Raw genomic sequence first — 72,089 nt, forward strand, 5'->3', positions numbered from 1 at the left:
TTTTTTGTCACATCACTATGTTAGTAAATCTCACAAATTTGGGCAACAGAACTTTTCATTTGGATGTGATGCTTGATTGAATTGTTATTCGTTTGCTTGTCTGAGTGTGCTCTTAATTCACAAAAATATCCTACTCTGATAACTCCTCCTCTTGATCCAAAACGTTGCCCAACAATCATGCCATGTGCATAGGTTATAAAACTATTTCTATACAAAAATATTTTTGCCAAAAATTATTTATTCAATTTAGATTTTCAAAAAACCCTAAGTCGAGGCCTACATTACAAGTCCTTAAATTAGGGTAAATAATTTATTTCAAAGACTTTATTTGGAACCTATTGTCTATAAGACTTCCCAAACCCAAAACATTAATATTTCAAAAGTTATTTTATATATTATTTAAATGGTTTTTCCTGAGGCAAGAAATAATCTTTTATAGAGGAAAATTATTTTTGTGTTTCAAAAATATTTGAGGAAATTTAGGGTAACTCAGTTGACATATATTTTCCATATATATGAGTTTCAAAACATGGTCATTTCAAAATATTGGACAAAACCCTCCAAAACCCTTTGTGGATATTTTAAGTATTTGAAATATTTCTACAAAAAATATTGTCAAATGAATCCAGGAAAGTTTTAGCTCAATGAAACTTGATATGTTTCATCAATGCATCTCAAAACCCTCTTTGTCCATTAACAAGTTTGAGAAACTTTACATTATCAAGTATCACCAATTGTGCTCAAAATTGGTGGACATGTTCAAAATGCCTAATATTTCACATACAATAAGTGGTTCATCAAGGAGAATAGTTGTGGCGCCCTCGGTTTAATGGTACGCTACTCATACACGCAAATGCGTACGATAAAACCCAAGGACTCATGGGAAGATATCACAACACAACTCTAGACACAAATGAAACAACATCAGCTTCATATTACAAGCCAGGGGCCTCGAGGGCTAGAATACGAGAGCTCGATAAACATACGAGTCAGCGGAAGCAACAATATCTGAGTATAGACATAAAACATGGGGTGCCTTTGAGAAGGCTAGCACAAAAGAAACATGATCGAACGAGGCGAGGCCTCCTGCCTGGGAACATCCTAACTACTCCAGAAGCCACCATCAGGATGGCAGACATCGATAGGAAATTCCACTCTTGGGCTCCATCATCTGGTTGCAGCAACGGATCAAGGGGGACAAAGAGGAAGCAAAGCAACGGTGAGTACTCATCCAAAGTACTTGCAAGACTTACATCAGAACTATGCTGAGTATGCATCAGTCTCAAAGAAGGGGGGTGGTTATATGTGGACTGACTGCAGCAATCCCAAGGCAACTAATTCTAGTTAAGTAACAATTGTAGTTGTATGAGATCAGGATACAACTCCAAGTCGTCCTGTAACCGTGGACATGGCTATTCGAATAGTTAATTTTCATCCCTACAGGGGTGCACCACATGTCCCGTCATGCTCGATAACACTCTGGCGGGACACACTATTCTGGGTCCTGCCCGGCCTCGGAATATCGACACGTTGCAGCCCCACCTAAGACTAATCAGAGAGGCCAGCCCGCCGGTCTAAATTCTAAGGGCAAAGGGTTCATGGGCCCAGTTCCCCTTCGTGGTCCTACATGATGCGAGGGAGGCCGACGTCAGTCCTAGCATCCCTTAATCACAAGCGCGATGCATATCGGGACCACTCGGGCCCGCGCCACTACGTTGCTGACATCTGAAAAGCCTCAGCTGATACCGCGATGCCGAGTACCGATAATTCTTCCCGCGTAGCCGGTTAGTGCGAAAAGTTCTCCGACCAACCCAGATCAAATACCCAAATCCATTATCATTTAAATTAGGCCAACGACACAATCTCGCGGGAATCCACCCGTCTTACAACTAATCACCAATGATCCCAGTAACATGGTCGAGTAACTGTGTGGTTGTAACATCGGGGGGAATCCCAGGTATCACCCTCATTGGATTCCGAACGATGTATCTGTCAAGGTGGGCTTAGAGGAATCACCCTCGGGGGTCCCACACTTGAGGGGTTGCATGACAGAGGCGTCATCGGGAATGGTGAAAGAGGAATCACCCTCGATAACCACGACCGACTAGCTATACTACAGAGATATCATCAGGAGTACTTAGAGAGGTGTCACCCTTGGTACCCGATAGTATCTCTGTAGCGTCTTACAACTAAGGGGGGTGTATGTGATGTGTCGGGTCTGGCTCGTCGATCAGGGATCGAGATTTGAAAGCAAGCGGGGCAACTGGACTACGGGGTCAGAGGGAAAGTCTGCTCCACCTATACTAAGCAGATTTAAAGTACAGGATTGAAAGTAGCAGTTCATCAAAAATAGGCTATGCATCAGATATAGGAGCTAACTACAACTGTAGCAAAATACTAATGCAAGCAGTAGGAAGAAAGACATAGGCGATATAGGAATGATCAAGGGGGGTTTGCTTGCCTTGCTGCTCTGCGACAAAGGACTGATCGGCAGGGTCATAGACGTACCCGGCAACAGCGTCAGTCTCGGGGTCTACCGGTAAGAAGAGGGGGAAGAAACAATAAATAATAGCAACGGTGCAACAAAATACATGACATGGCAAGATGCAGGCTAGACATGAGCTAACGCAGCAACATCCGTCATAGACGGGTCGGAAGAATATCTGACGATATTTTCCGGGTCTCGGGCTACTACCGGTCAGACTGGAAACAAAGGAAATGTTCCACGTTTGCTATGCTAGGGTCGTCTGACACACGAATGGACCATGTATCCGGGTTCGTCTCGTTCTGCTGATCAACTTTCATGTTGAAAATATTTTGATCTGACTTACGGTTTAATTAATATTAATTTTTAAGGTTTTATTCAATAATTAGGGATTAAAAACAGATTTAAATAATTTAATAAAATGCTATTATGACATTAGCATGATGTCACGCTGACAACAACAATTGACTGGTCAACTGACTAGTGGGTCCCAACGTCATAGACACAAGTTTTTAGTTAAGATTAAATACTAATTAATCAGATTAATTTAGTGGGGGACCCACGTGTCATACTCTAATTATTCTAATTACGCAATTAATTAATTAAATATTATATCTATTTATTTATTTATTTAATAAAAGCATTATTTTTATATTTATATTTTAATTTTCACTTTTCTCTAAAAGAGGTTGTGGGGCCTCCTTGTCATAGACAGCGGGGTGAGTTGGCCACAAGGGTAAGTGGCTTTAGGCCACATACACATTTTACCTACAAATACCTATTCATCCAATTAACGTATTCTCCATATACCTACATACATAAATACATACATCGTGCATCTCATACATACCAAATACGTACGACATTTATACATACATACATACGCAAATACATCGTTTATTTTTATTTGTTTCTCTCATCTCACAACTCCAACCTCTCTGTTAACACACACTCTCAACCTCACAGAGAGAGGAACATCTCCAACATCACCTACACGAACCTAATGGCGTCGGATCGGTGCGTCGTTTGCCGGAACGGAATCGGGATGGCGCGAGGAAGGAGATGGTGGGAGGAGCCCGAGGAGGGTCTCACCGACGTTGACGAGAGGGCCCGGTGAAGCCGGAGTTCTCGGGAGGCGGAGGTGACGGCGAGGAGGAGGACGAGGCGGTTACGGTGGTGACGGTTCCGGTGAGTACGTGCCGGTGAGGGGAACCTGGCCGGAGGGTCGCCGAGAGGGGCCCCCGGGGATGGAGCCACCGGAGTGGGTGAGGCCGGCGAGATGAAGTTCCTGGGGAGGGAGGCCGAGAGTGCTCGGGTTCCCGGGGGTGTGAGGGTCGGCCAGCGGGGCTCCCGGGACCGACGGTGGGGAGGGAGTGGCCGGCGAGGCTGGCTTGGTCTCCAGGGGATGTTGGGGCCGATCGGGTCGAGGTGGGGATGGGGCTGTCGGTGGAGATCGAGGGACTGGGAGGCCGACGGGGTGAACCGGGGTGGGGGGGGCTTGGTCGCTTTGGTGGGATAGGGAGGCCCAGGTGGGATCTGGCGGCCGATGGGGGGATCGATGGGGGGCTCTGGGAGGGAGGTGAGCCTAGGGGAGGGTCGGTCGCTGGGAGAGTTTCTCTCGTGGGGGGGGGGTTAGGTGGGGATAGGTGAGGCCAAGAGGGAGTGGGGGACGTGGGAGGCTTGGTGGGGTGGGGGTGAGGCGAGCGAGGGTGGGGGGTTTGGTGGCGATCTGGTGGAGGGAGGCCGTGGGGGTTTCTGCCGGTGGGGGTTGGGAGCGATAGCGAGAGGATTAGGTGGGAGGGGCTTTGGCGACGTGGGATGGGTTCCTCGCGGCGGCGAGGGTAACGGGGAGAGGGCGCTAGGGATTGGGTGGGAGTGGCCGGCTGACCACTTTGGCCCAGTCGGCCAGGGGCTCGGTTGTTTTTTTTTCATTATCATTTGTTTTCCTTTCTTTTACTTTCTGACATTCTATTATTAATATTATTTTATATATATATATATCTTTCTGTTCTAACTATATAGGACTTTTAATACCATTAAAAATGTCCGATTCATTTTTATAACCTATTAGGGAATTTCAATAACTCTCTTGACATTTTTACTTAACATCACAAAATGTTTCTCGTTCGACTTTATTTTTAAATTTCGAACTCGACTTGGTTTTCGACTAACACGAGATCAACGATAGAATTTATGACGACGTGGCTTCATTAGCGTGGGATTACTGTCGCTTGACTACAGGGGTTACTATAGCACAAATCCGGGGATGTCACAACTCTCCCCCACTTACAAGAATTCTCGACCCGAGAATTAAGAGGTAGAAGGAAAGCGCTCGGGGTATTCATCACGAAGATGATCCTCGCGTTCCCAAGTGGCCTCATCATCAGAATGATTCAACAACTTCACTTTGAGGAACTTGGTGACTTTGCGACGAGTCTTACGTTCAACTTGGCCGAGAATACGGACTAGATGTCCTTTATAAGCAAGGTCTTGTTGCAGCTCAAGCATCTCATGATCCACTGCTCGAGTATGATCCTTGAAGCAGCGTCAGAGCTGGGACACAAAGAAGACATCGTGAACCTGAGAAAGGTTCGCCGGCAGTTCCAATTGATAAGCCACTTTTCTACGCTTTTCGAGAACAGTGAAAGGGCCAATATAGCAGAGCTCTAACTTGCACTTGATCCCAAAATGGTGTGCACCTCTCATTGGTGTGACACGAAGACAAGCCTTTTCGCTAGGCTGATAGACGATAACTTGATGATGAATGTCATACTGACTCTTCTGACGAGACTGAGCAGCCTTCAGATTCTTATGGATAATGTAGACTTGATCTTCAGCATGTTGGACAACATCTGGCCCGAAGAGTGATCGGTACATTGATCGGTGGCCCCAGAATTCCTTACAAAGTCAAGTGCAAATGATACCTTGGAGTTAAAAGATGTACAGGAGAGTCAGGTTTCAATCCTGTGGAGCTTCGGGTTATGGGTCCACCATGTGGGCCGGGAGTAGGTAGAGGGGTAACATATTATATGGTCTTGGTAGAAAGACATGTCAGAGGATAACCTGTCAGATATGTTGGAACAACATCGGTACCAAGGGCGGGGGACGAATAGAACCATCTTCCTGCTCGTTGAAACAAGGCAGACCAATAGGCAAAGTTCTCGTCCACCGGCGGCTACCGGAATGTTATCCACAATAGTAACAGGGTCTTGCTGACAGAGTCGTATACCGAGAATTTTACCTAAGCAGGGAATTAACACTGCTTAGATAAGTTATGCCACAAGAAAGGTCAAACAGACAAATAGGAAGGATAATGTGTTCCCACACACAAAGAACCTAAAGTATACCATTCCTGAGGAAAACATAGGGTACGGTATACAAGATAGGTCATCAAGTACATAACCATTTAGACAAAGAGGCAAGAAGAATCATGATGCTTACCCATACCACGCGGTCTGGATATTTGATCAAAAACAATTTAGCATTGCGCTTCCAATGTTCCTGTTGAAATTTGAAGTACCACATCCGTGCTTCAACGTAGTATCGACATGGTCATCAGATAAAGGTTGTACTTATGGTTATTTAAAGAGGAACCATGAGGAACAACTTACGAAGCTAAGTCATACAATTTCCTCATGGTAGAATGGCGAACCTTACATATGGAAGGATTTATAACAATAGGTCCTGCGGCCCGGTGTGCCAAACAAGACATCACCGTACCGGGTTACATAAGACTAAAATTATAATTATTGGGAAAATGTTCCAACCATCATATCTACCCGAGATTCAGATCCGATTGGTGTTAGGATACCTTAGGCTCAAGATACGTGAGAAGAAAAGATGATGATGCAGGAGTCTCAAGATATGAACTACACAAGCAATCCTTGAATCATGAGTTCGACTTTAAGACATATGAACACAATGTCAAGACATTCGTGCCCACATAGAATTCTTACGTCAAAATACAACTGAGTTCTCATTTGGAAACCATCATCGAGGATAACAAGGCTCCATGTGTAAGTCTGGATTAGCTCTTATGAAGGAACTTATTTTCCCTCGGTCAAATTAGTCAGTAGCTTGGCGTGCTAAGAGAAGTTATATGAAGTGAAGATAACAAATCTTCAAAACATATAACACTTTGCACATGCATGAATGAATTGGTATTTCCCGAGAGGAAGCAAAACAAAACTTTCACATATTCGCGGCGGAAAGTGTGCACGTGAACTTTGGGAAATATACTCCTTATCAATTACATTATTCATGACCTAGGCACAAAGATAGTGCTTTCAAAAGCTCCATTATGAACCATGGAGAAGTTGAGGGGTGGATGATGGTTCAACAACAATCCCACAAGATTTGACAGAGACGAATTTTCAAAATTTATAATATCAAGGAGATAGCATTTGTCAAGTCAAATGGTATAATGTCACATGCTCGAGGGATCAACAACAATTAAACATTTGTCAAAGGGTGCACTCGGAAACACGGACGGAGTAGCACAACCAATGTCAAAAATGATGATTCAACACCCAACACACTTAAGAATGAAACAATCAGTTGTTAACCTCAAGGCAATAGGGTTGCCAGAAGTTTTGGAATCACACATCAGAGTTCAGTTGTTGGTAGTCTGGTTTGAAACTACACGGGACCAAGAATGAATGGTGATGGCGAGAAGTATTACTATATCTAGAATTCTTAAGAGGTGCAATGATGCTCACAACATTCTTGATAGAAAATATAGTAATACTCCGAGGTAAAAGATAATCATAAGCTGGATAGTGAGGAACACAAAGGACAACACAAAACTTGAACAAGTTTGTGTTGGAGAGAAGGCAAACAAGGATGTCGATGATATTCCAAAACATAAAGGGTGCAAGGATGGTATTTCTCATCATGCATTCGATTGATACCCTGCAAGAGCTCGGAATGCTGATGATGATCACGACACGATTGTCGAGAACTTCACGAAGATGTAATCGATCAGCGACGACATCAAGCAAGGAAAAAGCCAGATGTTGTCGGAATCACAGATAAGACTGCTAGTTTTAGAATTGAGATTGCCTTTCAGGACAACCAACATGATGTGGAAAGATCGACGTAAGCGTATTGCACGGCTGCATATGTGCTCCGAGGATGTGGGTAGCATGGTCAAGCTCTAGCGTGATCATTATGTAGCTTATCATCTTGGAGTGACATGATCGAGTACAAACTCGTAAACAAGGAAGATTACCAAAAGTGTTTGTATCGCAATGCCTACTCGATTCAGTTGTCGATGTACTCATGTGTACAACAACTCAAACACGAGGAAGCTGGAATTAATGAAAATATCATAGTTGATGAGGAGCTCACAAGAAGTTATATAGCTCCGTGATATCCTCGAGCTACAAGGAATAATATTCGGAGGTAGATCAACATTAAGGCTTGGACCGATGTATTGGTCTGAAGAAGACAAGTACTTTAACTCGTCTAAAAATGAAATCAAGGTAAAACAACATGGTCGGAACCACGATTGTAAAGTACAAGAGCATAGATACCAGATCAAATCATATAATGAATGATTATTGATACGATAAGTTTCTATGGTAGGATCAACGTCGTTTCCATGGGCATGAACACAGAGTTCAAGGTTGACTCCCACTTCATCAATGCATCACCTGCCATTTATTCCTCGCCTTTGATCAGGTTGTAGCTTTGAAAGAATATCCGGCATAACACCAGAAGAGTAAGACTTGTGAAAACTCTTCGGGTCATATTGATTTAGGAAGGCACAGGTTCAACCCATCGGGGCATCTTAGGAACATATACCACAAACTTCAAGAGTAAATAACACATGCTTGAAGGGCATGGCTGACAAATCATATGGTACAACTTATCAAAGGGAGAAGACATAATTTACCAATGGCATCATGTGTCACGGGAAACAATCACAAGAATTTTCTAAAGCAAAGGATGCCATCGGATAATAACTCAAATGAGTCTGGCAATCCACAAATGATCTGATGTGAGTATCGGTACTCAATGAGAGGGGGTAAAACGCAAGGCATCAGATTATAGAACATCTGAAAAATATCGATACTTAACTACCAAAGGAATTAAGATTTCCAGATTGGTGTATCATAAACAGATGCTCTGGTCAAATACCAGTAGGTTGAATGGACTTAGATGGACAGCCAACCAAAGTTGATTTGTCGAGAACCCGCTCTGTCTGGAAGGACGTCTGAGCCGGAAGATAATTCATGAGTATCAACAGATGCTTGTGTGCATTCACCCAAAGGTAGACTCAATAAGATCACAGGAAAATTAACAAAAGAATTTTAATGAATGCGGCCAGTCATATGGATTTAACCATAATGCAAGCAGGTGAGAAAGGTCATGAACATTAGGCTACGGAGGATCTCGGAAGACCGAATAGTAAGTCGAAGAACTTTCGAAACCCATGACCATGATGATGGACGAATCCCCAATAAGATACTTCGTTGCATCTCGTAAAACAAGAGCAATTGGAGAAGAAAGTATGAACGACATTTGTATGTAGTCATCCGTAGTGGTTGACGAAGGAAGGGAAAATTGCAGAAGCAATGAGCACAACAACTCAAGAGAACATCGAAGAGTAAGTGTAGTTCTTCTCAGGGATAAAGCCATCGTCTGGAATACGGGGCTCTCCGGGAGGAAGTATTTATGAGAAGCTAATGTTAGAGTTAGGAAAATCTTTATCCCGAAAGAGAAGAGAGAGTAGAACCCAGAGTATAGGAAAGGAGTAAAAGATGCTAATACGACCCAATTGAGATGTGGGCCCGTAAGCCACAACATCAGTGTTAGTAAAGTTTTTCAAACACTAGACTCAACTTCGGCCAAGGAGTTGGAAAGGGGGCTACCTACAGGCAGTCGGCTCTGATACCAACTTGTGACGCCCTTGGTTTAATCGTACGCTACTCATCCACGCAAAGACTCACGGGAAGATATCACAACACAACTCTAGACGCAAATAAAACAACATCAGCTTCATATTACAGGCCAGGGGCCTCGAGGGGCAGAATACGAGAGCTCGATAAACACACGAGTCAGCAGAAGCAACAATATTTGAGTACAGACATAAAACATGGGGTGCATTAGAGAAGGCTAGCACAAAAGAAACACGATCGAACTAGGCGAGGCCTCCTGCCAGGGAACCTCCTAACTACTCCTACTCTTCAGCGACCTCCACGAAGAAGGCACCATCGGGATGGAAGACATCGACATGAAACTCCACTCCTGGGCTCCATCATCTTGTCGCAGCAACGGATCAAGGGGGACAAAGAGGAAGGAAAGCAACGGTGAGTACTCATCCAAAGTACTCGCCAGACTTACATCAGAACTATTCTAAGTATGCATCAGTATCAAAGAAGGGGGGTGGTTATATGTGGACTGACTGCAGCAATGCGAGAATAGAGAGAGAAAGCCTAATCCTATCGAAGACTAGCCTCTTTAGGGTCTTGCAGCAATAGACGAGAATAGAGAAAGGAACACAAAGTATGTAATAGTCATATTGTTGCTGCATTATTAAAGTGAGGTCACGCCCAGAGATACTCCCTCGACTCCCTGCGAGGAAGCAATCCCAAGGCAACTAATTCTAGTTAAGTAACAATTGTAGTTGTATAAGATCAGGGCACAACTCCAAGTCGTCCTATAACCCTGGACACGACTATTCGAGTAGTAATTTTTCATCCCTGCAGGGGTGCACCACATGTCCCGTCCCGCTTGATAACACTCTGGCCAGACATACTTTTCTGGGTCCTGCCCGACCTCAGAATATCGACACGTCGCCGCCCCACCTAAGACTAATCAGAGAGGCCAGCCCGCCGGTCCAAATCCTAAGCGTAAAGGGTTCATGGGCCCAGTTCCCCTCTGTGCTCCTGCACGATGCGAGGGCGGCCGACGTCAGTCCTAGCATACCTTAATCACAAGCGCGATGCATCTCGGGACCACTCGGGCGCGCGCCACTACGTTGCTGAAATTTGAAAAGCTTCGACTGATACCGCGAGGCCGAGTACCCATAATTCTTCCCGCATAGCTGGTTAGTGCGAAAAGGTCTCCGACCAACCCAGATCAAATACCCAAATCCATTATCATTTTAATTAGGCCAACGACACAATCTCGCGGGAATCCACCCGGCTTACAACTAATCACCAATGATCCTAGTAACATGGACCAGTAACTGTGGGGTTGTAACTTTGGGGGGAATTCGAGGTATCACCCTCGTTGGATTCCAAACGATGTATCCGTCAAGGTGGGATTAAAGGAATCACCCTCGGGGGTTCCACACTTGAGGGGTTGAACGAGAGAGGCGTCATTGGGAATGGTGAAATAGGAATCACCCTCGATAACCACGACCGACTAGCTATACTACAGAGATATCATCCGGAGTACTTAGCGAGGTGTCACCCTTGGTAACCGATAGTATCTCTATAGTGTCGTACAACTAAGGGGGGTGTATGTGATGTGTCGGGTCTGGCTCGTCGATCAGGGATCGAGATTTGAAAGCAAGTGGGGCAACTGGACTACGGGGTCAGAGGGAAAGACTGCTCCACCTATACTAAGCAGATTTAAAGTACATGACTAAAAGTAGCAGTTCATAAAAAATAGGCTATGCATCAGATATAGGAGCTAACTACAACTGTAGCAAAATACTAATGCAAGGAGTAGGAAGAAAGACATAGGCGATATAGGAATGATCAAGGGGGGTTTGCTTGCCTTGCTGCTCTGCGACAAAGGACTGATCGGCACGGTCGTAGATGTACCCGGCAGCAGCGTCAGTCTCGGGGTCTACCGGTAAGAAGAGGGGGAAGAAACAACAAATAATAGCAATGGTGCAACACAATGCATGACATGGAAAGATGCAGGTTAGACATGAGCTAACGCAGCAACATCCGTCATAGATGGGTCGGAAGGATATCTGACCATATTTTCCGGCTATCGGGCTACTACGGTCAGACTGGAAACAAAGGAAATGTTCTAGGTTTGCTATGCTAGGGACGTGTGACACACGAATGGACCGTGTATCCGGGTTCGTCTCGTTCTGCTCATCAACTTTCATGTTGAAAATATTTTGATGTGACTTACGGTTTAATTAAGAAACAGATTTAAATAATTTAATAAAATGATATTATGACATCAGCATGATGTCACGCTGACAACAGCAGTTGACTCGTCAACTGACCAGTGGGTCCCAACGTCATAGACATAAGTTTTTAGTTAAGATTAAATAGTAATTAATCAGATTAATTTAGTGGGGGACCCGCGTGTGATACTCTAATTATTCTAATTATCCAATTAATTAATTAATTATTATATCTATTTATTTATTTAATAAAAACATTATTTTTATATTTATATTTATATTTTCACTTTTCTCTAAAAGAGGTTGTGGGGCCTCCCTGTCATAGACAGCTGGGTGAGTTGGCCCCACGGGTAAGTGGCTTTAGGTCACATACACATTTTACCTACAAATACCTATTCATCCAATTAACGTATTCTCCATATACCGACATACATAAATACATACGTTGTGCATCTCATACATACCCAATACATACGACCTTTATACATACATACATACGCATATACATCGTTTATTTTTATTTCTTTCTCTCATCTCACAACTCCAACCTCTGTGTTAACACACACACTCAACCTCACACAGAGAGGAACATCTTCAACATCACCTACACGAACCTAACGGCGCCGGATCGGAGCGCTGTTTGCCGGAACGGAACTGGGACGGCGCGAGGAAGGAGATGGTGGGATGAGCCCGAGGAGGGGCTCACCGACGTTGACGAGAGGGCCCAATGAAGCCGGAGTTCTCGGGAGGCGGAGGTGACGGCGAGGAGGAGGACGAGGCGGTGACGGTTCCGGTGAGGACGAACGGAACTGGAAGGGAGTCTCAAGGGGATGTTGGGGCCGATCGAGTCGAGGTGGGGATGGGGCTGTCGGTGGAGATCGAGGGACTGGGAGGCCGAAGGGGTGAACCGGGGGGGGGGGGGTCGGTAGCTCTGGTGGGAGAGGGAGGCTCGGGGTGGGATCTGGCGGCCGATGGGGGGATCGATGAGGGGCTCTGGGAGGGAGGTGAGCCGAGGGGAGGGTCGGTCACTGGGAGAGTTTCTCTCGTGGGGGGATTAGGTGGGGATAGGTGAGGCCAAGGGGGAGCGGGGGACCTGGGGGGCCTCGTGGGGTGGGGGTGAGGCGAGCGGCGGGGTAGGTGAGATCGGGCAGGGGGGCGGGGTTGTGGCGATCTGGTGGAGGGAGGCCGTGGGAGTTTCTGCCGGTGGGGGTGGGGAGAGATAGCGAGAGGATTAGGTGGGAGGGGCTTTGGCGACGTAGGATGGGTTCCTGGCATCGGCCAGGGTAACGGGTAGAGGGCGCTAGGGTTTGGGTGGGAGTGGCCGGCTGGGCCACTTTGGCCTAGTCAGCCAGGGGCTCGGGTTTTTTTCATTATCATTTGTTTTTATTTCTTTTACTTTCTGACATTCTATTATTATTATTATTATTATTATTATTATTATTATTTTATATATATATCTTTCTGTTCTAACTATATAGGACTTTTAATACCATTAAAAATGTCCGATTCATTTTTATAACCTATTAGGGAATTTCAATAACTCTCCCGACATTTTTACTTAACATCACAAAACGTTTCTCGTTCAACTTTATTTTTAAATTTTGAACTCGACTTGGTTTTCGACTAAGACGAGATCAATGATAGAATTTATGACGATGTGGCTTCGTTAGTGTGGGATTACTGTCGCTTGACTACACGGGTTACTGTAGCACAAATCCGGGGATGTCACAACAGTGCAACTTGATCAAATGTGTTGAAAACCATTTTTTTGATTTCGAGGGTTCGAAAAAATTGCATTAGCAATTTTATCCATTTGAGCTAGAATTTTTATCATAGGTCTCCTTGGCACTAAGCTACACTCCTGCAAATCTCATGGTGAGGAGGACAATTTACCTAGCCCAAACTAGCAACAAACACCTTCTCGTGAAAATCTAAAGTTACCATTTTCACCTCTTTCGCTATTCTCCATGGACTCAAATTCTACCACAACTTTGCATAGTCACCCTCTACCTCGAGTAATAAATTCCTTTCCATAGCTCAATTATTGGGGGGGGGGGGGTAAAACCCTATTGTTCCTACTATGTTTTACCATGGCAGCACCTCTCGTCCCACCATTCTTTTATTTTTACCACTTCCTTAGCTCCTAGGTGTTCCAGGACACCACCAAATCCTCCAAGGAGATAAAGGAGACACTAGCATGCGGGCACAGGCCATGAAAACCATTTGCATGGTCTGGAGCACGCTGTAGTGCGCTCCGGGGCTGCAGTGACATTCATTCCCGTGACCCGGCCACCTCAGGCGAGGCAAGCACACCGTAGGGCTCCTTTTGGCATATGTTGTTGGGGAACGTAGTAATTTAAAAAATTTCCTAAGCCATAAAAGGATCTATCTATGGAGAAACGAGCAACGAGTGAAGGGGTAGAGCATCTTCATACCTTTGAAGATTGCTAAGCGGAAGCGTTGCTATGAACGCAGTTGATGGAGTCGTACTCGCCACGATTGAGATTGCGGTGGATTCTGATCTATGTGCCAAACTACGGAACCTCCACGATCAACACACGTGCAGCCTGGTGACGTATCCAACACCTTGAACCTTCAAGGAGGAAGGAGAGGTTGAGGGAGAGAGCTCCGGCAGCACGACGGCGTGGTGGCGGTGGAGCTACATGGTTCTCCGGCAGGGCTTCGCCAAGCGCTACGGAGGAGGAAGAAGAGAGAGGTAGGGTTGGGCCTTGGGAGAGATCAATTTTGTGTTCCCAAAAGGCCAAAACCTCAAGTATATATAGTAGGAGGGAGAGGGATGGCAGCCTTGGCCCCTCCCCCAAGGAGGAGGGGTTCGGCCAAAGCTAGGGAGGAGTCCACCTCCTACAAGGGAGGTGGATCCTTCCTTTAAATCTCCTTCTTTTGCCTTATCTCTTATCCCCAGCTGCATGGGCCTTTAAGGAAGGCCTAGGCCAGCCCAATAAGGGCTAGTACACCTCCTCTAACATCCCATGAGGTCCTTTGGTCGTCACACCCCACCCAGGGGTCCTCCGGCACCCTCCCGGCACTCCCGGTACACTACCGATGAGACCGAAACTTTTCCGATGACCAAACCAGGACTTCCTATATATAAATAATTTACCTCCGGACCATTCTGGAGCTTCTCGTGACGTCCGGGATCTCATCCGGGACTCCGAACAACCTTCGGTAACCACGTACACTATTCCCATATAACCCTAGCGCCATTAAACCTTAAGGGTGTAGACCCTACGGGTTCGGGAAGCATGCAGACATGACCGAGCCACCTCTCCGGTCAATAACCAATAGCGGGGTCTAGATATCCATGTTGGCTCCCACATGTTCCATGATGATCTCATCGGATGAACCACGATGTCAAGGATTCACTTAATCCCGTATGCAATTCCCTTTGTCTACCGGTATATAACTTGCCCGAGATTCGATCGTCGGTATCCCCATACCTTGTTCAATCTTGTTACCTGCGGGTCTCTTTACTCGTTTCGTAGCACATCATATCATGGCTAAATCCTTCGTCACATTAAGCTCATTATGATGATGTTCTACCGAGTGGGCCCTGAGATACCTTTCTGTCATACGGAGTGACAAATCCCAATCTTGATTCGTGCCAACCCAAACAGACACTTTCAGAGATACCCGTAGTACACCTTTATAGCCACCAGTTACGTTGTGACATTTCATGCGCCCAAAGAATTCCTACGGTATCCGGGAGTTGCACAATCTCATGGTCTAAGGAAATGATACTTGACATCAGAAAAGCTTTAGCAGACGAACAACATGATGTAGTGCTATGCTTAAGATTGGGTATTGTCCATCACATCATTCTCCTAATGATGTGATCCCGTTATGAATGACATCTAATGTCCATGATCAGGAAACCATCATCATCCATGATCAGGAAACCATGTCCATCACATCATTCTCCTAATGATGTGATCTCGTTATGTTATGAATGACATTAGAAATACTCACTAGGGAAACATTTTGATCTATATATTCACGCATGTATTACTATTTTTGGTTAATACAATTATATCATGAACAATAGACAATTATCATGAACAAGGAAATATAATAATAACCACTTTATTATTGCCTCAAGGGAACATTTCGTACAGTCTCCCACTTGCACTAGAGTCAATAATCTAGTTACATTGTGATGAATCGAACACCCATAGCATTCTAGTGTTGATCATGTTTTTCTCATGGAAGATGTTTAGTCAGCGGGTCTGTGACATTTAGATCCGTGTGTACTTTACAAATATCTATATATCCTTCCTGGATGTAATCCCGGATGGAGTTGAAGTGGTGCTTGATGTTCTTGGTCTTCCTATAAACCTGGTCTCCTTGGCTATGACAATAGCTCAAGTGTTGTCACAGAAAAGTGTCATCGGACCCGACGCAGTGGGTATAACTCCTAGGTCAGTGATGAACTCCTTCATCCAGATGCCTTCTTGTGCTGCTTCCGAAGCAGCTATGTACTCCGCTTCACATGTAGATGCCGCCAGGATGCCTTGCTTGCAGCTACACCAGCTGACTGCCCCACCATTCAAAATATACATGTATCCGGTTTGTGACTTGGAGTCCTCCAGATCTGTGTCGAAGCTAGCATCGACGTAACCCTTTACGTTGAGCTGTTCGTCACCTCCATAAACGAGAAACATTTCCTTAGTCCTTTTCAGGTACTTAAGGATATTCTTGACCGCTGTCCAGTGTTCCATACCGGGATCACGTTGGTACCTCCCTACCAAACTTATGGCAAGGTTCACATCATGTCTGGTACACAACATGGCATACATAATAGACCCTACGGCTCAAACATAGGGGACAGTGCTCATATTCTCTCTATCTTCTATCGTGGTCGGGCATTGAGTCTTACTCAATCTCATACCTTGCAATACACGCAAGAATCCCTTCTTTGACTTATTCATATTGAATTTCTTCAATATCTTTTCAAGGTATGTACTTCGTGAAATACCTATGAGGCGTCTTGATCTATCTCTATAAATCTTGATGCCTAATATATAAGCAGCTTTTCCAAGGTCGTTCATTGAAAAACTCTTGTTCAAGTAGGCCTTCACGCTCTCCAATAATTCTATATCATTTCCCATCAACAATAGGTCATCCACATATAATATGAGAAACGTTACAGAGCTCCCAGTCACTTCCTTGAAAATACAGGCTTCGGCATAAGTCTGCATAAACCCAAACGCTTTAATCACCTCATTAAAGCGAATGTTACAACTCCTAGATGCTTGCACCAGCCCATAGATGGAGCGTTGCAGCTTGCATACCTTGTCAGCACTCTTAGGATCGACAAAACCTGCATCATATACAACTCTTCCTTAAGGAAACCATTAAGGATTGTCGTTTTGATGTCCATTTGCCAAAGTTCATAATCATAAAATGCGGAAATTGCTAACATGATTCATACGGATTTCAGCATCGCTACTGGTAAGAAAGTCTCATCATAGTCAACTCCTTGAACTTGTCGAAAACCCTTTGCGACAAGTCGAGCCTTATAGACAGTCACATTACCGTCCGCGTCAGTCTTCTTCTTAAAGATCCATTTATTTTCTATGGTTTGCCGATCATCGGGCAAGTCCACCAAAGTCCATACTTTGTTCTCATACATGGATCCTATCTCGGATTTCATGGCTTCAAGCCATTTGTTGTAATCCGGGCCCGCCAATGCTTCTTCATAGTTCGAAGGTTCACCGTTGTCTAACAACATGATCTCCATCACAGGGTTGTCGTACCACTCTAGTGCGGAACGTACCCTTGTGGACCTTTGAGGTTCCATAGCAACTTGATCTGAAGTTTCATGATCACCATCATTAACTTCCTCTCCGGTTGGTGTAGGCGCCATCGGAACATTTTCCCACGCTGTGCTACTCTCCGGTTCGAGAGGAGGTACAATTACCTCATCAAGTTCTACTTTCCTCCCACTTACTTCTTTCGAGAGAAACTCTTTCTCTAGAAAGGACTCGTTCTTGGCAACAAAGACTTTGCCTTCGTATGTAAGATAGAAGGTATACCCAATACTTTCCTTAGGGTATCGTATGAAGACGCATTTTTCCGCTTTAGGTTCGAGCTTCTCTGGTTGAAATATCTTCACATAAGCATGGCAGCCCCAAACTTTCAGAAACGACAGCTTAGGTTTCTTGCAAAACCATAATTCATAAGGTGTCATCTCAATGGATTTATACGGTGCCCTATTTAAAGTAAATGCTGCGGTTTCCAATGCGTATCCCGAAAATGATAGCGGTAAGTCGGTAAGAGACATCATGGATTGCACCATATCCAATAAAGTGCAATTATGACATTCAGACACTCCGTTACGCTGCGGTTTGCCAGGCGGCGTGAGTTGTGAAATAATTCCACATATCCTTAGGTGTGTGCCAAACTCGTTAGTCAAATATTCCCCTCCACGATCAAATGGTAGACACTTTATTTTCTTGTCACGTTGATTCTCAACCTCACTCTTAAATTGTTTGAACTTTTCAAATGTTTCAAACTTGTGCTTCATTAAGTAGACATACCCATATCTACTTAAATCATAGGTGAGGGTGAGAACATAACGATAGCCACCGCGAGCCTCAACATTCATTGGACCGCATACATCAGTATGTATTATTTCCAATAAGTTGGTTGCTCGTTCCATTATTCCAGAAAACGGAGTCTTGGTCATCTCGCCCATGAGGCACGGTTCGCATGTGTCAAATGATTCAAAATCAAGAGACTCCAAAAGTCCATCAGTATGGAGTTTCTTCATGCGCTTGACACCGATATGACGAAGCCGGCAGTGCCACAAGTGTGTGGGACTATCATTATCAACTTTACATCTTTTTGGCACTCACACTATGAATATGTGTAACATCAAGTTCGAGATTCATCAAAAATAAACCATTGACCAGCGGTGCATGACCATAGAACATCTCACTCAAATAAATAGAACAACCATTATTCTCAGATTTAAATGAGTAGCCATCTCGCAACAAGCAAGATCCTGATACAATGTTCATGCTTAAGACTGGTACTAAATAAAAATTATTAATGTTTAAAACTAATCACGAAGGTAGATGTAGAGGTAGCGTGCCGACGGCGATCACATCGACCTTGGAACCATTCCTGACGCGCATCGTCACCTCATCCTTAGCCAGCCTTCGCTTATTCCACAGTTCCTATTTTGAGTTGCAAATGTGAGCAACAACACCGGTATCAAATACCCAGGAGCTACTACGAGTGTTGGTAAGGTACACATCAATAACAAGTATATCACATATACCTTTGACGTTGCCGGCCTTCTTGTCCGCTAAGTACTTGGGGCAGTTCCGCTTCAAGTGATCGGTTCCCTTGGAATAGTAGCACTTAGTCTCACGTTTGGATCCATTTTTTTTTCTCGGCAACTGGCTTACTGGGCGCGGCAACAACTTTGTCGTCTTTCTTGAAGTTTTTCTGACCCTTGCCTTTCTTGAAACTGGTGGTCTTATTGACCATCAGCACTTGATGCTCTTTCTTGATTTCTACCTTTGCAGATTTCAGCATCGAGTACAACTCGGGAATGGTCTTCTCCATCCCTTGCATGTTGTAGTTCATCACAAAGCTCTTGTAGCTTGGTGCAAGTGACTGGAGGATTCTGTCAATGACCGCATCATCCGGAAGTTCGACTCCAAGCTGAATCAGATGAGCGTGCAACCCAGACATTCTGAGTATATGCTCACTGACAGAACTATTCTCCTCCATCTTACAGCTAAAGAACTTGTCAGAGACCGCCTATCTTTTGACCCGGGCATTAGCTTGTAAAAATAGTTTCAGCTCCTGGAACATCTCATATGCTTCCTGTAGCTCAAAATGCATTTGGAGCCCCGGTTCTAAACTGTATAGCATGCCGCACTGAACCAGAGAGTAGTCATCACTCTGTGACTTCCAGGCATTTGAACGTCCTGGGCTGCTGGGGCAACGGGAGGATCACCTAGCGGCGCATCAAGGACATAAGCCTTCTTGGATGCAATGAGGATGAGATTTAAGTTACGGACCCAGTCCGCATAGTTGCTGCCATCATCTTTTAGCTTAGTTTTCTCTAGGAACGCATTGAAATTGAGGTTGACAGGTGCAATGTCCATTGGATCTACAGTATTTGTAAAGGCAACTTTTATACTAAGTTCATGGTAATTAAGTTCATCTAATCAAATTATATATGAAGTCCCACTTAGATTGACATCCCTCTAGCCATCTACATGTTACATGATCCACATTGACTAGCCCGTATCCGATCATCACGTGAGACAGACTAGTCGTCGATGGTGAGCATCTCCATGTTGATCGTATCATCCATACGACTCATGTTCGACCTTTCGGTCTCCCGTATTCGAGGCCATGTCTGTACATGCTAGGCTTCTCAACTCAACCTAAGTGTTCTGCGTGTGTAAATCTGGCTTACACCCGTTGTATGCGAACGTTAGAATCTATCACACCCGATCATCACATGGTGCTTCGAGACAACGATCCTTCGCAATGATGCATACTTAGGGGAATACATTTATCGAAATTTTATGAGGGATCATCTTATTATGCTACGGTCGTTCTAAGCAATAAGAAGAAAAACATGATAAACATCAGATGCAATCATATAGTGACATGATATGGCCGTTATCATCTTTGCTCCTTTGATCTCCATCTACCGGGCATCGCATGGTCATCTTCGTCACCGGCGCGACACCATGATCTCGCCAACTATTACTTCTACTACTATAGCTAACCGTTAGCAATGAAGTAAAGTAATAAACACATGGTGTTGCATCTCATACAATAAATGAAGACAACTCCTATGGCTCCTGCCGGTTGTCATACTCATCGGCATGCAAGTCGTGAATCCTATTACAAGAACATGATCAATCGCATACATCACATATGTAACATCACATCCTTTTGTCCATATCACATCACATAGCATACCCTGCAAAAACAAGTTAGACGTCCTCTAATTGTCGTTGCAAGTTTTACGTGGCTGATTTGGGTTTCTAGCAAGAACGCTTCTTACCTAAGTGACAACCACAACGTTGATATGCCAATGCTATTTACCCTTCATAAGGACCCTTTTCATCGAATCCAATCCGACTAAAGTGGGAGAGAAAAACACCCGCTAGCCACCTTATGCAACAAGTGCATGTCTCTCGATGGAACCTGTCTCACGTAAGAGTACGTGTAAGGTCGGTCTGGGCTGCTTCATCTCACAATACTGCCGAAAAGAGATAGGACTAGTAACGACAACCAATGGAAAAAATCAAGGCCCACAAATTTTCTTTTCTACTCGTGCATAGAATCTACGCATAGAACCTTGGCTCGGATGCCACTATTGGGAAACGCAGTAATTTCAAAAAAAATCAACGCCATAGAAGGATCTATCTATGGAGAAACCAGCAACGAGTGATGGGTTAGGGCATCTTCATACCTTTGAAGATCGCTAACCGGAAGTGTTGCTATGAATGCGGTTGATGGAGTCGTACTCACAGTGATTCAGATCGCGGTGGATTCCGATCTATGTGCCGAACTACGACACCTTTGTGTTGAACACACGTGCAGTCCGGTGACGTCTCCAACACCTTGAACCAGCAAGGAGGAAGGACAGGCTGAGGGAGAGAGCTCCGGAAACACGACGGCGTGGTGGCGGTGGAGCTACGTGGTTCTCCGGCACGACTTCGCCAAGCGCTACGAAGGAGGAAGAAGAGAGAGGTAGGGCTGCGCCTTGGGAGAGATCAATTGTGTGTTCCCAAAAGGCGAAAACCTCAAGTATATATAGGAAGAAGGAGAGGGAGGGCTGCCTTGGCCCCTCCTCAAAGGAGGAGGGGTTCGGCCAAAGCTAGGGAGGAGTCCACCTCGTACAAGGGAGGTGGATCCTTCCTTTAAATCTCCTTCTTTTGCCTTATCTCTTATCCCTAGTTGCATGGGCCTTTTGGGAAGGCCTAGCCCAGCCTAATAAGGTCTGGTCCACCTCCTCTAACAGCCCATGAGGTCCTTTGGTCATCACACCCCTCCCAGGGGTCCTGCAGCACCCTCTCGGCACTCCCCGTACACTACCGATGAGCCCGAAACTTTTTCAGTGACCAAAACAGGACTTCCGATATATCAATATGTACCTTCGGACCATTTCGGAGCTCCTTGTGACGTCCGGTATCTCATCCGGGACTTCGAACCACCTTTGGTAAACATGTACACTATTCTCATATAACCCTAGCGTCATCGAACCTTAATTGTGTAGACCCTACGGGTTTGGGAAGCATGTAGACATGACCGAGACACTTCTCCGGTCAATAACCAACAACGGGGTCTGGATATCCATGTTGGCTCCCACATGTTCCACGATGATCTCACCGGATGAACCACGATGTCAAGGATGCACTTAATCCCGTATGCAATTCCCTTTGTCTACCGGTATATAACTTGCCCGAGATTCGATCGTCGATATCCCCATACCTTGTTCAATCTCGTTACCGGCAGGTCTCTTTACTCGTTTCATAGCACATCATATCGTGGCTAAATCCTTAGTCACATTGAGCTCATTATGATGATGTTCTACTGAGTCGTCCCTGAGATACCGGTCTGCCATACGGAGTGACAAATCCCAGTCTTGATTCGTGCCAACCTAAACAGACACTTTCGGAGATACCCGTAGCACACCTTTATAGCCACCCAGTTACGTTGTGACGTTTGATGCACCCAAAGCATTCCTACGGTATCTGGGAGTTGCACAATCTCATGGTTCAAGGAAATGATACTTGACATTAGAAAAGCTTTAGCAGACGAACAACACGATGTAGTGCTATGCTTAAGATTGGGTCTTGTCCATCACATCATTCTCCTAATGATGTTATCCCATTATCAATGACATCCAATGTCCATGATCAGGAAACCATGAACATCTATTGATCAACAAGCTAGCCAACTAGAGGCTCACTAGGGACACATTGTGATCTATATATTCACACATGTATTGCTGTTTCCGGTTAATACAATTATAGCATGAACAATAGACAATTATCATGAACAAGGAAATATAATAATAACCACTTTATTATTGCCTCTAGGGCACATTTCTAACATATGCAACACATCACCTAGTTGCCCCCTCCTTCGTCTCTCTATCTCTAATGTCTGCACCAACCACACTCTTAGTCGCCCACCATGGCCAATTGTAGAGCCCACACACGCAAGCTCTCCTAGTCATTTTGATCGTATGTGGCAAGCAAGTGAGGTGACCCTAACACCCCTGTAACCGGGCCTTCTCCCCAAAGCACATCCCTATCCTCTCTCCCAACCCGAACCAAAGGACTGCGGTAGATCAGGTGGGGGGGCACCCGAGCTCCGCGGCTCCCCTGCATCACCCAAGCTACCCCATTTCTCACCCTGGACGCCCTCGAACTCCCCACAGTTGTGCCAACCATATGCAATCCGCTTCGTGCCCATAGTTCCCTCATTCGTGCTTCGTGAGCTTGCCGTGGGTGCTATCCACAAAGCACCAAGCCTACGCTACAAATAATGATCCCTGCGCCCCCTTTTATTCGGGTGCAGCTCCCTCCCACTCTCAATTCCATGCCGGCACTCTGCCCCTCCCGTTTTCGTGCTCGGGAGCTCGAGTTCGAGCAAAAGAGCCACCGCCATGGGTCAGCACCATTCGAACGGTACGAGGCCCATTCTTACTCTATTTCTTCTCCTTCTTATTCATATGTGTAGATGTCTACTACGCAATTTTATTCTTGTAGACGTTGTTGGGCCTCCAAGTGCAGAGTTTTGTAGGATAGTAGTAAATTTCCCTCAAGTGGATGACCTAAGGTTTATCATTCTCTGGGAGGTGTAGGATGAAGATGGTCTCTTTCAAACAACCCTTCAATCCAATATAAGAAATCTCTTGTGTCTCCAACACACCCAAATCAATGGCAAATTGTATAGGTGCACTAGTTTGGCAAAGAGATAGTGATACAAGTGCAATATTGATAGTAAAAATAGGTTTTCGCAATATGAAAATATCAAAATAGTAAGGTAACAGGTACTAAAAGTAAGCATAAATGGTGTTTCAATGCTTAGAAATAAGGCCCAGGGTTCATACTTTCACTAGTGCAATCTCTAAACAATGCTAACATAATAGAATCATACAATCGTCCCTCAACGCGCAACAAAGAATCACTCCAAAGTTCATATCTAGTGGAGAACATAAGATGAAATTCTTGTAGGTAGTAGAACCACCTCAAAGCTATTCTTTCTGATCAATGTATTGAGCTATTACTATAAGTGTCACAAACAGCCCTAGAGTTCATACTAGAATAACACCTTTGTTACACATCAATCAACCCTAATGTCACCTAGATACTCTAATGTCACCTCAAGTATCTATTGGTTAATTATTTGACATGCATGAAAAAATTTCAAATTCTTTATATTCAATCCAACACAAAGAACTTCAAAGAGTATCCCAAGATTTTTATTGGAGAAAGTCAGAAAAGAATGTGTATCAACCCATATGCATAGATTACCCCATTGTCACCACGGGAATCCATAAGTTGAGTACCAAAACATATATCAAGTGAATCAATAGAACACCCCATTGTCATCACAGGTATTGTAACATCCCAAGTTTTGGAATGTTAAAATAATTATTAGTTTGTTTGTTTGCTTGCTTGAGTGATTGAAACTTAACTGGAAAATTTGAAACTTTTTAAAAACTTTTGAATGAGAGGGAATAAAATGACTTTCCCCTTCTCCGGTGAATTCAAATTCAATCATTTAAAAGCAAAGAGAGAAGATGACATGACTTCTTCAACTATAAATAATTTGAACGGAGATATTTGCATTTGAATTCTCTTGCATTTCTATTTGTTTTCTTCGTGCAAGAAATGCCGGGAAATACATTGTGTCAAACAGAAAAGAGAGGAGGAACATGACCCTCAAACACCCGGGCATTTTGAAAGTTATTTGAACCCTAAAACATGGAGGGTCATTTGAAAATTATTTGCAAAAGAAAATAAATCTTTTAGGCAATTTTGTGAAAATATTTTTTTTCTAAAGTTTTTATTTTTGCCGTGGAAAAATGTTAATAGTGTGGAGATTTTTTTTCTGAAAATTTTAGTATATAATACCCTATATTAATTATTTTATTTTATTTCCTTTTTGTATTTTAATTACTGTTTTTAAAAAAAATACAAAATCTGGAACTGTATCTTTTTTATTAGGAAAGCGCCTCGAGCGCTTTATAGCCAAATCGGCCCATGCCTTTTTAGCCCGGGACCGAATCCCTTAGGATCCGGCCGACCGAGCCTGCCTCGCCACCCCTCTCTCTCTGCCAGTGGGGCCCGCGCCCGCCCCTGCACCCTGTCGGTCACCCCCTTCCTTTCCTCTCTCCCCTTTCCTTCCTCTCTCCACCCCGAGCCACCATGGCCGAACCTTCCATCCATCGCCCCGATCCCCTTCCCTCCCCGACCCCCTCTCTCCCTATTTAAGGCCAACCCCTCCACCGCCCCACGCCCCCCCGTAGCCTCCACCCCTCGCCGCCCCTGCACCCGAGCCCCTGCCTCGCCGGAGCCGGAGCTCCAGGAGACTCCTCGGGCGCCCTGTCGCGCCACCCCTCGCCGCCGGCACTACCCGAGACCATCGGCAGCCTCGCCGCCACCCCCGCAATCCATTTCCCTCGCCGCCCCCACGCCACCGCCTCCCCCTCGCCGGAGCCTCGGCCGCCACCAGGAGCTCCATCGCCCCGAGCCCCTCTCCGCCACCACCGAACGAAGGAGGAGGAGCTCAGCATCTTCCTGGACCTTCGGACAACGCCGGAGATCATCGGAGAGCCTGCCCCGACTCCACCCTCGCCTCTGCTCGTCGGACAAGAGGAGCACACCGGCAGCCCTCTGTGAGTCCCCTCCCATCTCCCCTTAGCCGTCCGATTTGTATTCGACGCGTTAGATTAGATCCCGAGTACCCCTTCGGCTTTAGACAAAAAACCGACACGGTTCTTATTCACTTAAGATTAGCCAGGGACTTTTACTTATATTCCGGCCGTTTGTTAGATTTCCTCACAGCAAACATCTTCGGACCAATCAGGGATTGCCACGTGTCTGTTAGTATTTGATTTCTTTTTCTGTTTAGTTCCAAAAACAGAAAAGTTTCAATTGTGTTTTGAGCATAACTTTTGATCCACAACTCCAATAGAGTTGAATCTTTTTCCAGTAGATCACATTTTTTATTTAGTTTTTAAAAACATATAATGTGTCTATGTTTAAAATTTTCAAATTTGAATTAGATCAGATTTAGTTTAAACCTTGTTTTGCCTATTCCAGGAGTTTAAAAATAGCTTTTAATTTCATTCCTCTTGCTACTGATCACTAGTGATCTTATGTATCAGAGGTAAAAATTTCAGATTTGTTTGAGTATTTTAGCTTATGGTTTCTTGTGAAACAATTTCTGTTTCACCTCTTTTAGGATTATGACTAATTCCTTTTCTATAATTGCTTTTAAAATATTTTCTTTATTATTTCAGAAAGATTATGTTTTTTTTATGTTAGTTAACAGTAGTTTTGCAACAAGTTTTTATTTTATTTTTACTTTTTTATCATGAAATCAATTCTAGTTCCTTACTAACTTGCAATTGGTTTCTCCACTGTTTCAAACCCCGTTTGGAAATACTTTGAAAAAGTTTTGTGAAAAATACCCTATTTTATCTTAGTTAAATTTATATCTTAGTTCCTTGTTACTATTTTTCTGTTAGACAAAAACTATTTAGTGTTTGACGTAGTAGAAGACTCCCTAGTCTTATTTGAAGTTTCTTTCGGATTCCTATTCGCTCTCTCTTTTGTTTTGATTGCTAGAATGATTGCTAGTATGAGAGCTTATGTGAATGATATGTTTGTTATATAGATTTCATCGGAGAGTGACGAGTAGTCTATCAAGTTATTTTTCTCGAGAAATTCTTATTTGTCAACATCACCAAGCAAGTCACTTTGATCATACTATCACCTATGTTTTATGCATCGTAGTTCTACCATCCTATGCCCAATTGCATGCTGAGTAGGTACTTGGAAATTTTAGTATAGATTGTAGTATCATGTGGTAGGCACACAACAACCCCGATACTTGGCCCGGAACGACAAATTTCATACTGCTATGCTAGAGTAGACGGGATTTCGGTTGAGTGCATAACACGAGTGATGCGAGGTTGATTAAATAATCAAGACCGATTAAGACAAGGTTATCAAGACCTCGGACGCAATGCAACTCTGGGTGAAGGACGGTTGATCGGCTCCCTCGAGAACCCAGTGGATGACCCGGGATGCTGGAGAGGCCATGACATCCTGCGGAAAGATTCACCCAGGCTCAAAGAGACGGACGGATATTTTCAAGACCCAAGGCTTACCTGCACAGCCACAAGTCATTATGGGCTCTGGCTTGGTTGGACAACACGGCGACTCTGGACAGGCGGTGCTAGCAGATGTAGAAGAACGGTAGGATTGGATGGGCACCGACAGGGATTCAGAGGGACCCGTTGAAAGACCATGTTTTGATCATCCGGTCTTCAAACACCCTGAAGTGCGAGGACATACACGTAGGCGGTCAAATCTTGTGGGGAACGTGTGCAAAACTCTGTAGAGTACTCAAACCTAATCGATTAGCCGTGTCCATGGTCATGGACAACTTGAGCCAAAGGAACTGAAGTTATCTGAAATTCTCGACACCATTACAAATACTTGATGAGGGTATTATTGATAACTTGGGTACGAGAATTGGTTGGTGGAACCATCTCGTTAACAACAACAATGTAGTAACATTTTGCTTTTAGCCCTCTCTTGATGTAGGAGAAAACTTTATTTTCGCTAAAAACTTATAGCCCCACCTGCCATATATGCATATAGTATTGATGATTACTTTTCACCCCTCTCTTATGTGACTTGCCGGCATATTCAATATGCTGACCTACACGACTGCAACGTCTTATGTTGGAGATATTTTTCTTCGACGAGTAAGAGTACGATTCAGGGTTACGGTCTACACTCAACTTGCTGTTGGTGTTTATTGGGACTCCACTCCCTTGACTGCTTCCGGTGAGATATTTAAGCTATATATCAGTTTTACGCTATTTACATGTGATTGCACTTTGATATATACATTAATGTACTGTGTGTGCCAGCATACTGATCCAGGGATGGCACAGAAACATAGAGGCTTGACTCGTTTTGAGTCGGGTCGCTACAGAAATGGTATCAGAGCACATGTTGACTGTAGGACGTGACCCTAGAAACCGGAAATTTCTTAGGAAAGGATCTCTCAAAATTTCTATTTTTCAAGAACACCTTTCACTTCTCATATCTTTTGATTTCATCAAATGTTCTCTCTCACCTCAAATAGATAGACAACGCCCTTACCCCTTTGACCTCATGAAGAATCAACGGAGTTCTACTTCAAAGTAAAGAGGATTTCACCACGTATTTGAAGAATTTAAGCTACACCAAATTGAAGACTCTCAAGACCAGAAGAACTCGAAGACCCTGAACTGTTCGAATAATTATATGACCATTAGAAGTCCAAACCCCTGCTATATACCCACGTTAGTTACGATGATTTGTGAGCCGTCATTGGTGTGTGTTTTCCGATGGCCACAAATAAAAACCTATTCTCAAAAAATATTATTTGTATTGTGTGTATTTCCCTCCCTCTCTTACCCGTCTCATCCCCAAAACCTCAACCCTACCAGATGGAGTATGAAACTGGACTTGTAGTCTCTAGACCAATGACCCAGCTGGAGGCTGATATATGGATCCAAAACATGGAGAACCACTTCGGGAGTAACTTGATCTCAAGGAAGTATGAAGTGGAACACGCTCTTCAGCACTTTACACAAAGTGCTGCAATCTGGTGGAAAATGCACCATACCATACAAGGATTTAGTGCAGCAGAAACTTGGGACGAATTCAAGAACACCCTGTTAAGATCCCGTCTCATTCGGAGGTGCTATGACAATCCAAAGGAGAAGACTTGTGCATGCAAGATCTGTGGAGAAATAGGACACATCCAGGAAGAACACCAGGATGGATGCCCTCATTGTGAAGAAAATCACCCAGCTGAGGAGTGCCCAAGTAGTCAGGTGACTTGTTTCCTTTGTGAAGGAACCACCCACTACCAGCTTAGTGTCACATTTACCCCAAGGTGCAACAAGTTGTCATGCAACAGAAAGAAGAAATGGAGGAAACACTCGCGAAGAAGATGTTAGAAGAACATGTGACGAAGGAAAATATAGAAGACCCTGATGGACAAGGTCTGACCAGATTTTTCTCCAATGCATGCTACTCATGTGGAGAAGAAGGACATTATTCACAGGATTGCACGAAAAGAAGCCAAGAGTATCTGGGAAACTTCCCGATGGAAAAAGTGGAGTTTGATCCACTTGAAATAGAAGAGCTGGCCAAAATAAAGGAGTCCGGAAAGAAGAAAAAGTACCCTCGGAAGAGCCAAATCTCTATAGATATAGACCTGAGTCATGTCAGATGTTACAAGTGTATGGAATTTGGCCACCACAAATACATGTGCTCAGGAAGGATGCCGGGAACCCAAGGAGCAAAGGCAAACACTAAGACGCCTCGAGACTTGTCAGAACTCATTTGCTTTTGTTGCAAGGAAGCAGGACATTTTGCCAGCGATTGTCCGAAAAGGAAGAAAGATAGAATGGAGTAGTTATGTTTTCACCAGGGCAATAAGTGTGATCCGAGGCACTCTTGTTTTTCATTGAGATCATGGAGTGAATTTTTTTTAACAGAAGTCCCTGAGATTGTAATAACATCATGAATAAATGGAATTTATTGTCTCATGATTGCCTATGTTGAAAATGTATGCGTTGTTTCTCTACGAGCAAAGATCTCTGAACATTATGAGGATATGAGAAAATATGGTCTATGCAGGCATGAGTATAATTCATTTAAGTGTGGTAGTAGTCGGTAAACCCACAGGATCCACTGAGTAGGAATGTACCATGATTACCAAGGAGACACATACATTCCTCTGAGTACCTATTTACTGACACCTGCAGATGGCAACTCTCTACGAGTCATTCCTCAAGGGCCCAGAAACGATCATGACCCTGACCAGTGAGCATGATTACCCGAAAATCCTGAAGGACATGATGAAGCACATTCATCTTGAAGGAGATGCAGTCTACAAAGGCTACCCATTCATGGAAAATGGAGTGGAACTTTGGTACATGGAAGTACACCTCCACCATGTGAAAGGAGTTTGTCCAAAGACTATGGAGCACTACTTTTTCGTTTCACGTGTACCACGAGCAACCTTCTTTGATGCTGTTCGTGAACCTGCCATGGAAGCCATACGTCAGATCGGAGAAATACTCGAAGCAAGACTCCGTCATACCCAGGATTACCTGAGTGAGGTACATGCGGAGATGATGGAGATGAAGCTCATGACTACCATGATGAAGCAAAAGATGGATGATTTCAGGGAGCACCTCGGAAAGTTCGAGTGGAACTAAGTACCTCCAAGCGAGGCAGATGAATAAAGTTCGCAGAAATGCTCGACCATACCGAACAATGTGGATGGAAGCATTTGTAATAAATTACTTTCAAGTTAGAATTTTGAAGGAAGCAAGGATGTAATAAAGGATTGATTATGAAATGAATATGATTTATGGAAGAAGCTATGATGGATCAGCAAACGTTTTCTTAGGAGCATACAAAAAACCTGAGAGTTGTGAAGATACGATAGATGTTTCGTTCAGCTTGCAGAACCAATGGATTATCCGAATTTCGTTCGTGAACAAGAGAAATTCTGCAACGCTTGTGAGGATGCCCAAGTGTTAGAATGCGAGATTCGCTAAACCTTATACAGAGAAATGATTTGGGTGCGGAATGGATTGATCACCATGACGACTTACTCTTTTCATTTATCTTGCTATTCGGAATGGTAAATCTGAGAGACTTACCCATATAGAGAGACGACGTTCTTTGAAGCTTTTGTTTAAGCCTTAGAATGGTACTAGGAAAGCCCCAAGAACATGGCACATGTTGTCACACGTAGGAAATTTTATGGTGAGAATGAAACCAAGACCCCTCTCTCTGCAGGATAGCCACAAATGGTAGACCACCATGAGAATCATCGATAGGTTAGTTAGAATTGATCACGAGACTGTCAGTTAAGAAGAGCCAGTAACGGAAGAAACTTATATCAACGGAAGAGCCATCATTTTTGATGGAGACGTTATGAATCTAATGGAAGATATGAAGACTGTGAGGAGTCAGATGCCAAAACCCCAGAGGATTGTTAAAATCTTAAGAGACCAGTACCTCTCATTTTAAGTGTGGTAGCATCCCACTTTGCAGGAGATTGGAATTGTTAGAAGACCCCCAAACCCTAAACTTTCTTTCTAGCCTCTTCGAATCTCGAGGACGAGATTCATTTTAAGTGTTGTAGATTTGTAACATCCCAAGTTTTGGAATGTTAAAATAATTATTAGTTTGTTTGTTTGCTTGCTTGAGTGATTGAAACTTAACTGGAAAATTTGAAAGTTTTTAAAAACTTTTGATTGAGAGGGAATAAAATGACTTTCCCCATCTCCGGTGAATTCAAATTCAATCATTTAAAAGCAAAGAGAGAAGATGACATGACTTCTTCAACTATAAAAAATTTGAACGGAGATATTTGCATTTGAATTCTCTTGCATTTCTATTTGTTTTCTTCGTGCAAGACATGCCGGGAAATACATTATGTCAAACAGAAAAGAGAGGAGGAACATGACCCTCAAACACCCGGGCATTTTGAAAGTTATTTGAACCCTAAAACTTAGAGGGTCATTTGAAAATTATTTGCAAAAGAAAATAAATCTTTTAGGCAATTTTGTGAAAATAATTTTTTTCTGAAGTTTTTATTTTTGCCGTGGAAAAATGTTAATAGTGTGGAGATTTTTTTTCTGAAAATTTTGGTATATAATACCCTATATTAATTATTTTATTTTATTTCCTTTTTGTATTTTAATTACTGTTTTTAAAAAAAATACAAAATCTGGAACTGTATCTTTTTTATTAGGAAAGCGCCTCGGGCGCTTTATAGCCGAATCGGCCCATGCCTTTTTAGCCCGGGACCGAATCCCTTAGGATCCGGCCGACCGAGCCTGCCTCGCCACCCCTCTCTCTCTCTCTGCCAGTGGGGCCCGCGCCCGCCCCTGCACCCTGTCGGTCACCCCCTTCCTTTCCTCTCTCCCCTTTCCTTCCTCTCTCCACCCCGAGCCACCATGGCCGAACCTTGCATCCATCGCCCCGATCCCCTTCCCTCCCCGACCCCCTCTCTCCCTATTTAAGGCCAACCCCTCCACCGCCCCTCGCCCCCCCCCCCCGTAGCCTCCACCCCTCGCCGCCCCTGCACCCGAGCCCCTGCCTCGCCGGAGCCGGAGCTCCAGGAGACTCCTCGGGCGCCCTGTCGCGCCACCCCTCGCCACCCGCACCACCCGAGACCACCGGCAGCCTCGCCGCCACCCCCGCAATCCATTTCCCTCGCCACCCTCGCCGCCCCCACGCCACCGCCTCCCCCTCGCCGGAGCCTCGGCCGCCACCAGGAGCTCCAGGAGGTCGAGCTCCATCGCGCCGAGCCCCTCTCCGCCACCACCGAACGAAGGAGGATGAGCTCCGCATCTTCCTTGACCTTCGGACAACGCCGGAGATCGCCGGAGATCCCGCCCCGACTCCACCCTCTCCTCTGCTCGCCGGAGAAGAGGAGCACACCGGCAGCCCTCTGTGACTCCCCCTCCCATCTCCCCTTAGCCGTCCGATTTGTATTCGACGCGTTAGATTAGATCCCGAGTACCCCTTCGGCTTTAGACAAAAAACCGACACGGTTTTTATTCACTTAAGATTAGCCAGGGACTTCTACTTATATTCCGGCCTTTTGTTAGATTTCCTCACAGCAAACATCTTCGGACCAATCAGGGATTGCCACGTGTCTGTTAGTATTTGATTTCTTTTTCTGTTTAGTTCCAAAAACAGAAAATTTTCAATTTTGTTTTGAGCATAACTTTTGATCCACAACTCCAATAGAGTTGATTCTTTTTCCAGTAGATCACATTTTTTCTTTAGTTTTTAAAAAATATAATGTGTCTATGTTTGAAATTTTCTAATTTGAATTAGATCAGATTTATTTTAAACATTGTTTTGCCTATTCCAGGAGTTTAAAAATAGCTTTTAATTTGATTCCTTTTGCTACTGATCACTAGTGACCTTATGTATCATAGGTAAAAATTTCAGATTTGTTTGAGTATTTTAGCTTATGGTTTCTTGTGAAACAATTTCTGTTTCACCTCTTTTAGGATTATGACTAATTCCTTTTCTATAATTGCTTTTAAAATATTTTCTTTATTATTTCAGAAATATTATGTTTTGTTTATGTTAGTTAACAGTAGTTTTGCAACAAGTTTTTATTTTATTTTTATTTTTTTATCGTGAAATCAATTCTAGTTCCTTAGTTACTTGCAATTGGTTTCTCCACTGTTTCAAAACCCGTTTGGAAATACTTTGAAAAAGTTTTGTAAAAAATACCCTATTTTATCTTAGTTAAATTTATATCTTAGTTCCTTGTTACTATTTTTCTGTTAGACAAAAACTATTTAGTGTTTGACATAGTAGAAGACTCCCTAGTCTTATTTGAAGTTTCTTTCGGATTCCTATTCGCTCTCTCTTTTGTTTTGATTGCTAGAATGATTGCTAGTATGAGAGATTATGTGAATGATATGTTTGTTATATAGATTTCATCGAAGAGTGACGAGTAGTCTATCAAGTTATTTTTCTCGAGAAATTCTTCTTCGTCAACATCACCAGGCAAGTCACTTTGATCATACTATCACCTATGTTTTATGCATCGTAGTTCTACCATCCTATGCCCAATTGCATGCTGAGTAGGTACTTGGAAATTTTAGTATAGATTGTAGTATCATGTGGTAGGCACACAACAACCCCGATACTTGGCCCGGGACGACAAATTTCATACTGCTATTCTAGAGTAGACGGGATTTCGGTTGAGTGCATAACACGAGTGATGCGAGGTTGATTAAATAATCAAGACCGGTTAAGACAAGATTTTAATGACCTCAGACGCAATGCAACTCTGGGTGAAGGACGGTTGATCGGCTCCCTGGAGAATACAGTGGATGACCCGGGATGCTGGAGAGGCCATGACATCCTGCGGAAAGCTTCACCCAGGCTCAAAGAGACGGACGGATATTTTCAAGACCTAAGGCTTACCTGCACAGCCACAAGTCATTATGGGCTCTAGCTTGGTTGGACAACGCGGCGACTTTGGACAGGCGGTGCTAGTAGATGTAGAAGAACGGTAGGATTGGATGGGCACCGACAGGGATTCAGAGGGACCCGTTGAAAGACCATGTTTTGATCATCCGGTCTTCAAACACCCTGAAGTGCGAGGACATACACGGAGGCGATCAAATATTGTGGGGAACGTGTGCAAAACTCTGCAGAGTACTCAAACCTAATCGATTAGCCGTGTCCACGGTCATGGACAACTTGAGCCAAAGGAACTGAAGTTATCTGAAATTCTCCACACCATTATAAATACTTGATGAGGGTATTATTGATAACTTGGGTACGAGAATTGGTTGGTGGAACCATCTCGTTAACAACCAACAATGTAGTAACATTTTGCTTTTAGCCCTCTCTTGATGTAGGAGAAAACTTGCTTTTCGCTAAAAACTTATAGCCCCAGCTGCCATATATGCATATAGTATAGATGATTACTTTTCACCCCTGTCTTATGTGACTTGCCGGCATATTCAATATGCTAACCTACACGGCTGCAACGTCTTATGTTGCAGACATTTTTATTCGACGAGTAAGAGTACGATTTAGGGTTACGGTCTACACTCAACTTGCCGTTGGTGTTTATTGGGACTCCACTCCCGTGACTGCTTCTGCTGAGATATTTAAGGTATATATCAGTTTTACGCTATTTACATGTGATTGCACTTTGATATATACATTGATGTACTATGTGTGCCATCATACTGATCCAGGGATGGCACAGAAACACAGAGGCTTGACTCGTTTTGAGTCGGGTCGCTACAGGTATCCACATGCAATACAGACATCAAGTGATCTCAAATCCAAAATTCAATCTGACGTAAAAAAAATCAAAGGGAAAGATTCAATTCATCACATCAAGATAGCAAGGGGCAAATACTATATAATCCAACTATATTAACAAGGCTCGTTATACATCAAAAACATGAAATCTCAAGAATACGTGAGAGAGAGAGAGAGACACACACAGAGAGAGAGAGAGAGAGATCAAACACATAGTTGCACGTACATACCCTCAGTCCCGAAGGTGAACTACTACTTCCTTGTCATGGACACCGTCTGGATGAGGAAGATGGCCTTCGGTGTTGACTGCCCCCTCCGACAGGGTGCCGAAACAGGTCTCCAGATGAGTTTTCTTCGGTACAGGGGCTTGCGGCGGCGGAGCGGAAGTTGTGATGGTTTTCATATATATATATATATATGGTTTTTTAGCATTATCACATCAAACGGATCCACGAGGTGGTCCCAAGTCATTAGGGCACGTCCAGGGGGTTGTCGCACAAAAACCACACCACGATAATTCCACTGAAAACAGCGTCAGTCGGGTTAGTTCTAATTAAATCACATAAAATGCATCAAAACCATATAATAGTATTGTAATCATAGGTAAATATGACATGAACACTTCACAAAGTATCGATACATTGGAGATGTATCAGTGTCCAAGGGAACTAATCCTTCCATCTATTTGGTGTTTTGTAGTCGGAAGCAAGCTTGTCATCTTCACATTTTCCCGCTGCCGCTCTGGTTTGAAGCTGCTCTCGGTTTCCTTGATGGCCGCTACTTCTGCGACCATCTATAGATGCATGCCAACAAGGGGAACATTATGTTGTCCTCCCCACCTCGAAACTGTGTCTGAGTCGCCGCCGGTGAGGCCCCTCTCCGCTTTGTCCCGTGGAAGAATATGACTTGCGGGGCCCATGTGCCACCCCCGCCCTTTCTTGTGTACCGCTAGCGGGTGGGTCCTGCCCAACAGATCCAAATCCGCTCCAAGGGTATCGGTTCATCGTAAATGGAGGCGTATTGATCAAATACGCCTTCGACATGGACTGCCTCACACGGGATGGTTTCTCTCTGGTCCAGCTCAGCTCACACCCTTCTCGCGTAGGTGAATAGTGGCAATTATTCTTTTCCATTTTTTAAGAAACTTGCAAAATTTCCACATGTTAAAATATAGCTTCTAATGGAATGATTAAAATTCCTATATTCTTTCAAAATCCCACCTATTAATTGGCACCACTTCCATATTTTTCCAACACACTTTTATATACTGTTCAAATTTAAATTCAAATTTGAACATTTAAAGCCCACTTTGAAAATCCATAGAACATTCATTCTAGTCCCAAATGGACAGGTTCCAATTTCTTTGTGCTTTGTATACCATGGCCTATTTATCTAAGAATAGTGAAACTTTTTCCTAAGCCTTGTTTCCCTTGGATCTATTAATAGAGGCGATTTTCTATAAATGGTGGTAGCTACACACCCTTGCATAAACGCCCTTTTTTATATCCGAGATGTTAGGTTTCTTATGGCATTGGCACAAGTGAATTTTTGTTGTATAGAAATGACTTCTTCTCACTTCTTGTTCTGTTTTTGTTTACCTTTTTGATATAAGTGCATTTTCGTTGTGTAGAAAGGGCCTTTTCCCATTTCTCTCAGTCTTCCCGCTTACCTTTTTCGCACAAGTGCCATTTTGCTTGTCTCGCTGGTCTAAAGTCATGATATTTTGATTATATAGTTGTTTTTCATAATCAAAAATAATTTACCATAATAATTTGAGATAAAATTTGGGGCCATGTGTAGCTACCACCATGGGCAGCAAATTATTTCCGTTATAAGATAATCCAATCCTCCATTTATTTTCATCTTAGGAAACTCCTTGGATATTCATCTCAACTCCAAATCGAGTGAAACCGACTTATTTTTCTTTCTAAATTCATGTTTGATTTAATGAGTGCCGTCACTCATTTTCAATTAAAGGCATTATGTGGGATTCCTTGCAGGTCGTCGTGCCGCTTTTGATTCCATCATAATGAAATCCCTAGTGCTTCAAATCCAGTAGAACCACCTTGGTTATTTTTTCATATAACCAGAGGTGTCCTAGAAAAATGAAATACCTATCTTAGAACAATTTTACTTTCTGCCTAGTTGTGTTGCTTATTGTGATTGCTTTCAGTGTTAGTTGACAAAGTAGACGGGGTGCTTCGAGAAGGACCAGAAGAATTGAATACTTTGCTGAGAGAGGCAAGAATCACTTTGCCCATGATGATCAAACCATTTTATCATATGAGATTATATCGCTTTCTTTTTGCATTAAAGGCATGATACTTTGTGAAGGAAAACTTATTAGGTTACCTCCGTTCCATATTCCGTTCATGCTTGCATTGTTCATAGCTCTTTTGTTCTTGGAGTTATGTTGGTGGGAGTAGATAGGTACTATAGTTGTTGGCTATGCAAGTGGGACGGGTATATGCATCGAGATGAACACAAGATTTACTGGAGACTTTCCAAAACCCCATCATGTGCCACTAATGCCCTTGGGATATGATGCACTAGGTAACCACTTGATAAAGAACGGGTGTACCGAGGCAAGTTAAGTCCGTTGATTTCAAAAATGAATTAGATCTAAGATTTGTCGTCCGTCCCAATGATACTTGTATAAACACACTACCCCTTATGGGAAGGGGTTTTATTTATTACCTTGCTTGTTACTGGCGAACAACGTGCATTAGTAGTGACGGGAGTGATGCGGTCACTCTCGCTACAGGGTCGTGCCTAAATGGATGACTATGGTTGTATTTACAAATACCGGGCGCACCATTGAGTGCCCTCGTGTAGTTGTGATGATTAGTGCTAACCAAATGTATTTATCCTCTCGCTTGACGCATGTATTTATCCTCTCGCTTGAGTCATGCATTTGTCCTGTCGTGTGAGGATTCGACACAAGGGCCAGGTACCAGCGAGTGGACTCAATGCTAGTAGCATCCAAGGAAATGTATTGTTTGGGTGCTTACCTCGGGTACCAAAAGTATCACGAGTCGTTGAGGACACAAAAGTTCCCCGAGTCTTGTTGGTAACGTGTGCCACTTGTGCCGAGTGTTAAGCTATTTGAATAGTCATGTCCACGGTCAAGGACAGTTGGGCTATGCTGCTTAAACTATGTTCACTTTTTATTTTACAAACATTTGGTATGAGAAGGAAATCCTTGAACTAAGTCGGGTAAATTGATGACATGACTAAACTGGAGTTGTTCAGACTCTATTTATGTCAATATTTGTAACCTCATGATGTACTATTTTCAGAATGTTACGACATGATATTGCACTCAAAACTAGTTGTACACAAAATACCTACTTAGTGCTATACGATGCATGCACATTTCGTTCCAAACATGGGTTGATTGCGAATACATTCAAAAGTACTCATTGGCTTGTCCCTCGCTACTTACCTGGATAGGCATGGAAGAATAAGAATTTGATGAAGATTTCTTCGGTGATGACCATGCGAATTAGGACGCTTCCCAGTCAGAATTCTTGTAGGGTGAAGGCATATGGCATGGTTCCAAGTTATCATTGAAGATTTCTGTTGCATGTGTTTATCTGATGTTCATCCTTCATGGCTTCACCTATGTAAGACGTGACCATATGGTCCTATTTGTGTAAGACGTTATGTAATGGATGTAAACTCTAGATATGAGTCGGGGTTATTGATCCTTGGGATCATTGTGCATGCACAATCGGAGGCTTCGACTTATGAGTCGGGGTTATGACAGTGATGTTGATTCCCTCTCCCTCCCCATCGCTAGTGTCGCCTCCAGCTCACACTATGACGGCCGGGGAGGAGGAGCGATTGATCATGGTTGTCGTGGAGGACTTCGATGGTTTGGAAAGGAATTATACATGGGTTGGAGTTTCTTAAACAAGGCAATATTTGGTGAGTTGGGTATGGCTTGCTGATACGAGCTTGGTGTGACCCTTGGGTTCCTCGTGGACATGACTAGCGCCCCGTTACACCAAAATCGAACTGCTGGTACAAATGGGTGATAACCCACAAGTGTAGGGGATCGTTTGTAGCCTTTTTGGATAAGTACGAGCAATGTTTAAGAAATCGGTAACTGCTAACTGCTCGGTCGGCTTGGGAGTAGCGATTAATCGTTGAATCGGCCTATTAGCTGGATTAATCGGTCGACCATTAATCGGTAGATTAAATAGAAACTTGCCAACTTATATCTAATTTTTTAATGTAGTATACCATAATTCCACGCACCTAGCTATGTAATATACCAAAATATTATTTTGTAGGCATATACAAATAGATAAGAGGTAAAATTAATAATTGTTATACATTCAAATATATAAATATCAAAATTCAAAATTATCAATTAAACATTTAAACTTATCCATATATTTGAAAACATACATCACATAATATACTACAGATAAGAACCAAAACTAGCAGTTCCATCCACCCATCTACAAAATTGTAATTCATAATCTACTAATATATGAACGCTGGATTATCCACTAAGATATGGGGGAAAGATGGTAGTACCTTGCCTGCTGGTGACACCATTGAGGAAGAGATTGGGGAGCATCCCATGGGATAGGATGGGGAGTGTCCAAGGGGGTGACGCCATTCAGCAACTAGATCTTGCATGTGTAGTGCAGTGACTGGCACTGGTGATAACACGACTAGCCAGGTTAAGAGGGGATGAAAGGAGCATGAGGAAGAAGGAGGAGGGCCAAACCCTAGGTATTTAGTGGAAAGAGGGGGTGGGAGGCGTTATGTGCTAAAATTTTGGAATTCGTTTGCCCACCAGTTAATAGGCCAGTAGTGACTAATCGGTCTGGCAACTACTTAATCGGTACAACAAGTGATTAATCAGTCTAACTGGCCAATTAATTGGCATGACAAGTTAATACGATGAATAGGTGTTTTTCGACTCGGTCACCCTAAGAGTAGTGATTAACTGGGAAGTTAACTGGTTAATCGGATGAATTCTTGAACAGTGAGTACGAGTGTCGAACCCAACAAGGAGATAAAGGTAGAATTAATATTCGCTCAATTACTATCGATCACTGATAGAACTCTACGCACGCTAACGCTTACTTCAAGTAGAACAGGTGTGAAACTACTTTGCGGTAAAGAAATTATAAGTACTTAGTATGTGTAATAGATAGTTTTGCAAGAAAATAAAGAGCAAGTAAATAAAATTTAGGTGTTGTTTTGCAAGAAAATAAAGAGCATGGAAATAAAATTTAGGGTCTCTTTTGTAGAAAACTTTTTGTGTAAGGCGAGAGAAAGATTGTCCATAGGCAATTGAATATAACATGATAGATACTTATCACATTTAATGAGGGACATGCATACGCTAATACACTTCCCATACTTGGATCATATGCACTTATAATTGGACCTCTAGCAAGCATCTAAAACTACTAGAAATCATTAAGGTAAACACATCCATAACATTAAACAGCAAGTCCTCTTTACTCCCATACGCACACAACCCGCTTACTCGGGTGTAAATTTATGTCACTCTCGGCACCCACTATAAGGGAATCATGAACATATTGCAAACCCTCCAGCGTGTATCCTTCACGTGAGCGCCTCGCGGAAGGCACCTTAGGACAACACCATATCAACACATAACTCATATCAATAATATCATATCACAATTAACCCGTAGGACAAGAGAAATCTATTCAAACATCATAGGATAGCCACACATCATTGGATAATAATATATAGCATTAAGCACCATGTTCAAGTATATATTACAACGGGGAAGGGAGGTTTTACACCACTGCATAGAGGAGGAGAGAGTTGGTGGTGACGGCGGTGAAGTTGTTTGTGTAGATCGCCGTCATGATGGTTGCCCCGGCGGCGCTCCAGCACCACCAAGAGAGAGAGGGAGAGCCTCCTCCTTCTTCCTTGGCCTCCACCCTAGGTGGGAGGAGGGTTTCTCCTCTTGTCCATGGCTTCCATGGCACCCAGAGGGCAGCAGCCCCTCCGGGATTCGATCTCTGTTTGTTTCTCTCCTGTTTTGCGACTTATTATCTATCCCTTCCCGTTTGTTAGATATTGAGAGATGCATAACTCCGATCGAGCTGAAATTTTGAGGGGATTTTTATCGAAAAATTATCTTTCTTGCAGTCAAAGGGCTGCTCCAACCGACTTAAGGGTTGGCCACAAGCTATCAGGGCACGACTCCCCCCCCCCCGTGGGTCACGCCCTGTTAGCTTGTGGGGCCGTCGGGGAACCGTCTTGTGTTGATTTTGACTCCCAAAATTCACATATATTCCACAAAATAATCTCCATAAATTTTTATCGCGTTTGGAGTCTGTCTGATATGGATTTTGTGTGAAACAAAAAAAGGGGAAGTAACACTAGGCACTGGGTCAATAGGTTAGTGCTAAAAAATAATATAAATAGGTAAATAATTACTCAAAAAGTATCCTAGAATGATAATATAATGGCATGGAACAATCAAAAATTGTAAATACGTTGGAGATGTATCAAGCATCGCCAAGCTTAATTCCTGCTTGACCTGGAGTAGGTAAATGATAAAAACATAATATTGTATGAGACATTCTACCCAATATGTAATCTTTTGCATGTATGCTCATTGAGAAATGATGAATTAACAAACATTGGTATAGTAATACTTAAAAACACAAGCAAAAAAATCATCAATCTTTCGAAGTATACGATCCTCAAAGAATGTTTACCCCCGTTCATCTTATTATATCTGCAAGGCATGGATCCATCGTCGCCACATTAATACAAATGTTAAGCACCACGGTGCCCAAGTCACACAATTGGATCATACTTTTTCAATATGCATCAACTTTTTGTTCTTCACGCAATACATGAGCGTGAACCATGGACATAGCATATAGGTGGAATAGAATGTGGTGGTAGGTTTCAAAGGGGTAAAAGAGAATAAGGAAGTCTCGCACCAACGCGGTGTATCAACGGGCTATGGAGATGCCCATCAATAGATATCAATGTGAGTAGTAGGGATTGCCATGCAATGGATGCACTAGAGCTATAAGTGTAAGAAATCTCGACTGAAGCTAAATGGGTGTGCATCCAACTTGCTTGCTGATGAAGACCTCGGGCATTTGAGGACACCCATCATCGGAATATACAAGCCAAGTTCTATAATGAAAAATTACCATTAGCATATGGAAGTGAAAAAACAAAAGACTCTCTGTATGAAGAACACGGTGTCACTTTGAGCCACAAGTGAACAACAAAAATCTCTATTTTTTCATGGTGGGCTTTTTTTCGCCTCCCCCATTTTTGTTATGGTGGGCTCATTTGGCCTCCCCCATTTTTATTTTCTCACTAGGATAATGCTCTAATAATGATGCTCATCAGACTTTTATTTACTTACAACTTGATATGAGAAACTAATAGGATGATATGACTCTATATGAATGCATCTGGTAGTGCCAGGATGTGCAATTATCTAGTGTAGCAAAGATATCAGAAAACAGACAAGCCATGTAAATATCATGCTATCTTACGATCATGAAACACAAAATGACAATGAATGCTCAACTCATGTATATGACGATGATGGAAGTTGCATGTCAATATATCTCGAAATTGCTATGAAATTGCCATGGTAGGTAGGTATGGTGGCAGTTTTGAGGAAGATATAATGATGCTTATGTGCAACGGAGTGTATCATGTCACGGGTTTTGGACGCACCAGTGAAAGTTGAACCGATCCTCGAGGTGGGAATGGGGAATGCACGGTACCGAAGAGGCTAGCAAATATGTGGAGGTGAGAGTGGGTATGTCCATGGTGTCACATTATTCATAAAGAACTCATATACTTATTGCAAAGTTTTATTAGTTTTATCACAAATTAAAGTACTCCTCGCATGCCCCAAGGGAGGGGGTTGGGAGGAATTAACCATCACGTGACTCCGATTTGAAACAACATGAAAGCTCAATTGCTCCCTAGGGTGGTTTAGATAATTGATCACACCATATCCATCATTGGACAAATGTGTTTTCCAAGTATATTTCAGAAAAAATTCAAAATATGTTATGGCTTAAGGTTTATGTGGAGATGCCTCTGGATGCAAGAAAGGCATAATATTGGCTCAAGCTTCAAGCTAGAAAACTCTTCATTTTATATTTTGTGAGAAATCACTATTGCGTCCACAAGAAAGCCAATACTATTAAAAGGGGGTGAGGTAGTAAAATGAACTGATTTCTCAAATGCTCAAAGTTAGCCACCAAAACACTCAGTCATTTTCCACACATATCCACTGTGTCAAGTTCCGCATACACAAATTTGGTGTCACCAACATTCCCATATCGGACCCACCGACTTTGACCTCAGACAAAAACCCTAGACATTCCCGCCAAATCGGTGCAACCGAAACCAAGTCGGTGCTACCGAGTTCAGTGTGACGAGCATTCTGTTGCCAAGATACACAAAATCAGAATTTCCGAGTTTGAGTATCGGTGCCACCGAGTTTGGCCATCTGACCGTTAGTCACCTTTTCGGTGCCACCGAGTTTCATATATCGGTGTCACCGAAATTCAAAAGTTTACACCTTTGTGCTAATCGGTACCACCGAGTTACCAACTTTGGTGTCACCGAGTTTCATCTTTTGTGTGTAACGATTGGATTTTGGCTGATGCATATATATATATACTTCTTCACCCACCTCTCATTCGTGGGATAAGCACTCAAAACACACACTTCATTTCCAGATCCATTTTCTGAGAGAGAACCACGTACTCATGTGTTGGGACCAAGATATTAGAATCCAATCATTTGAAACTTGATCTCTAGCCTCCCCAAACTGCTTTCCACCAAATCAACCTCTCCTACACATGCATATTCTGTGAGAGAGAGATTTGTGTTGAGGAGACTATCTTTAGAAGCACAAGATCAAGGAGTTCATTGATCTACCCCATCTATTAACTTATGGAGGGTGGTGCCTCCTGGATTGGTTAGGTGTCGCTTGGAAGCCTCCTACTTCATGTTGTGGAGTTGAACCAAGATGTTTCTAAGGGAAAGCAGATTGCCTACTTCGTGAAGATCTACTGTGAGTAAGGCAAGTTGAAAGTGCGTTAAGTTGACTAGAGGGTGGTGAACATGAAATTTTTAGAAATTCATCACCGAGGAAATTCCTAGTGAAGAAAGTCCTCAGTCAGGAAGCACGTACAGCGGCAATAGTGTTAAGACAGAAGTGTAGAACCAGTTGTAGGAAAGTACTGAGGGTGAATGAAATAGTTCGGTTAGCACATGATAAGCAGGTGATGAAAAACAAGAGTGAAGAATTAGACGTGATGAAATTGATGAAAGTCCTTAGTTAAGTTCTTCAAACCGTAAAGGCGAAAGTCTTCAACATACAATTGATGAAATAAGAGAGGTTGAGGAAATAGAACCAGTAGCTTGATGAAGATAGTGGTTGATGACCTAGTTCCGACTGCTATGACAGTTGTATGTCTGGTTTGGAGAGGATATGTATTGAAACCTAAGGACACACAGTCCCTACCATATTCTCCTTGAGCTAAGGACACACAGTCCTCGCCCAACACTCATGGTAAGACTTCAGGGCAGACTTCCAAACCCTCACAAACTCGGTCACTCACCGATCCACAATTGACTGCTGGATGCTCTAGACCATGACGCCTAACCGTGTGGAGGATGCACAGTCCTCAAAGGTAATAGGCCTTGGTTCCACACATGAACAAAATCTTTAGTGATGCTCAATCACTTGGGTTTTGGGTTTTGTTTGGGTGTTTTGGGGTATTTCCTCACTTGGTGATTTTCGCTCAAGGTCTTTGAGGAATTTGGGTTGCTCTAAAAGACAAGTGTCAGTTTCTCACGGAGCAGCCAACCCGCTAGTGGTTGTGGGGTGGCTATTTATAGCCTGGGAGCATCCCAACATGATATGACATAAATGCCCATAATAATATGACTGTTGGGTGGATAAGGTTTAGGACAGGTGGTGCGCGGCGCGGCAACGGTCAGAACTTTCAACTATGAAAGTCCTCATGTCTCTCAAATTCCTCACTGGAGGATTTGGTAGGTGTTGGTTTGAGTTGAGCATCTTGAGGAAATTCATTTCGTAGTTTTACCTCGAGCCCCTTTAACAGTACGGTGTTCCGATGACTCAAGAAAGAAGAAAATGAAACAGAAAGAGTAAATATTCAAGCTTCAAAGTCTTCAGAGCATTTTCTTCAAGGTACACCGAATTCCTCATCTTCAATATCTTCACGAGGAATATCAATTTTGTCGCAATTTCTTCGTGACCAAAGTCTTCAAGGAATGACCAAAGTCTTCACCTGAAAACAATTTCTTCGCTATCAAAGTCTTCAAGGAATGAACAAAGTCTTCACCAGAAGACATTCATATTTAGGGGTCGATATTCATTGAATAACTCAAACTCCTCAGCATTATATAGCATGTATATACTCACAACCATATTAGTCTGTTAACCTATATGTCTTCAAACAACCAAAATCACTAAGGGGCACTAGATGCACTTACAATCTTCCCCTTTTTGGTGGTTGATGACAAACAGGTTAAGTTTTCAACGAGGATAAAATATAAAGTGTAAGTACATAGTTTGAGGAATTCGATTACAAGATATAGAGAAACTACCCCTGAAGATGTGCATATTTTGATGAATTTTGATTGGACTACAAATGCACATTCATGATTTGTATCATGGAGATCTCCACCTGTATCTTGTAATTCATGCATGCATTTGAAATTTGAATATCATGAGGAATTTGAAATGCATGATCAAAGATGGTGTCTGACGAATTGCGGCATGCATGCATTTAACTAACTCGAGGAATAAACATGCAAGGACTAACGTTCAAAAGTATCAGACCGCCATCAAGCTTAATTTACAACTCATTACATCAAAAACTTTAGAAGAACGAGAATTTTTAACTTAATAAAGTTTATAGTAGCCCATAAGTTGACCTGCTTGAAGACTAACTCAGATTTCTCCCCCTTTGTCATAAAGTGACGAAAAGGGACAGAAACTAAGGACTAACGCCCTTGAAGAATTTCACTTTGAAGATGTAGCGACAGATGTCTTCGGGTTTGTTGGTGGAGTTGGACCGGAAGCAGTTTCACCCTATTCTTCATCATCATCAGCGTCGCGGTATGAGGAAAATGAACTGTCCTCCAAATCAGGGACAGAGATCTTTTTGAATTTCCTCTTAGGTGGCCAGGACCAGTCAAAGTTCTAGATGAACTCCATTTCCTCAAGTTCCTTTGGAGTCTTGAGATGAGACAGCGTGGCCCTTGTGCGATCAAATACGTCATGAAGATAGTAGTAATTTGTCTTCAAGGCATTCTGAGTTGCATTGAGGGTTTTGACAATGGAGGCGAAATGGCGCTTGACCCATTTGTGGTTCCTATCCACTTTCTGATCGAGACTGATGAGTAGCTCAGGGTCAGTCATCACGCAAGGATTTGTAGGGCTTGATGGTTTTGCTCGGCCATCTGACTCTTCATTGGCAGTGTCATCAAATGATTAATAGGAGGCAGGCTTGCAGAATTGTCCATGAAGTGGGTGATTTCCTTCATCAATGATAGATTTTCCCTTTCCTTCAGCTTCAGCAAAAGTGTTCATTGCACATACCTCAATTATTTGATGAGGAATTGAGTCCTTGGAGGTTGGCCAGGTGCTAGGGGCTTCATGAGGACTTCCATTACATGATTTGGCATCTCTTTTTCATCATACAAGCATCATGCATCATGTGAAAGAATTGGAAGTTGCGTAGAGAGAAGTAATTCAGTGGCTGGTGCTTTGAGGTTAGTTCCTTGAGTCATCCAGTCAAAGACCCATGAATTAATGTCACTGGGTTCACGAGAGATATGCAATGTGGCATAGGACTGAAAGATAAGCTTAGTGTTCCAGTCATTGATGCATGTGCAGAATTGGAGCAGACCTACATCTTGAAGAACATTCAGCACTAGAATGAAGCATTCGAGTTCTTCCATGTCTAGATGAGGAATGTGAGTGTGGTGGAAGATTTTCCTCTTGTCAACCAGTACTGTAGCATAGAAATTGAGTTGAGTTCTTGTCCAAAATTTCATGTGCCTGCTGCGAAGCTTGTCATAGGGGTTTTCACCAGTGAATAAGTGATGTTCATTATAGAACATTTGCTTCTGAAACTTTGGCGTCTTGGAGTAGGGCTGACGTTGCTAGGGTTAAAGAATTCGCACAAGATGTTCATCAGTCTGAGGAGGTTGTACCACCACAATAGCAGTCTCGGGGTTTTCGACATGTGGTTCCTCGGTAGTTTCTTCATCCTGTGCCGGAGCAGATTCACCACGCACATCTTCTTCAGTAGTGGCCTTGTCATCAGCTGATGCAGCTGATTCAGTTGTAGGTGCAGACTTGGCTGGAGTGCTCTTTTCCTCAGAGCTAGTTAGCACTTTAGTTGTTGCAGGTCATTCCAGATTTTGATGAATTGGGGGCGTCATTGGTAAGTTGGGATGAGCCTGGTCCCAAAATTCATCATGGATCTCTAGCGTGTTGATGCCAATGTCCACATCATCCTCCTTTCCTTTAGCATTGGTCTCAGGTTTCTGCGGTGGAGGAGTTGCTGTTTGAGGAATGTCATCAATTTGATTTTCCTCATCTATAGGAGTGGATGCAGCAGACTTGATCTCATCCATTTCACATGTTCCACACCAAATGGCACAATCATATAAGGTGATGCCATACTGATAGGTGATACATCCATTGGTGCTTATGTGGAGGGCAAAGTCTTCAGGCGTTTTGCCTCTGATGACTTGAAGCAGATGATGCTTTTTGCTTTTTAGCATCTCTCTCAGTAGCTTCCATTTTCTTTACTTCTGATGCAGAATGAAGTTTGTATTTTTTCACCTTTGAAGATTTTTGTGAAGCAGCGATTTCATCACGCACTGCATATGAGGTTGTTGGCCTAGCAGAGTCATCAGCTGAAGCATCTATAATTTTTGGCATCAGGAATTAAGCTTGGGGATGCTTGATACGTCTCCAACGTATCTGTAATTTTTGATTGTTCCATGCTATTATATTATCAAATTTGGATGTTTTATATGCATGAATATGCTATTTTATATTATTTTTGGGACTAACCTATTGACCTAGAGCCCAGTGTTAGTTCCTGTTTTTTCCTTGTTTTTGACCTTTTTCAGATAGGAATATCAAACGGAGTCCAAACGGAATAAAACTTTCGCCATGATTTTTTATGGAAAATATCAAAAATACCATAAGAAAAAGATACCGGAGAGGAGTCCCAAGGAAGCCACGAGCCAGGGAGCCGTGCCCACCCCCCCTAGGCGCGTCTGGGGGGATCGTGACTCCCTCGTGGGTCCCCCTGACTTTTCCTTGATGCCATCTGGTCTTATAAATACAGAAACCTCCAGAAATAAACCTAGATCGGGAGTTCCGCCGCCGCAAGCCTCTGTAGCCACCAAAGACCAATCGGGAGCTCGTTCCGGCACCCTGTCGGAGGGGGAATCCATCTCGGGTGGACATCTTCATCATCCCGGCGATCTCCATGACGAGGATGGAGTAGTTCTCCCTCGGGGCTGAGGGTATGTACCAGTAGCTATGTGTTTGATCTCTCTCTCTCGTGTTCTTGAGATGTCATGATCTCGATGTACCGCGGGCTTTGCTACTATAGTTGGATCCTATGATGTTCTTCCCCCTCTCCCTTCTTGTGATGAATTGAGTTTCCCCTTTGAAGTTATCTTATCGAATTGAGTCTTTAAGAACACTTGATGTATGTCTTGTACGTGTCTATCTGTGGTGACAATGGGATATTCATGTGAGTACTTGATGTATGTTTTGGTGATCAAGTTGCGGGTTTCGTGACATCGGGAACCTATGCATATAGGTTGGCACACGTTTTGACTCTCCAGTAGAAACTTTGGGGCATTGTTTGAAGTTCTATGTGTTGGTTGAATAGATGATTCTGAGATTGTGTGATGCATATCGTATAATCATGCCCACGGATACTTGAGGTGACAATGGAGTATCTAGGTGACATTAGGGTCTTGGTTGATGTGTGTCCTAAGGTGTTATTCTAGTACGAACTCTAGGATAGATTGATTAGAAAGAATAACTTTGTGGTGGTTTCGTACCCGACAATAATCTCTTCGTTTGTTCTCCGCTATTAGTGACTTTGGAGTGACTCTTTGTTGCATGTTGAGGGCTAGTTATATGATCCAATTAAGTTATCATTCTTGAGAGAACTTCACTAGTGAAAGTATGAACCCTAGGCCTTGTTTCCATGCATTGCAATACCGTTCGTGCTCACTTTTATTGTTAATTACCTTGTTGTCTTTATAATTTCAGATTAAAAAAACCTATATCTACTATCCATATTGCACTTGTATCACCATCTCTTCGCCGAACTAGTGCACCTATACAATTTACCATTGTATTGGGTGTGTTGGGGACACAAGAGACTCTTTGTTATTTGGTTGCAGGGTTGCTTGAGAGAGACCATCTTCATCCTATGCCTCCCACGGATTGATAAATCTTAGGTCACCCACTTGATGGAAAATTGCTACTGTCCTACAAACCTCTGCACTTGGAGGCCCAACAACGTCTACAAGGAGAAGGTTGCGTAGTAGTCATCAATCAACTGTAGTTGCAGTGGTAGTTTCATCAACAACATCACTTGAAGGAGCTGCAGTTTCATAAGCAACAGGTTCATCAACAGCTGGTTCTTCAATTTCACCAGGCTGTTCAACAGAGTAGTGAGCCTGAGGAATTGGAGGAGGCGCTTTGACTACAACCCTTTTGTCGTGTTCATCAATTGCGGCACAGGTGGCTTTGATGAATCTCACTTTCATGCCTTCGCTTTCAACATGAAGACTTGTATGGATTTTCCACTCAGCTTGTGTAGAGACAAGTTGTTCTGGCGTTAGACTCAGAATATTTTGGCGCAGACACTTCTCCTTTTAAGCCTTTGCTTTCTTGGCTGGTTCAGCCTGTTGAGCCTTCCACTTTTCTTCATTGATGAACGTGGTGACCATATGACTGAGTCCAGGTGGAAGATGTAAGTCATCAACAGGTGTGTTGGGATCAACGTACCACTGGTCGATGAAATTGAGCATAACCTTTGGATCCACAGCCAGAGGAATTGTTGAGCCTTTTCCTTTTGCCAATCTTTCTTGCTTGTTTGTTATGATAGCTTCAAGAGTTTGTGCATCATATTCATCACATTCCTCTGATGCAGAGGGAACATTTACGATGCCTTTCTTTGGGCTGGGCCTGGTTCCTCTTCTTGCAGTGGGTTTTTTCTCCAAAATGCCACTTGAGGGTTTTGGATCTGAGCTTGAGGCAGAAGTATTTGAGGGAATTGATGTCATTGTTTCTTGCTTGCTTGACTGTGGCTCTAGGGGAGGTGATGACTTTGTTGCAGTTGAGGACTTTGTAGCCCGAGTTGCTTCAGTCTGAGGAATTTGATGTTTGGAAAGTGACGTTGAGGACTTGGGCTTGGCACTGGATTTCTTCACTGGTGCCTTTTTGAGTGGTGCTTGAGTTGGAGAAGCCTCAGCAGCAGAGTAGGAGGCTGAAGCAGCTATTTCACCAGCATCAGTACCTTTGGCCTGTTTTTTTAGCTTGGCCAAATATTTGGCCTTTTCATCAGGGTAGTCATCAATAGTGACTACGCTTGAAGGATGTGCTGCTTGTTGGTTATCCATAGGATGTCTCGTGCAAGGAGGTTTAAGAGAAAACTTCTTGGCATACCTAGGACTGACGAATCTGTAGTTCTTACACTCCTGGATCCAATGCCTCTCAATCTTTTGAAGCCTTATCTTTCGCTTCACAGCTGGTCCTTTTCCATAGTTTTATCCATCTGGAGTACAGTAGCCAGCATATATTTCCTCAGGTATGCCCACTGCAGTGTTCTGTTCTAGCTTCTTGCCACCTTTCTCTTGCATGTGTGCTTCCATTTTCTTCAGCTGAGGTTTTTGTTGAGGAATTTGAATTCTTGATGAATTTGATGACACGAAAAGATTTTCTTCAAGGAATGCTGCAAATGAGTTAAGTTGATGAGAACCTAGATATTCCTCAGCTGACATTTTGTACCTGTGAACAGAGTATAGGTGCACAGAATTTGAAGAGGTCATATGCGTTCTCAGATTTGAGGAATTAGAAAAATGACTTAACTAGAGGAATTTGACCAAGCATTCTGATCTTGGGTTCCAGAGTTGTTAAAATTCGGAAATTTGCACAATTGAGGAATCTCGTGAAGAATTTGGTGGCTTAGAGAAATTCATCAAGTGTTGTGAGGAATAACAGATTTGAAAGATTTACTGAAAGTAAGTAGATCTAAACAGGGTAGTAAAATCATATTTTAATTACCCTGCATGAAGAACACGACGAACTAAGGAAGAAAGAGAGGAAGCTCGTCAGTACAAATATTCAGTGCCCTAACTCAGCGACTGAAATCAGTTACAACGACGGCGGGAAAAGAAGTTCCGGTGTCGGCGTGAGTCGGGTGACTACAAAGTTGAGGCAGTGAAGCTTTTCTTCTCCGGCGACAAGGAGATTAAGCGGCGGCGCTAGGTTAGAGGGCGAGAGGAGGAAGTGAGAGTGAAAGGAAGAGTTTCACCGAAGGGGGGTAAATGGGCTATTTATAGCTCAGGTGAGAATAGTTTGAGGCAAGTTTTTCGGACCGAACTGCCCCTACCAATTGAGCTCCGCGTGACACGTGTCGCCCATGTACGAAGTGGTGGAGGTAGTGGAGGCCGTGCTTGTCCTCTCGTGAGTAGTGTGTGGTGTTACTATGGTAACAGTAAAAATTTAAGTTTGAATTTTTTTGAGGATTTTGTTGCAAAGTCATCAGCTCACAAGGATTCAGTGATGACTTTGAACAAGTTTCAATCAGAACATATATGAAGAATTGAGAATAGATTGGATTGAGTTTAGCATGGAGGGGATTCGGGTCCGATAACATTCACTTAGATGAAAATCCAACTTGAAAGCAAACCTATAAGTGAATGATGTTGAGGACTTTGAAAGCTTATATTTATATATAGTCAATGAAGACAATCAGAAAATTTTGATGATTTTGAAAATTCTCATGATTTTGACTATTTTGATGACATTGAACATTTGAAAATTTTGAAACATTTTGATGACTTTGAAAAATTGGAGGACTTTTCTAAAAGCCTCAGTTTTGAAGAATTTTATGTTTTGAGGAGTTCCAAAGTTTGGTGGTGGCGTTACCCATCGTATAAGAATGAAGATTTCAGGCACCGCGTACAACTGTCCTAGGGCCCCGAGAATGAATTTCTTCATTATTTGTTCACACTTAGAGTGTTCTTCTTCATTGTTTGAAGAAAAACGTTACTTTATGTGTTGCACATCTAAGTCATCAGTTTTGCATTAGTGTTAGGATGTGTGAAATTTTACAAGACATTTGAAGATTCTAGGATATTTAGCTCACACCGCAACTTGCAAAATCTTTGCTCATACAAGGGCTTAGTGAAAATTTTGATGATTTTGAAAATTCACATGATTTTGACTATTTTGATGACATTGGAAATTTGAAAATTTTGAAACATTTTGATGACTTTGAAAAATTTGAGGACTTTTCTAAAAGCCTCAGTTTTGAAGAATTTTATGTTTTGAGGAGTTCCAAAGTTTGGTGGTGGCGTTACCCATCGTATAAGAATGAAGATTTCAGGCACCGCGTACAATTGTCCTAGGGCCCCGAGAATGAATTTCTTCATTAATTTGTTCACACTTAGAGTGTTCTTCTTCATTGTTTGAAGAAAAACGTTACTTTATGTGTTGCACATCTAAGTCATCAGTTTTGCATTAGTGTTAGGATGTGTGAAATTTTACAAGACATTTGAAGATTCTAGGATATTTAGCTCACACCGCAACTTGCAAAATCTTTGCTCATACAAGGGCTTAGTGAAGATATCTGCTAGCTGCCTATTAGTATTCACGTGGTCAATGATGATATTGCCCTTGAGTACATGGTCACGAAGAAAATGAGGACGAATATGGATGTGCTTGGTCATCAAGTGTTGTACTGGGTTGTAGGCGATCTTGATGGCACTCTCGTTGTCACAGTAGAGGGGGACATTCTTCAAGTTGATGACGTAGTCCTTGAGGGTTTGCTTCATCCAAAGCAGTTGTGCACAACAAGATCCAGCAGCAATGTATTCAGCTTCAGAAGTGGAGAGTGATATGCAGTTCTGCTTCTTTGAGGACTAGCAGACTAAGGAGCGTCCGAGGAAATGACATGTGCCTGACGTTGACTTGCGATCCACACGGTCACCAGCATAATCAGAATCAGAATATCCAACGAGGTGAAGATTTCAGCCCTTGGGGTACCATAATCCAAGCGTTAGTGTGTGAGCTAGATATCGAAGAATATGTTTCACAACCTTATGGTGTGATTCCTTCGGTTTTTCTTGGAAACATGCACACATGCAAACACTAAGCATAATATCTGTCCTAGATGCACATAGTTACAATAAATAGCCAATCATGGAGCGATATAGCTGGTGATCGAAATCTATACCACTTTCGTCAGTGGAGAGGTGACCGTTGGTAGGCATAGGAATCTTTACGCCTTTGCATTCATTAATGTTGAATTTCTTCAGGACATCCTTGAGGTATTTCTCCTGAGAGATGAAGATGCCATTGTGTTGGTGACGAATTTGAAGACCTAGGAAGAATTTCAGCTCCCCCATCATAGACATTTGATATTCTTCACTCATCATGTACGCAAATTCATCACTGTAACATTTGTTAGTACAATCAAAGATAATATCATCCACATATATTTGGCACACAAATAGTTCATTATCATAGGACTTTGTGAAAAGATTAGGATCAAATGAACCAGGTTTGAACCCTTTCTTCATGAGGAATTCCTTCAATGTTTCATACCACGCCCGAGAGGCTTGCTTGAGGCCATAGAGTGCCTTCTTGAGTCTCTAGACTTTTCCAGGATGCTCTGGGTCTTCAAAACCTGGAGGCTGAGCAACATATACTTCTTCCTCAAGCTTACCACTGAGGAATGCACTTTCCACATCCATTTGATAGAGAGTCATGTGATAACCCACAAGTATAGGGGATCGCAACATTTTTCGAGGGTAGAGTATGCAACCCAAATTTATGGATTTGACACAAGGGGAAGCCAATGAATATTCTAAAGTATTAGCAGTTGAGTTGTCAATTCAACCACACTTGAAAGATTTAGCATCTGCAGCAAAGTATCAGTCGCAAGGTAGTCTGATAGCAATAGTAGCAACGGTAACCAGTAGCAGCAAAGTGATAGCAGTAGCAACAGAGTAACAGCAGTAGCAACAGAGTAACAGTAGCAGCAGTGACAGCAGTAGGAAAAGACTCGTAGGCATTTTCTACTGCAATAAAAGACCTTCCAACGGCGCCAGAAATAAGTGTGTCGATGATACGTCTCAAACGTATCTATAATTTTTGATAGTTTCATGTTGTTATCTTGTCATCTTTGGATGTTTTATGTACCTTTTATATCTTTTTTGGGACTAACTTATTAATTTAGTGCCAAGTGCCAGTTCATGTTTTTTCTTTGTTTTTGGCTCTTTTGAGATCTGATTTTGGAATGGAGTCCAAACGGAATAAAATCCCCGAAATGATTTTTTCCCGAACAGAAGAAGATCAGGGGGGCTGTGGGCCAAGCCAGGAGCGCTACAGGGAGCCCACAACCCCCACTCCGCCACCAAGGGAGGCGGCGGTGGGCAGGCTTGAGGCCTCCCTGGCGCCCCCCTGACCTAGATCTTTGGCCCATATATTCCCTAAAATACAGCAAAAAATCAAGGGAGCCACAAAAATACTTTTCCGCCCCCACAAGCTTCCGTTTCCGCGAGATCTCATCTGGAGACCCTTCCCGGCGCCCTGCCGGAGGGGACTTTGGAGTTGAAGGGCTTCTTAATCATCATCATCGCACCTCCTATGACTCGTGAGTAGTTCACTTCAGACCTACGGGTCAGTAGTTAGTAGCTAGATGGCTTCTTCTCTCTCTTGCATCTTCAATACAAAGTTCTCCATGATCTTCATCGAGATCTATCCGATGTTATCTTCTTTGGCGGTGTGTTTGTTGAGATCTGATGAATTGTGGATTTGTGATCAGATTATCAATGATATATATTTGAGTCTTTGCTGATTTCTTATATGCATGATTTGATATCCTTGTAAGTCTGCCCGAGTCTTGGGTTTTGTTTGTCCAACTAGATCTATCATTCTTGCAGTGGAGATGTGCTTGGTTTTGGGTTCTTACCATGTGGTGACCTTTCCCAGTGACAGTAGGGGCAGCAAGGCACACATTGAGTGGTTGCCATCAAGGGTAACAAGGTGGGCTCTGTCGTTGATATGAGATTGTCCATCTACATCATGTCATCTTGCTTAAGGTGTTACTCTGTTCTTTTGGACTTAATACACTAGATGCATGCTGGATAGCGGTCAACGTGTGGAGTAATAGTAGTAGATGCAGAAAGTATCGGTCTACTTGTTTTGGACGTGATGCCTATAGATATAATCATTGCCATAGATGACATCACGACTTTGCGCGGTTCTATCAATTGCTCGACAGTAATTTGTTCACCCACCATCTACTTGCTTTCATGACAGAAGCCACTAGTAAACACTACGGCCCGCGGGTCTATTCACATCTATCGTTTACAACTCCGCTTTTACTTTGCTTTGTTACTTTGTTACTTTCAGTTCTCACTTTGCGAACAATCTATAAGGGATTGACAACCCCTTCATAGCGTTGGGAGCAGGTTCTTTGTGTTTGTGCAGGCACTTGTGATACTCCTTCACTGGATCGATACCTTGGTTCTCAAAACTAAGGTAAATACTTACCACCGCTGTGCTACATCACCCTTTCCGCTTCGAGGGAACACATACGCAAGGCTCCAAGGCCACGGGGAAATCCTTTGCATATTTTTCTAGGAAGTCCCTAAAGGCGTAGCCGTAGCAGAAGGATTCCTGGTGCCGTTGCTGAGGAGAATCAAGACAAGAACAGTCTCCCATCAGCACGTGTTTCTGGCACTGTTGGAAGGTCTTTTGTTGCAGTAGCAGAAGTATTTCTGGCACCGTTGCCGGGGAAGGAGAGATCTATCCAAGTAGGTCTCACAAACTCATCTCCTGCATTTACTTTTTTGCGAGTTGCCTCTCGTTTTCCTCTCCCCCACTTCACATTTGCTGTTTTCATTTGCCTTTCTCCTTTGCCATTTTCTTTTACCTGTTTCACTCTCTCTTCCTGCTCATTTGTGTGTCAGATAGTCCATCAATGGCTAGACCCACCACTCCAAACGATACCCCTGAAAATGAACTTCTCAATTTCAGGCAGAATGAGGAAAAAAAATTGAAGGACACTTGGAACGGGATTTGCAATGCTCAAAGTAGATCTACTCGTAAGCAATCCACTACCGTCCTTCTTTGCAGTTTCTATGTTGGAATTTCTCCTTGGAATAGGTATATCCTTGATACCATTGTAGGCGGGAACTTTTTGGCGAGCCATACTGTTGACTCCTATAGAGCTATCATGAATTTGGTAGGCTCACCCCCGCTCATGGTTAATGGAACTACCTTAACCTTGGAACACGTGATGCAAAGGCTTAACGCTATTGAAAACAAAATTGCCACGGTTGAACTTATTGAGGGTTTGGATAGAAAGATCCACAATCAAATTACTCAGTATAGATCCAAAGTGGGAAATTTTTTGAAAAATTTAAGGGAGAAGGAACTTATAGTTAATTATTCTTCTAGAATTGGCAAATTGGAAGATGTCATAACCAACTTGGGTTCCGCTTTTGCCGCGGTGCAAAATACTCCAAATCTCACTCTCAAAAAGACCGTCAAGCCTGTTTTTGTTCCTAAAGCTAGTGGTGATTCATCCAATAAAGATGAATATCTTAAGATGATAAATGATCACACTACTTATGGTTTGAGCACCAAATATGACTATATGTGATTCCATCCCCTTTTGCCTAGCTAAGGGCGTTAAACAAAAGCGCTTGTTGGGAGGCAAACCAACGAATCTATCCTTTTTCTTTCTGTTTTATATTTTCCACACTTTCATAATTCTATTATGATTGTATTTTTTGTGTTTCTTTTTGCGTTTGCGCCAAGCAAAACCGTTATGATTAGTCTTGGGGATGATCGTTTGGTCATGCTGGAAAAGACATAAACTTTCTGCTCACGAAAAGAATTTTCATTTTGTTTCTGTATGAGATTTTGAGTTGATTCTTTTTGCTTCTGATTTATACACAAATTATCCAGAATTTCATAATTTTTCAGAATTTGTGAAGTACCATAAGTATACGAAATATACAGATTTCTACAGACTGGTCTTCTGTTAACAGATTCTGTTTTTGTTGTGTTGGTTGTTTATTTTGATGAAACTATGGATATGATCGGGGGGTATTAGCCATGGAAGATTGAAAATACAGTAACTCAACATCAGCATAATTAGAATTTAAGTTTGCTATAGTACCTAAGGAAGTGGTGGTTTGCTTTCTCATACTAATGTTATCACGAGTTTCTGTTTAAGTTTCGTGTTGTGAAGTTTTCAAGTTTTGGATGAAGTTCTTATGGACAAAGAGATAAAGAGTGGGAAGAGCTCAAGATTGGAAATTCCCAAGGCACCGCAAGATATTCAAGGATGTCGTAAAAGCATAAGCTTGGGGATGCCCCGGGAAGGCATCCCCTCTCTCGTCTTCAATCCATCGGTAACGTTACTTGGGGCTATATTTTTATTCACCACATGTTATATATTTTTGCTTGGAGCGTCTTGTATCGTAGGAGTCTTATATTTTTGTTGTGTCACAATCATCCTTGCTGCACACCTAGAGAGAGAGACATGCACTCACCGTGATTTTGTCGAGCTTCACTTATATCTACTAGTAGACAATTCAGCTCACATGTGCTTCACTTATATCTTTTGAGCTAGATACTTTTGCTCTCTGTGCTTCACTTATATATTTTAGAGCACAGAGGTGCGTGGCTTGGTAGTTGATCTATGTTTTGAAAGTAGTCTCAAAAGGGGTAGTTATCCAAAGGGATACGAAAACTTCCACCTTCATGTGCATTGAACAGTTAGAGAAGTTTGATTCATCTCAATTAGTTTTGAGTTGTGGTTATGGTAATATTGAAGTTATGCTAGTAAGGTGTTGTGGATCTATAAATACTTGTGTTGAAGTTAGTGATTCCCGTAGCATGCACGTATGGTGAACCTCTATGTGATGAAATCTGAGCATGATTAGTCTATTGATTGTCATCCTTTGTGTGGCGGTCGGGATCGCGCGAATGCTTTGTTTTGATTAGTACTAAAACTTTTGCAACAAGTATATGAGTTCTTCATGACTAATGTTGAGTCCATGGTTTAGATGCACTTTTACCTTCCACCATCACTATCTTCTTAGTGCCGTGCAACTTTCGCCGGTGCACAAAACCCACCATTAGCCTCCCTCAAAACAGCCACCATACCTACCTACTATGGCTTTTTCAAAGTCATTCCGAGATATATTGCCATGCAACAACCACCATGACATGTGCCACCACATCTACATTTCCATTGCATGATCGTAAGATAGCTAGCATGATGTTTCCATTAATGTCTATGCCATGCTAGATGATTGGCACGGTACACTACCGAAGGCATTCCATATAGAGTCATACTTGCTCTAAGTTTTGAGTTGAAAGTGTGATGATCATCATTGATGGAGCATTGTCCCATGTGAGGAAATAAAAGAGGCCAAAGAAGCCCACCAAAAAAAAAGAGTCCAAAGAGCCCACCAAAAAAATGAGAGAAAAAGAGAGAACGGACAATGCTACCACTTTTCCACACTTGTGCATATTAAGCACCATGATCTTCATGATTGAGAGTCTCTCGTTTTGTCACCACCATATAGCTAGTGGGAAATTTTCATTATATAACTTGGCTTGTATATTCCAATTATAGGCTTCCTCAAAATTGCCTTAGGTCTTTGTGAGCAAGCAAGTTGGATGCACACCCACTAGTTTTCTTTAAGAGCTTTCACATACTCTTATCTCTAGTGCATCATTTGTATGGCAATCCCTACTCATTCACATTGATATTTATTGATGAGCATCTCCACAGCTCATTGATATGCCAAGTTAATGTGACTATCTTCTCTTTTTTTGTCTTGCAACCTCCACCATACTCCACACCACTTATAGTGCTAAAACCATGGCTCACGCTCATGTATTGTGTGAGAGTTGAAAAGGTTTGAGAAAGTAAAGGTGTGAAACAATTACTTTACCAATACCGGGGTTGTCCATGATTTAAATTCGTTGTGCAATGATGATAGAGCATAGCCAGACTATATGCTTTTGTAGGGATAACTTCCTTTTGGCCTTGTTATTTTGAAAGTTCATGATTACCTTGCTAGTTTGCTTGAATTATTATTGTTTCCACGTCAATAGCAAACTATTGTTTTGAATCTAATGGATCTGAACATTCACGTCACATAAGAGGAGTTACAAAGGACATCTATGCTGGGTAGCATGAAAGCATCAAAAATTCATTCTTTATCTCTTCCCTACTCGAGGACGAGCAGGAGTTAAGCTTGGGGATGCTTGATACGTCTCAAACGTATCTATAATTTTTTATGGTTTCATGCTGTTATCTTGACATCTTTGGATGTTTTATGTACCTTTTATATCTTTTTTGGGACTAACTTATTAATTCAGTGCCAAGTGCCAGTTCCTGTTTTTTCTGTGTTTTTGGCTCTTTTCAGATCTGATTTTGGAACGGAGTCCAAACAGAATAAAATCCCCGAAATGATCTTTTCCCGAACGGAAAAAGATCAGGGGGTGTGTGGGCTAAGCCAGGAGGGCTACAGGGAGCCCACAAGCCCCCACTCCACCACCAGGGGGAGGCGGCGGTGGGCAGGTTCGTGGCCTCCCTAGCGCCCCCCTGACCTAGATCTTTGGCATGTATATTCCCTGAAATACATCAATAAATCAAGGGAGCCACGAAAATACTTTTCCGCCGCCGCAAGCTTCCGTTTCCGCGCGATCTCATCAGAAGACCCTTCCCGGCGCCTTGCTGTAGGGTACTTTGGAGTTGGACGGCTTCTTCCTCATCATCATCGCCCCTCCAATGAATCGTGAGTAGTTCACTTCAATCCTACGGGTTCGTAGTTAGTAGCTAGATGGCTTCTTCTCTCTCTTGGATCTTCACTACAAAGTTCTCCTTGATCTTCATGGAGATCTATCCGATGTAATCTTCTTTGGCGGTGTGTTTGTCCAGATCTGATGAATTGTGGATTTGTGATCAGATTATCTATGATATATATTTGAGTCTTTTCTGATTTCTCATATGCATGATTTGATATCCTTGTAAGTCTCCTCGAGTCTTGGGTTTTGTTTGGCCAACTAGATCTACGATTCTTGCAATGGGAGAAGTGATTGGTTTTTGGTTCTTACCATGTGGTGACCTTTCCCAGTGACAGTAGGGGCAGCAAGGCACACATTGAGTGGTTGCCATCAAGGGTAACAAGGTGGGCTCAGTCATTGATATGAGATTGTCCATCTACATTGAGTGGTTGGCACCAGGAATCCTTCTCCTACGGCTACGCCTTAAGGGACTTCCTAGGCAAATATGCAAAGGATTTCCCCTGTGGCCTTGGAGCCTTGCGTTGGTGTTCCCTCGAAGCGGAAAGGGTGATGTAGCGCAGCGGTGGTAAGTATTTCCCTCGGTTTGAGAACCAAGGTATCGATCCAGTGAAGGAGTATCACAAGAGCCTGCACAAACACAAAAAGCTTGCTCCCAACGGTATGAAGGGGTTGTCCATCCCTTATAGATTGTTTGCCAAGTGAGAACTGAAAGCAACAAAGTAACAAAGCAAAGTAACCAGGACAATCTCATATCTACGACACAGCCCACCTTGTTACCCTTGATGGTAACTACACGATGTGTGCCTTGTTGCCCCTACTGTCACTGGGAAAGGTCACCACACGGTAAGAACCCAAAACCAAGCACTTCTCCCATTGCAAGAATCATAGATCTAGTTGGCCAAACAAAACCCAAGACTCGGAGAGACTTACAAGGATATCAAATCATGGATATAAGAAATCAGCAAAGACTCAAATATATATCATAGATAATCTGATCACAAATCCACAATTCATCGGATCTCGACAAACACACTGCCAAAGAAGATTACATCGGATAGATCTCCATGAAGATCATGGAGAACTTTGTATTGAAGATCCAAGAGAGAGAAGAAGCCATCTAGCTACTAACTACGGACTCGTAGGTCTGAAGTGAAATACTCACGATTCATTGGAGGGGCGATGATGATGATGAAGAAGCCCTCCAACTCCAAAGTCCCCTCCGACAGGGCACCGGGAAGGGTCTCCAGATGAGACCTCGCGGAAACGGAAGCTTGCGGCGTCGGAAAAATATTTTCGAGGATCCCTTGATTTTTTTCTGATTTTTAGGGAATATATAGGCAAAAGATCTAGGTCAGGGGGGCGCCAGGGAGGCCACAAGCCTGCCCACCGCCGCCCCCCTCACTACTGGAAAAACCTAATTTGCCAACAGCTTTTGGCTTTGCCGTCAGCATTTTCACGGGGCTGACGGCATAGAGGCTTTACCCTCAGCCGAAAATAATGCTTACGACATAGGCGTGGCTGACGGCATAGAAACTCTATGTTGTCTGCTCTATCTAAGCCATCAGCCAGCTGACGGCAAAGGAGCAAAAGACTGACGGCAAAGGGAGGCTAACGGCATAGGGAGGTTCTCGGTCCCATGTTCGACCACGGCTTAACGGTAGTTGTCTATGCCTACAGCTAGCTGACGGCAAAGCCTAACGGCTGTCTTTGCCGACAGCCAGCTGACGGCATAGTCGGGTGGTTATCCCCCCCGTGCCACGACCTAACCCCTCTTCTCTCTCACCTCTCCCACCCTGCTCTCCCGACCTGCCGCCATTGTCGACCCTACTCGCCCTGCGCCGCCCCGCGCCGCCCCTGCTCGTCGGCGCCGCCCCGCGCCAGCCCCGCCATCGCCCCGCCCCGAGGCATCGGCCCCCGCGCCACCCCGCGCCCGCCCGTACTCGCCGGCGCCGCCCCGCGCCGCCCCTACTCGCCTCTGCCCCGGGCCCGCCCCTACTCGCCTCTGCCCCGCGCCAGCCCCGCCCCGCCGCCGCCCCGCGCCAGCCCCGCCCCGACTCGCTGGTGAGCTCCTCCTCCCCCTTTTTTCTCTTTTTAGTTTATTTTTTCTATGTTAGGGCGTCTTAGATTTACAGGATCGCAAACATAGGAATAGGAAAAATGTAGGAAAACTATCGGAACTAGTGATTTGGCAGTCGTTGCATGCTTAGGAAAATACATGTTTTGTTGGTGTGGAAGTCGTTGCATGCTTAGGAAAATACTTTGTGGGTTGCAACTATTTAAGAATAGAAAAGGGTTGCATGCATAGAAAATATATTAAGTGGGATTGTAGATTAATTATGTGGCATACATGCATGGTTTGTTGGTGTGGAAGCATTGGATGCTTAGGAAAAATACTTTGTGGGTTTCAACTATTTAAGAATAGAAGATGCACGTGTAAAACTGAGGATTTAAAAACAGAGGAAAGGTACATGAATATGAAACAAATGAAACGTTTGAAATGGAGGCCTTAGTTAGATCCTATGGAATTTGCATTCCTGCGTTTTTCCTATGAAAAATCCTTCAAATCAAAGGAGGCCTTAGTTAGATCTGTTAGTAGTGGATTTTTAGTTAAATTTAGTTAACAATTACTTAGTGGTAGATTTTTAGTTACATTTAGTTAGCAATAGATGTTAGTACATGTAAGTATTAGTTAGCTAGCTGTTAGTATTAGTCAGCTAGCTGTTAGTATTAGTTAGCTAGCTGTTAGCAATAGAAAGAAAAAAATAAGAAGAAAAGAAATAGAAGAAGAGAAGAGTAACAAAACTTGAATAATAAATTATTAATAATAGATGTTAGTATTAGTTAGCTTAATTACCGCGAGTGCGTATTTGTATTGGTTGAGTGCATTTCAATGTGCAGTAGCTTCTCCGCGAGGGATTGGTTTTCGACGACCTCCCCTCCATTCGAAAGTGAGCACATTTGTTAACTCCTCCTCCACCCCCTTTATTTTGCTCTGTTCCGGCCTTCGTGCTGATGACACTATCTAGCTAGGTATTTTTAGTATTAAAATGCAAAGTTGTTGCGTAACCAATATGCGTTTCCCATTCGAAAGGGTTCCTGTCATAAATATGCATGCATTTGCATATTTATAACGGTGATTCTTTTGAATTGTCCAACGTTATCCATGGACAGCCCGGGTATGTTTAGATTGGGTCGTTTCCCACGCTTTGCTCCGGATCCCATGCAGAGTTTCGACAGCTCCTCCTTGTTGTTCTCCCGGTACACATCCTCTCGGTTAGTTACCGAGACATGAATCAGGAGAACAACGAGAGGTGCTGCCGATATTTTGCGTTGGGTCGGGAGCATAGCATGCGGAAATGACCCAATCTACACATACTCGGGTGGGATTAGGACCCATCTTTACCTAGTAGCTGGTAGGTGTGCATGCCGTGCAACCCAATGTATTAACCATGATTAAAAAATGGCCATAACTAATTTAACATACTTGATGAACTGATAATTTATATTGTTTTATACGTGGATACTATGTAGCTAGCTTGCCAGAATGACTGGTCGTGAATGGATGTACACCGATCACCATAGTCAGAGAGATATGACCGATGAATGGTTGAGCAAAACCTATGAATTCGTGGAAACGGCGTTTTCTAAAGGCCAGCCAAAAACATGGTGCCCCTGCACTAAGTGCAAGAATTATTCGCGACAGACAAAGGATGTAATGGGTAAACACCTGCAGATGCGTGGTTTTACTCCCAGCTATACCTTGTGGACATTTCATGGTGAGTCGGCCCAACGTAACAGAGACGAGGTGTTGCATCGGCGCACCGATGATTATGGTACAGGGATTGAAGACATGGTGAATGACTTTGATGATGCTCGGAACAAGGACGAAGAGATGGAGGAATCCGCGAAAGCCTTCTATGTCATGTTGGGGTCTTCAAAACGTCCTCTTCACGAGCACACTAAGATTTCTCAGCTATATGCCATCGCACAAGTAATGGCTCTGAAAGCCCAGTTCAACATTGGAAGAGACCTGTTTGACTCAGTGATGACCCTATTTGGGAGCTTTCTACCAGAAGGTCATATTATACCTTCAAACCTATATGAGTCAGACAAAATCCTTAGTGCACTCAAGATGCCGTATGAGCAGATACATGCTTGTGAGAAGGGATGTGCCTTATTTAGGAAAGATTATGCGGACGAAACATATTGTCCATTTTGCAAGTCCTCCATATATGTTGAGGTAGAAAACGGTGAAGGTGAGAAGAAGATGAGCAAAATCCCCGTGAGTGTCCTACGGTATCTGCCGATCCTACCAAGACTTCAACGACTTTACATGCTCGAAGAAACAGCAAAACAGATGACATGGCACAAACATGGAATTAGGAAAGAATTAGATGAACATGGAGTTCCGATGTTGGTACACCCTTCAGAAGGTGACGCATGGAAGGCATTCGATAGTATACATAAGGAAAAAGCTAAAGAACCAAGGAATTGTCGAATCGCCATCAGCCTCGATGGGTTCAATCCTTTTGGTATGACGGCTACCCAATATAGTTGCTGGCTTGTATTTGTCATTCCCCTCAATCTTCCACCATCATCCATTATGCAAAGGAAGCACATATTTCTGACGTTGTTAGTTCTAGGGCCAAAATACCTGGGGAAGAATATGAGTATGTACATGCAACCGCTGATGGATGACTTGAAAGAAGCTTGGGTGAATGGGGTCAACACATACGACGCAGCTAAGAAAGAGAACTTTCAAATGTATGTTTGGTACCAATACTCGTTGCATGATCTGCTGACATTTGCGCTTTTCATTGCCTGGTGTGTGCATGGAAGGTTCCCATGCCCACAATCCAAGGCAGCTCTTAAGTTTCATTGGTTGCCGGTGGGTGGGAATTATTCCTGGTTTGACTTGCATAGACAGTTCTTGCCTATGGACCATCCATTCAGAAAAGACAAGTATTGGCCGAGTTGAGCTATTTCTTCCGTGTTCTTTGTGCTAAAGAGTTGTCGCGTGCCTTGATAGATGACATGGAAGAGTTGGCTCCTGAGTTGCTCTGCAAGTTAGAGAAGATTTTTCGACCGGGCTTGTTTAATCCGATGCAACACATGATTTTGCATCTCCCAACCGAGGCAAGATTGGGTGGCCCTGTGCAAAATCGTTGGTGCTACACAATTGAAAGAATGCAGAAGACACTTTGAGGAAAATGTAAAAATAAACGTAGAATTGAAGCATCGATGGCCGAGGCGTTCATTACCGAGGAGGCGGCAAACTTCGTAACAACAAACTATGATGCCACTGTGAACAGGTTGCATAATCCAAAGCCTCGGTACAATCTGGGCGACCCCAAATGACGTGAATCCAATCTCAGCCTCTTCAAAGGGAAACTCACACCTTCTAGTGTGGGAAAACCAAAGTTGTTGTGCATCGAGGAGTGGTGCACACTAACGATGTATATATTGAACAACTTAACAGAAGTTCGGCCATACATAGAGTAAGTGCTCTGTACATTGTTTCGCAACTTTTAACAAGTTTTGTGTCTAACAACTATTATTAATTGATACAGTCGATACGTCGAAGAATTCTCGAATGGTGTTGCAATCGAAAAAGAATCCATTCTCGAGTATGAACTTCTTGAAAAGACAGGAGGCGGCTATCCCGGTTTCATCTCTTGGTTCAAAAAAACGGTACCTCCCTTATATATAATAAGTGATTTCCTTTGTTGCTATTACTCATGAGTAACACACCAAACTCTATCTTTTCTTAACTTCTAGGCTAATTCAGATGAGCAAGTCGACGATGAATTGAGACAAATGGCTAATCGTTTTGACTTTAAGGTTCGTACATTTCAGAAGTACGACATCAACGGGTATCGCTTTCGTACTGCTAGCAAAGAGATTTCAATGCCCGGTCGAAAAACAAACAATTCCGGTGTCTCTGCTATAGGCGAGGGAGGTGTCGAGTATTATGGAAGACTTGAAGAAGTCTACGAACTTCATTATTATGGTGAAAATCCTCCGAAGGTTGTTGTGTTCAAATGTCATTGGTTCGATCCTACTAAGACAAGACGGACTCATGAACATCTTGGGATTGTCGAAATTCAACAAGACAAGCAGTTAAGCCGTGCCGATATCTATATTGTGGCTCAACGGGCCACCCAAGTTTTCTATCTACCATACTGTCGTCAAAGTGTTAAGAACCTGGAAGGTTGGTATGTCGTGTTCGATGTGCCGCCACATCTTAGACCACCTCCCCCAAATGAAGACGATTATGAACCGCAAATTGATCCAATAACATAGGATGGATAATTCATCCAAGAATCACGTGGCGTCAGACGTCGTACCCAAAATTGCTCTACGTCTACCCTGAACACGGAGGAACAAGACTCACGTGATGATGAGGAAGAAGTGGAAGTAGAAGAAGTTACCAATGCCGATGAGCTATAAATGCTTGATCGGTTAGAAAAAGGCCTTCCACATGATGTCCCTGAACCCGATGACGATATCAGTCATGACTACACGTGTGATACTGATGATGATTTTGCTTGAATGGACCATGGAGAAGAGATAGATGATCCAGACTATTAGTACATTGTATGCATCCAAACATTGTTGTTCAATTATTCAATTATTAGTTGAATTATTCATGTATTTATTATTGTTCATTTAATTATTGTCCTTGAATTTGTACTAATTATTTAACTATTTATCGTTACAGGTGGTGAGACATGGCAAGTGGGGATAAGTTGAGGATAACACCTGGGCAGCTACGGAGAACTTTGTGCGGAGCTTTGCCGAGGAGCCCCATGGGAGAGGCGTAGGAAAGAAGAGAGGCAGAGTACGTAATCGTGGGAGAGGGAGGCTGCATGATAGGAGCCAGTCGCCACCACCCTCAGCTACTTCTGCCTCAGCCACTTCACCCTTGCAGACGAGGGTGTCACCGGTGCGGGATCCTCCCGTCCAGGAGCAGACACCGATGCAGGGGACTGAGGCGGAGGCTGAGGTGGAGGGTGCTGAGGCGGAGGCTGAGGCGGAGGGTGCTGAGGCGGAGGGTGCTGAGGCAGAGACTGAGGCGGAGGGGGCTGTGGCAGAGGCTGAGGGGGCTGCCAGCAAGTCGGTCTACCAACGTGGTATGACACGAGTTCCAGACCGATTGGAGTTGCAGCACAGGGCGTTCATTAAGCCAGATGGCGAGAAGTAAGTTGATATATATTGTGTACCTTATATCATTATATTTCACCAAGTAGCTAATGTCTTTGACTTATCATTATGTAGAGGGTGGGATTACCCCCAGAATACCCGGAATCCAAACTGCCTCCTTGGTGCTTTACTTAGGGAGCACTTCCCCGGGATAGTGCAGTTGCCCGGTGAGGGTATGGTTCCCGAGCCAGGACTCAAGTTGGAGTACTACCAAGCCGCTCTGCTCCCGGAAAACACACATGTCAATGGTGTTGTTTGCATGAGCGTGGCCGACAAGGTGTTGGCTGATTTTTGGGTAACTATTATTTTACCCAATAAAAAGTATAAAATGTTATATATTGTTATTTCCTTCCAAATCATTTCACTATTCATCTGTGCATCTATTTGGCATAATTGCAGAGTTACTTTAGGGTCGAGGAGGGGACGGAGGAGGCGGCCAAGAAGAACATCGTGAAAGAGTGCAAGAGTTTATTGAATAACACGAGGCACGAGCTGCATGTTCAGGTTGTTCGAGATTGGTACGCCAAGCAAGGGGAGCCGAAGACAAAGACTGAATGTCGAAAGATTTTCCTTGATAAGACCGAGTACATGGAGGTATGTACATTCCAAAGATCAATTCTTAGGGCTAGTTAGGTCTATTTAGTTATAATACTTAGTTTCATTCTTCATTAACTTACATTCATAGGTGCCCCCGAGATGGTTGGCCGATAATATGGATTGTTGGGAGATGATAGTGGACAGGTGGTGCACAGAGGCTTGGTTGAGCACCCACACTATGGCCAAGGACCGTCGTGCCCAATTGGTTGGTGTACCACACCACCAAGGCAATGCCAACATCAAGCAATACGCCAAAAATGGGTATGTGTGCCTTGTTTTGTTTCATCAATAATTCAATCGTTCATGATTTTTGTTGTACTAATTCTTTGTCTTTTCTTGTAGGCCAAACACAATAACCAGCCCGAGCCTGAGGGATACGCCGCATTTTGCATGGCCCATAAGGGCTCGTACAAGACGGCGAAGGCATATTCTGAGGGGGACGAGCCGTCGGTGTACACAAGCCTGTCCGCCTACAACAAGATGACGTCTTATTCTGAGGTGGTCAAACAGCTGAGTGGGCCCTTTGACCCGAGCCAGAATCCTATCGATCCAGAGGCGTTAATGATCTCTGGTGGCGGTAAGAGTCATGGCACGCTGGCCATGTGTGATGGCTTCGTCCCTATCACTGAGACTCTATCTCAGAATAAGGCGAGGCAAACGAGCTCCGCTGCTGTAATACGGCAACGCGCGAGGCCAGTTGATCTTGCCATCGAGGTTAGTTTTCTGCATTATTTCTTTCGTTCTTTTGTCCCTGGATGGCTGATGAAAATTCCTTTTGAGGAGTGGTTGCAGGCCGCACTTATGAAGGAGAGGGAGGCCACCAGGCTCTTGTTGGAGGAGAGGGACCGGAATACGCAGACGTTGCTTGAGGAGGAGAGGGCACGCAATAATGCCGATGCGAAGGCCATGCACGACTTCGTTGCGGTAAGTCAGTTGTGTGAGAAGCAAGGCTATGTGTGAGACGCAACAAGGCTATTTCTTTGACTCCTCAAAAACTAATTTGCAGGCTATGTGTGAGAAGCAAGGTTTGCCGCCCCCTCCGCCGATGCCTTCTCCGGTGGGAACGGTGAGTTCCCTTTCAATGACCAACCTTGCACAGTCTTATACCATTGTCTGTCGCCGTGCTAACCACATATTTTAACTCTTGCCTTGTTGCAACATCATTCCAGAGTTGAATCCCACGATCCCTTTACTTCTCCTGGTGAGAGCCCTAGCAACCCAGCGACCAACGGAGATGGAGCTTCTCCTCCGTTTCTTGGCATTCGGTAAGTTATTCCTCTCCTTCTTATTCTTCTTATTGTTTAGATCAACTTAGATTATGCCATGCTTTAGTTAGCTTAGTAAATTCTAGTTGATATTAGCCATGCTTTAGTTAGCTTACTAAATGCTAGTTGATATTAGAGCTCAAAAATGACATAATTAGTTTAGAAAGTTTTAAAAGAAACCAGAAGAGAAGAACAAACAAGAGATGAAGAAATAAGAGAAGAAGAAAGAGGAGAAAAAGATAACTTCTCTTCTTTGTTTTTCTCCATCTTCTTCTTCTTCTTCTTCCACTTCTTCGACTTCTTCTTCTTGTTCTTGTTCTTCTTATTCTTCTTCTTCCACTTCTTCTTCTAATTGCTTAGCTTAATTTTGATAACTTCTTTCTTATTGTATTCTTCTTCTAACTTGTTTCTCATTATGCACATTTTGATAAAGTAGCATGGCATATGGATGGATGCTCGAGGGACTTTGTAATGCACTTGTGTAGTCATAGATGAACTTTGTAATGCACTTGTATTTGTGGATGCACTTGTGATGCTTTGTAATAGTTTGTGATCTTGTTTGCACTTCAATTACATATATTCGTGTTGTTTGCACTTGGTGATGCACTTGTGTTGTGCTGTTTGCACTTTGTGATGCACTTGTGGTGCTGTTTAGGGATTGGGCAAATATATATATGTTGCTGTTTGTATCTATCTTTTGCAAATGCAGGGAATTAATAGAAAACAAATATGAAAAAAGCAGAGAGGGTCTTTGCCTACAGCTTACTGACTGCAACGGCTTTGCCGTCGGTGGACTGACGGCAAAGAAGACACGTGGCGGCAGCCTGTGTATCCTGGCAACTCTGGGAATACCAAATTTTCCTAGATTTTCGGCTTTGCCGTCAGCTGTGCTCCAGCTGTCGGCAAAGAGGCGACCAAGGGGACCCAGGTTTTCTGCTTTGCCGTCAGCTTTGCTACGGGTGTGGGCAAAGAGGGGACCTAGGCGACCGAGGGTTTCGGCTTTGCCGTCGGCTTTGCTACGGCTGTGGGCAAACCCTGCCGTTAACCTTCTAACGGGGCTCGGCTTGCGCCGTTGTTGCCATTGCTCTTTGCCGTCAGCCCGTCCCACAAAGCTGATTTCAAAGTCTTTGCCGTCGGTCGACCTTCAGCTGACGGCAAAGAAGGTGATTGCCGATAAAATCTTGGTCGGTTCCTTTGCCGACAGCACACTGACGGCAAAGCCTTTGCCATCAGTTAAACTGTCCTTTGCCGTCAGCTCTGGCTGTCGGCAAACCAGCAGATTCCAGTAGTGCCTGGTGGCGGAGTGGGGGCTTGTGGGCTCCCTGTAGCCCTCCTGGCTTGGCCCACGAGCCCTGTGATCTTCTTTCGTTCGGGAAAAAATCATTTCGGAGATTTTATTCCGTTTGGACTCCGTTCCAAAATCAGATCTGAAAAGAGCCAAAAACACAGAAAAAACAGGAACTGGCACTTGGCACTGAATTAATAAGTTAGTCCCAAAAAATATATAAAAGGTACATAAAACTTCCAAAGATGACAAGATAACAACATGAAACCATCAAAAATTATAGATACGTTTGAGACGTATCAGCATTGGATCGGTGATGGATGATTATGCGGATGTTATTCATCATGCAACAGTTATAACAAGGAGAGATATGTCACTAGCTCCAGTTCGTCTATGTAATGTAGGCATGTATTCCATATGTAGTCATACGTGCTTAGGGAAAAGAACTTGCGTGACATCTATTTTCCATCCCTCCCGTGGCAGCGGGGTCCTAATGGAAACTACGGGGTATTAAGGTTCTCCTTTTAATAAAGAACCGGACCAATGCATTAACAATTAGTGAATACATGAACTCCTCATACTATGGTCATCTCCGGGAGTGGTTCCGGCTATTGTCACTCCAGGGTTGCCGGGTCATAACACATAGTAGGTGACTACAACTTGCAAGATAGGATCAAGAACACACATATATTGACGACAACATAATAGGTTCAGATCTGAAATCATGGCACTCGGGCCCTAGTGACAAGCATTAAGCATGGCAAAGTAGTAGCAACATCAATCTCAGAACATAGTGGATACTAGGGATCAATCCCCGTCAAAACTAACTTGATTACATGATAGATTCTATCCAACCCATCACCGTCCAGCAAGCCTACGATGAGATTACTTACGAACGGTGAAGAGCATCATGGAATTGGTGATGAAGGAAGGTTGGTGATGACGATTGCGACGATCTCCCCTCTCCGGAGCCCATAATGGACTCCAGATCTGCCCTCCAGAGTAAGAACAGGTGGTCGTGGCGCCTCCGTATCATAAAACGCGATGAACTCTTCTCCTGTATTTTTTTCCGGACGAAAGGGACTAAATAGAGCTGAGATTGGAGGCGGTGGAGCAACGTGAGCCCCACAAGCCTGCCAGGCGCAACCAGGGGGCCCTGCACCTGGTGGGCTTGTGGGCTCTCAGCTCCACCCCTCCAGTTGATTCTTGCGCCAGTATTTTTTATATATTCCACAAAAAATCCCCGTAAATTTCCAGGTCATTCCGAGAACTTTTATTTCTGCGCAAAAACAACACCATGGCAATTTTGCTGAAAACAGCGTTAGTTCGGGTTAGTTCCATTCAAATCATGCAAATTAGAGTCCAAGACAAGGGCAAAAGAGTTTGGAAAAGTAGATACGATGGAGACGTATCATCATGTCATGATGATTAGCATAAGCAAGCAGTATGCGAATTGCTTCAAGTGTAGCAACACGTGCAGAAGTTTCATCAAAGTCAATTCCTTCAACCTGTGTGTAGCATTGGGCTACAAGTCGTGCCTTGTTCCTCACTACCTGACCATCCTCATCTTGTTTGTTTCGGATGATCCACTTTGTGCTGATGATATTGTGCTTTCAAGGATCAGGTCGCTTGACGAGTTCCCATACATCACTTAGCTTGAATTGAAGAAGTTCATCTTGCATGGCTTGAATCCCTTCCGGTTCCTAAAAGGCTTCAGCAACTTTTGAGGGTTCTGTGATTGACACAAAGGAGAAGTTCCCACAAAATTTAGCTAAATGTGAAGCTTTTGAGGGGGTGAGGGGACCTGGCACATCGATGTCATCGATGATTTTGTCAATTTTCACTTCATTAGCAATCCTT

Source organism: Hordeum vulgare, chromosome 3H (genome assembly GCF_904849725.1).
Source record: "Hordeum vulgare subsp. vulgare chromosome 3H, MorexV3_pseudomolecules_assembly, whole genome shotgun sequence".
In the NCBI taxonomy this organism is placed as follows: Eukaryota; Viridiplantae; Streptophyta; class Magnoliopsida; order Poales; family Poaceae; genus Hordeum; species Hordeum vulgare.